The sequence below is a fragment of the Pteronotus mesoamericanus genome, unplaced genomic scaffold (assembly GCF_021234165.1).
Source record: "Pteronotus mesoamericanus isolate MK-2021 breed Mesoamerican mustached bat unplaced genomic scaffold, CSHL_Meso_final contig_657, whole genome shotgun sequence".
NCBI classification, from domain to species: Eukaryota; Metazoa; Chordata; class Mammalia; order Chiroptera; family Mormoopidae; genus Pteronotus; species Pteronotus mesoamericanus.
The window spans coordinates 21,302,432-21,371,966 of record NW_026555229.1 but is presented as its reverse complement, the minus strand read 5'-3'; the positions used below and the strand labels follow the sequence as shown (position 1 = coordinate 21,371,966).

General features: G+C 56.1%; 1 protein-coding gene across 1 annotated transcript; it reads left to right on the top strand.

The window, feature by feature from the left end:
* The first annotated feature begins 26,575 nt into the window (after positions 1 to 26,575).
* CHST15 (carbohydrate sulfotransferase 15) lies at positions 26,576 to 54,018 on the top strand. Its single transcript, XM_054581658.1, has 7 exons — positions 26,576 to 27,664; positions 28,244 to 28,583; positions 30,826 to 30,972; positions 33,941 to 34,097; positions 46,938 to 47,094; positions 50,456 to 50,603; positions 51,720 to 54,018. Exons 1-7 carry the CDS (start codon positions 26,891 to 26,893, stop codon positions 51,908 to 51,910), a joined length of 1,914 nt encoding a protein of 637 aa, XP_054437633.1. The 5' UTR covers positions 26,576 to 26,890; the 3' UTR covers positions 51,911 to 54,018.
* The last annotated feature ends 15,517 nt before the right edge of the window (positions 54,019 to 69,535 follow it).

The window sequence follows — 69,535 nt, the reverse complement described above, 5'->3', positions numbered from 1 at the left end:
AGCACGCCGCTGGGAACCTGAATGCAGTGACAATTCTAGGCAGCCTGGTTCGGGAAGAGGGGTCCTTTGGGGAGGGACTAGGGCATAGCAAACTCTGTGCTGGTGTGACCCCTTCCTTGAGCCCTGCGTTCCTGCACTGGCCTTGACCGAGTGACCGAGCCCCAGCCCTCCCTCAGGACCTGACATCCTCTTGAGCCCTCTCAGGTGGACGGTCTTCCCCATCCCCACCCTAACCCTGGATGTTTCTCTTCCAATCGCCTGCGAGAGCCTCGGCTCCTCCAGGGCCCTGCCCTTCACGGTCCCTTTTTCGCAATCATCTCCTGTCCTGCTAGAATGGACCCCCAGGTGGCCTCCCCACCCCAGGCCCTGCCATCACCCAGACACTGCGGTCTTCATGGGAACAGCTTATTCGGTCCCATGGCCCCTGGGGTCCTCCCCCTCCTCAGTCTTCCGGTGTACCCTGGGCTGCGCCGTACGGCATCTAGTCAAGCCATGTTAATGACTGCCTTTTCTTCTTGGGGATGATGCCCAAGGGTCAGTGGGTCGACCCAACACATAGTAGGGCCTCAACAGATGGTTTCTGTCAATTCTTTTTTTCTTTAAAGATTTTATTTACTTATTTTTAGGGAGAGGAGAAGGGAGGGAGAAAGAGAGGGAGAGAAACATCAATGTGCAGTTGCCTCTCATGCGCCCTCAACTGGGGACCTGGTCTGCAACCCAGGCATGAGCCCCGACTAGGAATCAAACTGGTGACCCTTTGCTTCTCAGGCCGGCACTTAATCCACTGAGCCACACTAGCCAGGGCTCTGTTGATTCTTTTCATAAACTTTAAACCTCTCTGTGGCCCTTTTTGGACATCCTCAAGGGTGTAACATGGCAAAGTTTTCCTAATAAATATTTATCAGTCATTGTAGCAATATACATCTCCATTTTATGTTGTTTATGATTCATTTTTAAACAAGGGACAAAAAATAAATTTCCCTGGGGTTTAGTAGATAGAGAAATAAAAGAGAAACTTTTTTCCCCCAGAATCGCTTGATTTAGAATAATTCTAGATGCTCATTCAGCATCTCTTCCCAAATTCCCACGGGGCCGCGATGTCTGGAAACCGAGGGTATTGACATGTTGGCAACTTGCCAAGCAGCCCCGTCCTGTTTTGGCCGTCCGAGATGTTACCTTGTCGTTCCATTTCAGCTTTGTATTTTGAAATCATCGCAGGCTCACAAGAAGCTGCAGGAATAGTTCGGAATCGCCGTGTATTCCTCAACCCGCTTCCCCCAACGGCAGCGTCTTCCACGGCCACAGAATCCCATCAAGATCAGAAGCAGACATGGGGGCCATTAACCGAGCTACAGGCTGTATTCTGCTGCCTTCTAATTTGATTCAACCTAGGGATCTACAGCACTCTGGAAGCATTTTAGAATCTCATAAACTTCAGTGTTGTCATTTATCTTTTAGACTGTCTTTGGATCCCTTCCCGTGGGCCATCAATTAAAATTCATTTCCATCGAGTCAATAAATCCTGGAAGACCCGTTATTTATGCATTCCATGTGTGCCTCACGCCTACATGGCGCTTTGTGGGGGCATCATCCCAGGTGTGTGTGCATGGGTAATCTTCTTCCCCGTTTGAGGGATTCTTGAGGGTAAGGAACCATCGAGAACAGTTTGGTATAATAGAATGTAGGACAGGGAATTGGGAAACGAGTTCTGATAATAGTGGAGTTCTGATAATAGTACGAGCACATTGGAGGACTCAGGCTAGTTTTTACCTCTGCTACTTCATTAACCCTAAAAATAGACATGACCACCATGCCCATGTTTCAGACTTGAAGACGGAGGCTAGAGAGGCTCACCCTGCCCAAGTGCCGGCAGCTCGTGAGTGGTAGAGCCGGGCCTCGGACCCGGCAGTCTGACCTTGGAGGCTGCTGGACTGCCCTCTGTGGGTCAGGCCTGGACATTTCCGGTCCCATTTCTCACGGACGGCTCCGCGTTCTGGGGCTGCTCGCTTGATTTCTCTACCTCTCTTTCCGCAACACAAGCGGCCTTGGCTGAGAAGATCTGGTCATTGCCACTCCCGTGTGCAGGTGGTGGTGGGTGTCAGTGGCAAAAACAGTTGTACCAGTGATGCACTCAAAGATTTGAGTGAAATCTCTGCTCTGCCCCTTTAGGTACCGTTACGGGTGGGAAGATGTCTCCGGCCTGATTTGGTTCGAGGGGACCCTCCGTTCCCATGGCTGTATGCTCTGGTGTGTTTTCATTAAACCCCCTACAAACTGATTTCTTGACAACGCACCTTCCCATGCCGCATGCTTGTGTACGAGCCCCTGTGTTCAGCTGTGGGTCAGCGCGATGCTTAAATAACCAGAAGGCGTTGTGCGAAGCTGCTCCCTCTCCGCCTCGTGAGCAGCATTAATTGTGAGCTGCCACCAGAACGGGATGGGAGGGCATTGTCAGCAAGTACTTAATTGATTTTGCAGTCTCCATAAACCAAGGTTAAAATTAAGCTTGTTTGTAAATGGTGTTTAAACCGCACAGTCCTGGGGACGAGTTGTAAAAACTAACAGCGCAGGGCGCTTGGGCAAGGGCTTCATTTTCTTTTCAGGGTGTGGGATGAACCCATCACTCATCTAAGGTAAAGATTTTCCCATTCGAGGGGGCTGGAAGGGTGGATGCTTCAGGTTGTAAATTTCGCAGATGGGGCCTGCCTTGAGCGCATGGGCGGTCCAGACTCCAGGATGAATGTGTAATCACATTAACACGGTAAATTAAAGGGCCCCATATGTTTTGACTCATCAGGCAGAGCTGCATTAGAGAAAGTGCTGGTATAGATCTGAGCGATGATGGCGGGATCCTGGAAGGCGCTCTTGCTGCCCTCCTGCCTGCTGCGGCACGAGAGATGCTGCGGCTCAACGGCGCCAGGGGCAGTCCCTGCCATCGTCTGAGTATTTGTCCTTCAGCCGCTACACAGGCCAGGAAGGAATAGGAGAAGCTCCCCAGACGGGATTTCTCGCGCCTTTTCTTCCTGATTATGTAACGCCTCAGGTGTTCCCAGAACTGGGTGTATAATTTGCAGAGCCTAGCACAACATGAAAATGTGAGCCCAGCCTTTAAAAATTTTGAAGGGTTTAAAACAAGGACAGCAAGAGCATTAACCCAGGTGCAGGCCCTTCCGGGCCGCAGGCCCTGGGACCCGGGGGGGCAGCCCCTGCCGGCGGCCCTGGGTATCTGCAGGAGGCTTCGCAGCAGCCAGGAGACCGTGAGAGGCCCGGAGGGCGGGGTGGCCGCGCAGCATCGCCTTGATGTGCCCCGAGGGTCCGCCAGGCTGCCTCACTCCTGTCCGCTCTTAGGAGAGACTCTTTGAGCTGAACTGGTTCATGGGGTGGTCATCCTGGGCTGTTGAGGGGGATCTCATGTGGCTCTCTCAGGTTCCGGGTGTCAGGAATCTGGAAAAATCCTCCTTTGGGCTCTTCAGAGTGGACAGGCACAAGGACCAATATTATCTAAGCTCAGTTCAGAGGAGAAGGGAAAAAAACCTAAATTGAAAACCCTTCTAGAGTGAGCGCGCGCGCGCGTGTGTGTGTGTGTGTGTGTGTATGTGAACCCAAAGTCATGTAAAATGGAAGAGGCTGACAAACAGTGATTTTGCAGCCCCTGGGCATGGTGAACGCTGCCTCTGCGCCCGTCTCTCAGTCCCTGGGGGAGGGTAGCCCACTCCCTCTCAGCCTTTGCCTTCAGTGTCCAGTACTTGGGCTCTGCCCTCCCAGCCGAGGGGAAGGCTCCTGGACAGAGGCCAGGGTTTCAGGGCCACTGTGGGTCACCCTCGTCATTTTCTAACCACTGAGAAAGCCAATGTGCAAAGTTGGGGAGCGGGGGTGCATAGCACATCTTGGCGAGGAAAAACCCCAGCACAGCCCTGGCTGGTGCGGCTCAGTGGACTGAGCGTCGGCCTACAAACCGAAAGATCGTCGGTTCGATTCCCAGTCGGCACATGCCTGGGTTGCAGGCCAGGTCCCCAGATGAGGGTGTGCAAGAGGCAACCAGTCGATGTTTCTCTCCCTCCCTTTCTCCCTTCCACCCCTCTCTCTAAAAAAATTAATAAGTAAGTAAAATCTTAAAAGAAAAAACACAAAACCCAGCTCCCAGAGCACCCTGTCCCTGGACAAGCGGTGGCAGGGCCCGGCTCTGTTTTGGGTTAAGCCTCCGTCTTCCCCTTGAACTGCAAGGTGAGACTGGTACCTGCCACGCAGGTGCCTTTCCTCTCGGAAGCCGGTGGAAGAGGGGCCCGTAGCATCCGGGGCTGTCCGCAGGGAGCGGGGAGGTTCAGCGGAGGAGAGCTGGGAATCTTGAATGAGGACGAAAGTGACTTTTTTACGAGGGGAGGGCGGCGGGCACTGCGCTCAGAACATGGAAGAAAAGCTACCCATGTCCGACCCGTGGCAGGGCCTTGTCTCGGGGGACGCGGGCGCCGCGACCGGGTTTCCCTCCTGTGCCTTCACGGCGCGCGGAGGCCCCTGGAGAGGCGAGACGCCAGGGAGCCAGGACGCCGCTTTCTCCTTCCGGCGCCACCAGCCGATGGGTCGGTGGCGCTTGGGGAAGGAAGGTGCCCACGCTTTGTGCCTCCTGGCGGGGGAGAGAGGGCCAGTCGGGAATCAGAGGTCCCGGAGGCCGCCGCGGCCCTTGGTGCGCGCGGGACAGGCCGGGCAGCCGGCGCCGCACCTGGGCGTCTGCAGGGCGCTGCCCCTTCAGCCCAGCCCACGGCCACTTCTTAGCAACAGCAAGTATCTGACCATCACATGTGGGCAAAAGCTGGTTTTGCTTTTTCGGTTACGATATCCCCAGGCATTTTTATTTCAAAAAGAAAAATAATAGAAATAAAACCCACAATATTTTATCACCCAGTGTGGGAGTCTGTGATAACTTAAATAATACATCCGGTTGAAAGCCATTGGGGGAAAAATTTCGATGCACAAACAAAAGGAGGAAAAAAAAAGAAACAGAAAGATGAGGGAGGTGCCCAGACTGCCTCTCCTCTCCACAAACATCCCACCGTGCGGAGGGGCAGCATCTCGTCCGCCCGGTCGCCCCGCCCCATGCCCCATGCCCAGCATGGCCACACCGAGTGGAATCCATTAATGAACCACTGAGTCAGTACCAGACTCCCCCTCAGCCTGTGAGGGGGCGTTCTCGGACGGTGGCCCCGCGTGGACGGAAACTATGAAGACAGGGAAAAACAGACTTGTCCAAGGCATTGTGGTCAGCACTGTACATAACTCAGTTAATCTCCCTGGAAGCCCCTCGGGCCTGGCCACTGGAGGTCATTAGCCATCGAGGACAAGTCAGGTCGTAAAGTGGGCCCTACGGGGTCCCCAGCTCTGTTGCCCAGTCTACGGTGCTCCTACGGTGCAGGCTCCGGTTTGGCGCCTCAGGGAGCGAGCAGGCGTGGATCTGATGGGAGAACACCTGCCTTCACGGTCAAGGTGAGTGGGCCGGACGCCATCGGCACGTTCCTGCTTGCGCCAAGCTGCCTGACCGCCCTTCGCTGCCCCCTGGGTTTCTTGCAGGGCAGGAACTGAATACCACCCATTCTAACTTCCTTTTTTGGGAGCTATTCCCCCTTGGAGTGAGTCGCACATGCATTAGAGAGCACCCACCTTACCCATACAGTGTGATGGGTCTGCCTAAGCAGAACCTACCTGTGCAACCAGCACCTGCGTCAAGTATAGGAACAGCACCCCTGAAGCCCCGGTGTCATTCTGCTCGCTGACTGCCCCCGCCCCCGGGCGGGGGACGCCACTGTCCCTACCTCCCCGGCCTCAGCTGGTTTTCCCTATTCTCTGCACTTTGTATACAGGGAACCAGGCTGCGTGTTCTCTGAGATTCTTCCCTGGTGTTTCTCGTAGCTGCAGTCTGTTTTCAGCGCTCAGCTGTAGTGTCGGTTCGGCCGGGGACAGACACCGTGCAGCTTCGCGTTCTCGGCTGCAGCATGAGCGCACAGAGCCCTCAGCTCACGTCTCTGACTAGCGCTTGGACGACTTCCGTGGGGCACCCACCGCGGTGCAGACGTGTGGGTGTTGGGAGCGAGAGTGCTCAGCTTCAGTGGCACTGACAGTTTTCCCAGCGGCTGTGCCAGATCCGGTTCCCACCCGCAGAGGATGAGCCTCTGAAAGGAGGCAGTGAGAGCCTGGAAAAACAGGCCCCCTCCCCTCTGTTTCCTGCCCCACAGGGGAGGACCCTGCGGAATGACTGCGGACGCTCCTGCAGAGAAGAATGGGAAGGGCCCTTCTCTCTACTTGTCAGTGCCCCAGAAGAACGTCCCTGTCCCTGCTGGGGTCCTGCACCCGGGTCACGTTTCACGGGAAGCCCGTCTCTGTACCCCAGCTTGGGGCTGGGGTTTCTCTCTCCAGGGGTGGGAGGAGGGGGGGGAATGGGGTGGCCACCATTGTGACTCTGTCTAAAAGATCTTTATTTGGCAATTATTCCAGTAATTTTCCTTCCCCATTTTGAACTGATGTTCACGTGTGACTGATGTGCGATGTGACTGGGAAAAAGCAGTGGGAAGTGGCATTTCCTGGGTCCCTGTGTGTTGATAAGACCTCGGAGTGCAGGTGTGCTGGTCTCCCTGTGACAGACAGGAAACTGAAGGGCAGGGGACTCTTTTGTCCCTGAGCACAGAGCCCCCCTGGGGCCAGCCCGGGCTGAGTTCCAAGGGGCGCGCTCCGTCCTGGCTCCATCAATTCCCAGCTCGCGACAATGGCCATGGCTAAGTGGTTGAGGGAGGCTTGAAAGGAAGAAAGACGTGGGGCTGTGAGCTTGAGGCTCACAGCCACCTGCAGTGACTGCTCGCCTGTCCCCCTGCCCGCAGGAGAGGCAGGGGGTCAGGGCAGGGCCTGGAAGCTGTGCCTTCATCTCATGCCCCGCAGAGCTGCGCATCAGTTTGGGGACACGGACTTCCAGTGCCTTTTCTTGGGAGGCTGCGCAAGCAGGGAAATGAAGGAAATAAGAAACAGTCCCTGGCAGCCCTGTGCAGTAGGATTCCCTGTGACAGTGGAGACACTTTGTATCTGCCCTGCCCATTGTGGTGACAGCGACGGCATGTGGCCAGCGAACGCGCAAAATGTGGCTAGTACCCCCGAGGGACCGAAACTTCAACTTGTGTTGAATCTTAATATAACTTAAAAACAGACTCTCAGTTAAGTAATTGGAAAACTTTTAAGGATGTTCGGAGCCCCCTGGGCATGCAACTCCTTTTTTGACGATAAGTTTTATGGAGAAAAGTTAACATTCAAACTGAGATGTGCTATCGGTGCGGAGTCCACGCTGGGTTTTGAGGACTCAGTGTAGCAAAATAGTGCAAACTACTTCACTAATAATGGTGATACTGGGTACGTATTGAAATGATAATATCTGGGATATACTGGGTTGAACAACATATGTGAAAATGCTTCACCCTTGAACTTGGGTATGTGGCCCACAGCCTCTTTCTGCTGGAACCGCAGAGCAGATGGGAGACTCCCTTCCTGGCCGCAGTTGGAGCCAGAGTGCGTGGAATCGGAGATGAGGGAGGCCCCCACTGTCTCCTGCCCCCCGCCCCTGCCATTGTCTCGCTCCCCTGGGAGCGGGGTTCCAGGCTGAGTGCGTACCTGGCCCTGTGCGTGGCCTCAGGAATACCTGTCCGTCGAGGGAGGCTGCAGGGAGCCGCTGTGGGGCCCAGCCCTCGTCCACCCTCTCCAGGTGGTGCCTTTGGAATGAGTACGCGCGCTGACCCTCCACACGAGGGAGAAAGCCCCAGTACACGCATGCGTGTGCCTCATGCTGGACTACACGGCGGGTACACATGAGTGGGGCAGAACCGGCCACCAGTCAGTGTGAGAACACGACCTGGAATTTTAAATTAAATCTGATTTCCTTTAAATCTCTACTCGGATGGGATAGAGCCCCTCCAAACACTAAGCCACAGCAATGTGACCCCGGACGTGCATCGGGATTGATTTCTGACCCCCGCTTTGGCCCACCATTTCCAGAGGGGCAGTGGGTGTCCCTGCAGGGAGTCTGTGCAGGCGTGGCAGGCGGTGACTCTCAGGCGAGCGCAGCAGGGTGGCAGCGGGTACTCGGGTCCAGCAGCTCACTTTCACCCGCAGTCTGCCCGTCTGGCATGTCATCCTCTCGGGTGCTGGGCGCTCCCCTCACTGGCCCGTGAGCCCCGCCAGCTGCTGGCCTTGCTTGGTTCATGGCCAGGGTCCTGCTCTACGCGTGGGCCCCGCACACAGTAGGGGTTTTATGCTTTGTTGAATGGGTGAATTGGGAGCGCACGTCCTCTCTTAATCTGAGGGTCAAGTTTGGCCCTTGGAGCTGGGGCGATGGGCCTCCCTGGACTATACCACGTGGGTGGGCTGTGGCCCCGGGCGGTCAGGAACCTGGGGTCGATGTGGTGCATGCGTCTAAAACTCCAAGTGCAGAGTTTCCTTTTTCTCCTCAAAACCACCTCTGCCGTGCATGTTGAAAAGGAAAATCTCCCCGCCATGCAGAGCTTTTCTCCTTCATAACTGCGGCCTCCCTCATTCTCGGGCATTGGCTCCCCACAGCGCCCGGCAGCATCGGCACCGTCCTATCGTCCAGGGAACAGCTGGGGCCACGCAGCCGAGTCTAGACGTGGGACTTAGCTTTGGGAGCGCCCATTTTGGGGTGACTTTTCCACGCTTATTATATTCCACATTCAATGCAACCTAATGCACAAAACCTGGTTGGTCAGGCCCAGGGGAACAGGACGTGTCAAAGTCAAGGTTGGGAGGGAGTCATCTGGGCCCCTCCTCAGGGGATGGGGGGTCTGGGCTGTGGGGAGGGGCTGGCTGGCCGAGCCGGGGCGGGGGTGGGACGCGGCTCAGGCGGGCTTGTGCTCGGGGGCCCCTCGGCGGGGCCTGTGGGGGCACAGGTGCTGGCCTCTCAGTCCTTTGCTCTGTGTCCTCATTTAAAGTCAGCGAGTCTAGTTTCTACAACCTGAAACCACAACTTCTGACCTTTCTGACTCCCAGTCACAGGCCCTGCCCCTGCTAATCTGTGCCTCTCCTCCCATCATCGAGGGGCGGGGGCTCCCGGAGCCGTGCCAGAGACCCTGGATTCCGCACCTCCTGCCCCAGGGCCAGGTGTGCTGCTGCCTCCACCCATTTCCATCCATTCTCCTCTGCCTGTGGGGTCTGAGAACGGCAGGGATCCCCTTGAACTTTGCCAGACTGGCTGCATTTACGGTTTGGGGGGGCCTTGGTTTGGCCTAGAGTTCGACTAGCAGCATCCAGTTGAACCCAATTCTCTGTATCTGGGAGTGCGAGGGGATTTGGGAACTCCAACGGGACGTTGGTTTGTGGGAGTCTGCACCTTCGCCTGGTCAAGCTCAGACTCCCCGCCTTCACGGAGGGGCCTCCGGGGCGCGCCAGGCGGAGTGGGTGTCTTTGCGGGGCACAGCCCATCCCACCTCTGAGGGGCACAGCCCATCCCACCTCTGAGGGGCACAGCCCCCATGCTGACCGACCGTGTCCCACGCACGTCTGACTGCTGCGTCGCTCAGGGGGGTGCGCTCAGACCTGTTCGGAGATGTCCCAGCTTAAACTGTCTCCTTGCTAAGGCTTCTTTTCGAGCTCATGCCATCAGACCTAACTGACATTCCCAAATCAGAATGATCCCGTTTTTATCGTTCGAATTTGTCTTTCATTTCAATTAATGGAATGTTTTGCACTTATTCACAAGGTGAGGTCTTATTTTAAAAATAACTTTCCCCCCGGCTCTCTCATTATTTATTGGTACCTAAAAGCCGGGCTATCGGGGCAGATGATATGAGAGCAGGATTGTTTATAAGCGCAGGATGATTCTTTTTAAACAGACGTAGACGACATTACCATGTATGTCTTGATCTTTTTCTGGGTCAGGCTATGAAGGCTCCCTTGCCGTAGCGGACAGGGAAGGAATTCATTTCGGAGGCATGTCGGCGAGCCAGGCTTCCAGGAGAAGCCAAAAGGAGACCCGGCAGTGTGTAACACAGACCAGGCCAGAGCCGTCCCCGACGGGTTTGCTGAGCACCAGCGCGGGAGCAGGTGGTAGTAGGACCCGCGGTGAGGAGGGTGACAAGCATTAGAGCAGAGCGCTGGGCTCGCATTCCGTGCTGTCCCTGCGATTCCGTTAGATGACACGGGGCCGTCTTCATCCCGTTTTCCGGATGGGAACCCAGGCGCCTGGGGGCAGGCTGTCTCGATGACCCGGGTGCTCACATCCACCCCCTGCTCCCGAGGGTTCAGCACGTGGAGACTGGTTTCTACCCCACCCGCCCAGCGGCCTCTGGCCCCCGAGGAGGCGAGACCTGGAGGCAGCTGTTGCCATATGCTCCTGTTTTGCTTCAGTGAGCTCACTAATCGGGGCACAGATTCTGTGAGTCTTGACATTAAGTATCTGGATAAATATCTCAATACATCATTTCCATCTTACATGTTTAGACACAACCTTTAATGAAATTTGAAAACCTGATTCTACTTGGGGAAATGAGATTCACTGATATTTCTAACTTTGCTGAAAGGCCTTGACGGCTTCGGCTTCTGCTGCGGGCTTCACTGCGGACACACACCATCCTTGTCGGCCTGGGTTGTCGGACTTGAATGTCAGCTGTGACGTGCGGCAGGTGGACCGGCCGCCTCACCTGGGAAACGGGCTTTAAAGCGATGGTCTCTCAGGCGCCTGCCTGGCCTTCGTTCTGAGGTTCAGCTCTGGTGGTGTCTGTGCCTAACGGGACTGCTGGTCTTAGGCGGGCGGGACAGAAGCCTGCCCTCTTTTGGGTACCTCCTCAAGGCTGAGCACTGATGACTGAGCAGATGGATCTGAACAAGGAAGGATGATGCCAGCAGTTTCACTGAATGCAAGTTACTGGCCAGAAAATAGCCATAGAGGATGATAACGAAGAGTTTCATGCTACTTTTGAAAGATGTTCCTCATTCTTTCTTTGAGATTCCCAACGAGAATTTTAAAGAGCCTCAGTGCAGGCTGCCTGCAGGAGTCCTGGCCCTTTCCCGTGTCCTCCAGCCTCTGTGCAGAGTGTGGTGTTGGGGGTGCTGTCATTGTGTCCCTCGGGATTGGGGCCTGTGCCCGACGATGCTCTGAGAAGCCCAGCCAGTCTTGCTGGGTTGTGCAGATGGCCGCTCTGCTGCCGCCGCAAAGCTCCTGGGGTGGGTCGGGTCCTGGAGGGGGTGGGGGTGAGGGGGCAAGGGGAGGCGGCCGAGCCGAGGGTGTGTGCTCACTCAAGTCCTGCTGCCATGTCATCCACGGGCCCTGCGTGGCCTCAGGAAGCTGTGGGCGGAGAGGAAGGGCACGTCCCAGAAGGGGAACTGCCTGCCTGTGCCGACACCCCCTCCCCCATGGCGGGAGAGGTGATGAGAGTCAGGTAGGCCTGCCCTCTGCGCCCAAGTGGAAAGGTCTCCATCTCCTTTTTATTTTATTAAAAAAAATTACTTATTTTTAGAGAGAGGGGATAAAAGGGAAAGAGGAGAGAAACATCGGTGGGTTGTTGCCTCTCACATGCCCCCCACTGGGCACCTGGCCCAAAACCCAGGTATGTGCCCTGACTGGGAATTGAACCGGTGACCCTTTGGTTTGCAGCCTGCTGCTCAATCCACTGAGCCACGCCAGCCAGGGCTCCATCTCCCTTTTAAATTGTCAAGTGAATGCTGTTGGCCATTCCTAGGGAAAAGCACCTTTGGGAGTCAAGGTTTTACAACCACAAAAAGGGTGTGAAACCCTCAGAAAAACTGAGTCGACCAGCCATGTTGGAACCTTTGTCTCTGGAAAGTGAAAATAACCCCAGTTTGCTTTGTGACAGGGTAGATTTGTTTCTTTCTGCCAATGTCGTGCGAGGAGGAGGAGGTGAGGCTCTGGAAGGACACCAAGGCAGGGACAGAACAGGTCCTGGCCATGGAGGGTGGGGAGACCCCTGGGTTTTCATCCCAGACGCGGGGCCTGCAAGCGGAAGAGGCTCTAGTAGCACCGTTCCTTGTTTCTCCCTTCCCGCCCCCACCCCGCCCCCGCAAGCTGGAATAGAGCTGGCTGATGTTCAGGGCTCTCCCAGTCTTGCCCTCTGTAGTGCCATGGACAATTTTTTAATCCAAAATTCTAGTTCTCCTCACTCATAAAAACCAGTGAAACCCTCAAATTAATTACATGGAGGAGCTCATTTAATTATGTAGGTAATTGGTAGTTGTCTCTTCTGGACTATAGAAGAGGGGGGGACAGCCGAGGGGACAAAAGAAAAAAGAGGAGAAAGAAAGAAGGAAAGATCATTTGGAATTTTAGTTGACTCTGAATACTTGATGTTTTTGGAACACTTCCAAATTTCCTTTACAGGAAAGAAAGGAATATGATCCAAAAGGAGATGGACTTTTTTTCCTTTTCTTTTGTTTTGAACTCGGTCTTGAAAAATTGTGTTGATGGAGCCCTGGCCGGGGGGCTCGGTTGATTGGAGTGCTGTCCCGTGCACCAAAAGTTTGCAGGTTCAATTCCTGGCCAGGGTGTGTATGGGAGGCAACTAACTGATGTTTCTCTTTCATACTGAGGTTTCTCTCCCTCTCTCTTTAATACCGATAAACACGTCCTCGGGTGAGGATTCAGGGATGGTGTGTTGTTGGAGTGCCTTCAGAAACATGCCTGAAAGATCTCTAAGAACCGAAAATGGGTAAGAACAAAACAAAACGGGAAATACAAAGCTTCTGACCATAGAAAAGAATCCTGTGATTAACGAAGACACATCATAGTGGTGTTTCCCTGAGCAGGAAAGTTAACTCAGGCAGGGGGTGCACCTGGGGGTGGCGGGAAGGAGACACAGTCAGGGCCCTTGGGGGCCCTGGCCTCGCTCCCACAGAATGGGGGGTGGGGGAGGGTCAGGCGTCTCCCTGGGGGTGTCAGGAGCCTCAGGCCCATGCAGCCCGGGGCCAGCCCACCCAACAGTCCCCCAGTGGAGCCAGGGCCAGGGAGAGGCTCTCGGGACCAGGAAATGGATTTTTGAAGACATAGGAACCAATTGTAGACAGGCATCATCTTAAAACCTGTAGAATTTAAAATTCTATTTTAAATAGGAATAAGGCCCACATTTACTGGGAACCCCGCTTACAACAGCTGTATTTGCACGCGGGTTGCCAGTCCCCTGCCGCCATTTGTCATTCTCTTCCTTGGGAAGTATTTGTCACCGGAAACAAAGGAGACACTCGCCCTCGGAGCTGGTGGCGGGTGGTCCTGGCAGGGCCCAGCCCGACCTGCAGGCCCCGGCCAGGACGAGGGGTGGGAGGGGTTAGACAGAGGAGGGGCCTCGCGGGGGCCGGGGCTTTGGTGGGGGCGCCTGGGCTGACATCTGAGGGGGGCTGGAGTTCATGGGTAAGGCGGGCCAGGGGTGCTGGGGAGAGGCGGCTGGACACGCAGAGGCCAGGCAGTGGGACGAAGACCAGAGGGACAGTCGTGGGCACCGGTTCCGTTTCCCCCTTAGTCCCCCTGTAGCGCTTCACGGAGGTGGCGGATGTCCCATTTACAGCTCAGCGGCCGACAGGGGTGCTGAGGCTCAGTGGCCTGCCAAAGTCATAGGGTTGGTGTGGTTTTATTAGAATTTTGTGGTGTCCCCTGGGCTGAAAGTGCCACCATGGCAGGCGTGCTCCTGCTCTGCTCACTGCGCAGCCCCGTGGACTCCAAGTTCATTGCTGTTTCATGGCTCCCTGACCTCCACTGGGCCTGGGTGGGGGAAAGGGAAGGGGAAGTCACCACATAGGCCCTGGCTGTTGGGAGCAGTTCTCGCTGACCCTGAGCTGCCTCTAGCTCTGAACAACTGCGTGCTTCGGCCAAATACTTATTTTGATGAAACAGACCAGAGCCGTTCTTGATAGGAAGTCGGCTGTAAGGACTTTTTAAAAAAGTCATTTTTAAAAAAAAAGTTGGAGGCTTTTTTTAACCCAGGAGGAAGCCTGCTCTTGGTAAACAAGCCCCAACCTTCCCGACGAACACTTCCAGGCCGTTATAAAAAACATCCCACTTTGTCTGTGGTTAGTGCCAGGAGGAATTTGATTTGTTTATCTGCAGCTCAGCCGTCTGACTCTTTATCCTGCGCCACCTGCCTCCTGTCCCCGCTCCACTTCACCTCGCGGCAGCAGGGGGCTTCTGCCCTGGGCCAGCCGCCCCTGCCCACTGCCCGGATGGGCGTGGACGGCAGGTTGAAGTGGCGTTGTGGCTGCGCTCCACCGACACGCAGGTGTTCTTGGAGCACGGACGCTGGTTGACAGTGTTTATTGAGTGTCCGCTGCTCCCAGGTCCAGTACTGAAATGTGAAGAGAATTTTTGGGGGGGAAGAAATCATACACCTCCAAATGCTTTCAGAAATGTCTTTTATTCCTGGAGCAGAGAAAAGAGTTCCTTTTTGATAGACCAGCCCTATCTAAGGTCCACACAGTGGGCGGGACATCCACATGTAATCTGGATTTCAGATTTGAGTGGGGTCATCAGAAACTGGGTCCCTTTTCTAAAAGTCTAAAGGAGGGTTTGAAACAACCCTTTTCAAAGATCGGTTTCTCCTCTGGGTCTCCCCTCCCAGCCGAAGAGCAGCTCTCGGCTCCTGTGACCTGGTGGCTTCATCGCCATGTCCCTGTGGGGAAGGGCGCCTCTCCTGAACCATTTCAGTCTTGTCCAGACATCGCTGGTATGAAGCCTTTGCAACTGGTCTTCCTGCCTGGCACCCAGAGTTGGCCGGTCTCTCTACTCAGGACCGGAGTCCCGCCCGCTGAGCTGAGGTCCTGTCAGCAGAGACAGGAGGGAGGGAAGTGAGGACGGCGGTGGTAGTTCGGATGCTGTGTATGGAGCCCTGGGGCTGGCGGGCACTCTACGAGCATGTTGCGTGGATTATCCCACTTAATCCTCGCAGCTCTCCACGCCGGAGGCTCTGCCGTTGTATCCATCCTGCAGATGAGCAAAGAGAGTCTCACAGCAGGGGCCCACAGCAGCCCGGTGGGCGTGCGTGTGTGTTTGCACGCTGCCGGGGTTTGGTGTTTCATCGCTGCCCACAGCCACCTGTTCCTCCTCACTGGGACAATGTAATCACTCTCACGCATGCATAACTGCCAGACGTGTGACCTGGGTTCATCGCTGGCAGGCGCTCGCTGGCATTGGTGACCAGTCACGAGACATTGTCCTCCAGGGTCCCGCTGTCCCTTTGGCTCACTGCCCCTTGCTGCCCTTTTGGGCTGTGCATGTGTATCAAGGCGTGTGCTCATGCCGGGGAGCTCCGTGGCCGGCCCATGGTAGTGGCAGAGAGAGTAGGCGCACTGCTGAGCTCACCTTTCTCAGGTAAATGGGGACTGGGGTTTTCTGGCAATTGAGTGTCTGATGGGAGGCTGTTACTAATTAAAAGACACTCTGGCTGGTGTGGCTGAATGAATTGAGTACCGGCCTGTGAAGCAAAGGGTCGCCGGTTCAGTTTCCAGCCAGGGCACGTGCCTGGGTTGCAGGCCAGGTCCCCAGTAAGGGGTGCGCGAGAGGCAACCGCACATTGATGCTTCTCTCCCTCTCTTTCTCCCTCCCTTCCCCTTTGTAAAAATAAATAAATATAATCTTAAAAAACAACAACAAAAGAAAAGATAACAGGAAACGAGGGGATGCAGTGAGGCTCTGACCTAACTCCCATCGGGCACTTCACACAAAGGCCTTCGGTTGGTCTTCCTTGCCTGTGGAGCCAGTCTGTGGCCTGTTGCCATTCCCGCACCACCTGGTCTGGGGAGGGAGGCCAGAGCACATGGGTTTCCACAGAGGAGGGGCTCAGAGATGGGAGCTCACGCCCAGTCCATTTTCTGTTGCCACAGTTTTTTATTCAACATTTATTTTTCTTGTTTCATCTTTATTGTCTCTGTGGTTACAAAAGTAACACTCGCTGTGTGTAAGGGAAATCGGAAGCCAGATGGCAGTGTAGGAGGGGGGAGCAAATCCTACCCCTCTCCCCACCCCCCTCCAGTGACTGGAAACTGCCAGGCAGCGTGTCCTGCCCTCCCTGCTCGGTGGGGCGGGCTGGGCTGCAGCCTGTGTTTAAATCCAGCTCTGCCACTTACTTGCTGTGTGGGGCAGGACAAGCCACTTCACTGCTCAGAGCCCTGGCTTGCTGACCTGCAGAGCCTTACATCAACCTGCATCACTGCTTTGAAGACACGGCCAGTTGGGAGGTAACATAGAACCTACCCCGGAGCTGGCGTTCTGTCCCGTTCACTCCCCTCCCGCCTGCCCTACATTGGGCTTGCCCTACATCCAGGACGCCCTGAACACTGCCAGATACAAACTCCCACTTGGCACCCCTGCGGCCCCAAGCAGCCTGCAGCTGGGAAAGCGAGGTGAGCTCTCTGCAGACTTTGTATCGCTTTGTGATATATCTGAGTGAAACTTAATTTAAAAACCATGTTTCAAATGTTTAAGTATTTTAAACATGGAAGATTCAAATGGTCTTGTAGCTTCTTGCAGCTCCTGACATGCCTCTGTACAGCCCTGGGGAGGGGGTGTGGCCGGGGGTGGGGCCAGCACACCTCTCAATGCCCCTGGGAGGACCTGCATAGCTCCCCACAGCCCTGCGTGTGCATGCCCAAGCCCTGGGTGTATGCGCGCCCAAGCTGGGGTTGGCGGGGGAGGGGTCAGTCCTGGCCTCTTCCCCACCTTGTAAGGGCCAGGCCTGTCCTGAGGGCAGACAGGGCGGGCTCACTGAAACTGGAGAAATCCCACTTTACCTTATCCTCTTGGAGGACACTGAAATTCACTCCCTTGCCACCCGAAAGAAATTCCGAAGAAGTGACGTTTAGGCGATTCTTCTTGTTCAAGGGTTAACCAGATTCTTATTTTGCCTATCGTTGGACATAAAACAATGTTTAAATGTATTCAGATCAGCCAGGCCATCTGGTGGGGAGGACGCAGCTGCTGCCGTCAATTGCGCCGCCCCTAATTTATTCATTGTGGGTGCCCCCGTGCATCTGCAGGGCCATTATTCGCACTTGGTTTTGAACATGTGAACCGCACATCCTCTCTCCTCCGCCCGCCTGCCCGGCCTGAAGGACATCTGGGTAGGGCATTGTCTGCTGTTCTCTGAGTCATGTCAAAGCAGGCGGGCAGGATCTGGGGACCCAAGGGGGGACAGGACACCCTGCTCCTTAGGGCCCTAATATGTCGTCTCTGTGCATTATACTGGCAGCCACATCTTGTCATTCGTTTTCCTGTTGGAGTTCTGGAGAAGCTGTTGGAAGGCAGCTGGCATCTACTTGCCATCTTTGTGGTCCCCTGCTGTGCGAGACCCCAATGCCCCCAGTCTGAGAGTGGGTCACTTTTTCCTGGTAGTCAAGGTTCGTTGGTGCAGCGGGTGGAACCCTCAGGAGCGCGCAGAAAGAATAACAGAGTCGATCGCACACCTGGGTTCCTGCGATCATTGGACTGTGAGTGAGGAGGCTGAGCGCCTGCGTGGTGAGGGGCTGCCTGCATCCTGAGGCTGGTTAAGGGGCGTGGCAGGTGCCCCACCCAGGCCCTCGGGCCCCCAGGCCAGCTCTCTCCCCTGCACTGTAGGTCAGCGATGTTCAACCAGGGTGCTCAAGAGTTTTTAAAGCATGCGATACCTGACTTTTTAGTCAGGGGCACTGACCTCTTTTCCCTTAGATTGTCAAATAAAAAAAAAAAGACAACAGCCAACACAACAGCCATCCACTGTGAATGAATCAAAATTAAACCTAATTCTTTTGTCAGATGGGCAAGAAACACAACATTTTCTGGTGTGATGCAGAATTTCAGCCATTAGCTTATGTGTGCCATGGGATGAAAGGGGTTGGAATCCGCTGCCCTAAGTCCTGGGTGTGGGGGGGCGGGCGAGTGGCATTGCGTTTCCCAGGTCAGTTTCCCCGTCTGTAACACAGGAACACTCACCGTGCTTTCTTCTTAGACCCTCACGGTGCATCGACAGGACAAGCCACGTGAACCCCAGCCTGGTGTCCCTTTTGTCATGGTGTCACTCAGTGGCACAAACCCTCTTCTGGGGACCTGCTGGCAGTTGGCTCCTTCCCTCGTTGGCTTCGAAACTCTGCAGCGGCCGCCACGCCGGGCGGGGCGCAGGGGTGTACAAGCCCAAGTGGGAGTCCTGGGGCCTCCGTGGGTTTGTATCGAGGGTTGAGTATCCCTGGCCTCGCCCTGGCCGGGTCGCAACCTCCTGCCACGCCTCCAGGAAGAGCTGGCGGCGGCTGGGGCCTGGCTGGTAGCTGACCTGGCGGCTGTTAAGCTTTCTCCCTGGGGCTCCGTCTCACCTGGAGGTGCAGGAGGAAGTTTGCGGCCGGCAGCCGGGCCGCCCGGCAGCCTGGCCGGCCCCGCCCCTGGCCGGTGGTGGGGCTCTGTGCAGGGTAGTAATCCTGCTGTGCCTCAGTTTCCCACATAGAGCTCAGCGATCTCAGTGCTGACCTCACAGGGCTACCATCCAACTGAGAAGGCGCCCCTCACGTTGCTCTGTCTGTGGCAGGTGCCGGACAACCCCTTGTTCCTTCTGCTCCCCCTGCCTAAACACCCTCAGCGGGGTCCATGTCTGTGACGTGTACTCCCCAGTCTGCTCAAAGGACGATATTTAATTTTTAATCTCAAATGTCTTAAAACAGACTGAGTGTTGCATCCTTGAAATGCTTTACAGTGTCCGGCTGTTGCGGCGTCCTTGCCAGGAGCCCTGGCGGTGGGCGTGTTTCCCTGCGAACCGGGGGTCTCGTCTGGATGGGGTAGCTTCCCCCTCCCTGGAAAGCGGCCGTCAGTGCGCGGCCGAGCCTGAGCGGAGAATCCGGCCTCCGTTGAGTTACTTGTTTGAATGACTCCTGGAAACAATAAAAGGAGTGTTCAGAGGCGGTTCGCCCCCAGGGGTTTCAGGTCAGGAGAACTGTTGGTCGTGTCAGGACCTGTGGAGTCTTTTGTGCACGTTGAATTCACTGGGTGACAACGGTGGCGTGAACAGAGTCACAGGCGCCTGTCCACCCTGTCCCTGATCGCTGGTGCATTTCAGAGAGACAGGGCGGCAGCGGTGCAGGGAGCTGCCGTGGACAACCCACCCCTGAGACCACTGAGAAGACCCCCCGCCCGGCCGCCCGCTCCCAGCGTGGGAGCGGTGGAGGCCGGAGGCGCAGCTGTGACGAGGGGCCCGCTTAGCTCCATGAAGCAGCGCTGGTTCTTCCCGGGTTCTGCGCCTTCTCAGGGGCTGCTGGGCTGGGGGGCTGTTCTGGAAATGGGATATACAGGGGTGGCCAAAAGTAGGTTTACTGTTGTGAGTATGTGAAACACAGAGTTTATTCCTGCATGATTTTTATTAAGTATCATAGTATCTATCTGTATGACACTGATAGACCGACTTTTGCCTACCCCCCATGACCCTGAGTGCGAGCCCTCTTCCCCTTTCTCCCTGCCCCATGCTCAGCACCGGGCCAGCCTCTGCGAACCTGGGCCCTGCCTTGGCTCTGTCCCTGTCGCATGCCGGACTGCACAGCTGGAGGGTGCGCGCCCACGGGGAGACGGTCTAAGACTCAGTGCCCCGGCCAACGAGGCAACTGAAGGGGGCACCTCCCTCTCCTTGCCCATTTGCCTCCACTGGTCTTCCTGGGGCTCCCTGCCCTGTATCCCGGGGTGAGGCTGCAACTCTGTTCTTTGGGGAGAGAGGTGAAGGGATGGGAAGGTGCTAGAATGAACTGCCGGAGGGGCCACGTGCAAGCTGGTGACAGGGTGCAGGTTAGGGTGGGCTCCCTTGTTGAGGAGGTGGGAGGAGGGGGAGCCTGAAGTCAGCAGCCAGGCCTTTATCCTGGGCCCGGCACCCTGGGGGCGGTACGGAACCACACTGGGCCCAGTTTCCTCAGCTGTAAAGTGCATGCAGAGCTCAGCGAGCAGGCGCCTGCAGGTCTGATTCAGTGGGCTGCCCGGGTGTTGGCTGGGCTGTGTCCACCACCTTGCTTTTGAGGGGTTCCAGATCTTTCGGTGAGAAGGACTCGGCCGTAGGAGTCCCCAGGGACCCCCTCTGGGTTTCTCCTGTGGTGCCTCTGCTCCCAGAGGAGGCGCCTTCAGGCCGCTGGGAACAGACTCCTTTCTGGAAACCTGACCGACCCCATGAAGCGCTGAAACAGGTTCTGGACGGACATTCATTCTGAAGGGGCCAAGCTCTTCCTGCCTTGCACCCATATCTGTCCCAGGTGCTCCAGGGTGCCCTGCTGCGGTCTAGGAGGTGTCCGATGACCCTGGTCCACTCTGCTTTTTACTCTCTGTTCTTCCAGCGAAGCCTGACTCCAACTGCCCGCCCGTGTGCCTGCCTGTAGCCGCCACCTGCCTCTTCTCCTTCATCGCTTCAGATTAGTGGCACAGAGGAAAAGTGGACCCCTGTGCCCAGGCTTACGTACATGCAGGCAGCACATAATATGCTAATACAAAGAATGCCTATCATTAGCTGGGCCTTGCTCTGAGCCAGCTGCTGGGCTAAGCCTTTTGGATACATTGTCTCATTTTCTCTTCACATCCACTGGAGGACAGAGATGGTTTCATTCCCATTTTACAGATGAGGAAATAAAGTCACAGAATGAGTGAGTCCGTGGCCTGAGATAAAGCTGGTTCCCTAGGAAGCTGCCTGTTGTGGAGACTTGATCTCAGGGAAAATGCTAATTTTTTATGGAATAAGATAAGGAAGGGTTTAGAGTATGCTTTCCACGCTGTAAAGCATGTAAGGTAGTTGCTAACAAATATAACGTGGATGATGAACTTAAGCATGTAGAGTCAAGTATGCTTTGAAAATAGCTTTTAAAATAACTGAGTTTGTATGACGCACATTTCGGGCCATCCCGGAAGTTGCTGCTGGTTGCATGGTTTGAGGAATCTGTTTTAGACAAAGCGTGGACACAGTGTATCCATCATCAGGAAAGGTGAAGCGTGGCAAGGAAGCTGTAAGGATGAGGCCGCCGGAAATGCCTGCTCCAGGAGAGGAAGCGAGGAAGAAATCATAGAAGCTCTCGACAGGAAGGAGCAAGGGCTCATTAGGAAGTGGGGAGAATGGGGTCAGTAGTCCAGGCAACTAAAACAGAACAGCTGTGGTTGTCATCACGTGCATTTTGCCAGGAAATCACCTGTGTGTGACATTTGGACAGTTATGTCTTGATCTGGGAACAGCTGCCTTCTGGGTTTTGAGCATTATTTTGGCGTATCTGTTTCTAACGTTAGCCAAGAGGTTCTCGAAGGCAAAGCGTTGATTCAGCTGATTCACTGGGTCTTTGGATGCATTGCTCATAACTCACTTTACTCATATAAACACACCTTTCGGAACCCTCACATGTAGAATTATAGCAGTTTAACTTAGTGACATCCATTGTTTGCTCCCTGTGGAGGAGCACGTCATCAGCTTTTGTCACGTAAGAGAACGCCCTGGACTCAGTGGCGTGAAACAACCACTTCTTATTTCTCATGTGTCCACAGGATGGGCTGCTCTGGCCCTGCTCCGCCGGGGGCCCTGCTCCGCATGTCTCTCCTTCCCCTGCTGGCCGCGCCGCCACGTTCTTCCCTTCTTGATGGCAAAGGTGCAGAGGGCGGGCCACACACGCCTTCAGGCCCTGCTTGGTGCCGGCCTGTTGTCGCTCCTGCCGCATTCTGTGGGCCAAAGCGAGTCTCCAAGCTCCAACCAACGGGCGGAGGAGTGGGTTCCACCCCTTTAGCTGGAGGAGCTGCCAAGTCACCCCTGCAGTTAGGGTTGGGACACAGGGAGGGATCACACATTGAAACCAAGGACAGGATCGACAGGAGATAGTATCAAACCTCTACTTACCAAATACTTAACTGAGGTCTACGACCACGTATATATAATAACAACTAACTCGTAGTTAGCACTTACCCTCTTCCAAGCACTTCACATGACTTGGTTCAATTGATGCTCACGGCAGTGCTGTGACATAGGTCCTATGATTATGCCCAGTTGACATCCAAGGAAACGGGAGGGGAGAGGTTGGACAACCTGCTCAAGGTCAAAGCCAGGTCTCTGGCTCCAGCACCCAAGCCCCGGGGCTGCATGGGATCGGTTACCGCGGAGGACTGCTTTGGAGAATAGAGAGGCCCAGATCACGTATGTGAGCTGTCTAAGGTCTCGAAGCGGACACGGCCTTCGCGTCCTCGTCCGTGTGACGGCTAACTGTCTTCTTCCCACCACGCCGTAGGCCAGTGAGTGCTCATGAGGGGCTGGAGCTTCATTCTGTTCATTGGCTACCTTGTGATCAGAAGCAGTGAACTCCAGGTATAAGATGGAAACGGATGATCAATTTTTTTTGTACAGAACGCCTCAGTCCTGTTAGTTTTCTCAGTCTCTGGGACGATCTCACAGTATCTTTGAGCTAAATGTGGAAAATGTTCCTTCCCCCACTTGTTGATTAATAGTCCTTGGAAAGAATGTATTTCCATATACATAGCCCAAAGAGAAATGTCGGCAGTTAGACAGACTAATCAGAAGAAGGCTTTGTGTTTTAGTAAAGGTTAATTAAGAACCATCAATTTTTTTTCCTTTAAAACATTAAAGTAAAATAATGTTATTAGCGCTATTTTCCTCGCTACTCCCAGAGGGCAGATGTAAATGTTCTACCTAAATGAAGCTATTTATTTAAATCCATCCAGGTTTCTTTTGAAGTTTCATACATCTTTCTCCTGCTGTATCAGCTTATAGCTACAATAATTTAATAAGTTTTTCCTAGGGTGAAATTGGATGCCCTTTATCGATCTTACACCAAGAGGGCATTCAATTACTTAATCTACAGCGGTATTTCTGGGTCTCTCAATTACGATTTTGTTATAAATGGCTTGCTAATGATGCTTGGGGTACATAGGTTAATGGGGGGCATCTTAGCCAGGGCCAGGGAATTGAACGCTTTCTATTTTGGGACCAGTTATCCGATCTCTCCCAGCGGTGCCGGGTTCCCACACTTAGAGTCTGCATCTGCAGGGCACAGCCGTGAGCCCAGCCCGGGAGGCGAGCTCCCTGAAACGTATACCTGAGTTCTTGGGTTTAACCCCTGAGTGGGAGCGCCAGGAGTCCTGTCTAATCCGAGGCTGCTGGCACCAGCACGTGGACATTCCAGACAGGTGAAGTGCAAGGGGCGAGTGTGGCTCGTGTTCCAAGACAGAACAACCCAAGGGTTGGGTCCTGAGGGACTGCCCTGGGCTGGGCTGTGGCTGAGGGGAAGCTCTGGGTCAGTGTAGCAACCCACCCTCCCTTCAGCGCTGTCCCGTTAGTCTGATTTTTCTTCACTGGGCATATTGGTTCATAGTTGCACACATTGTAAAAGCCCTTTGGAGGAATACACAGCGCACATCCCTTTTTGCCCTTGGACAAATCCCAGCCCTGACTCTGGCCACCCAGACCCTGCGGAGTCTGGTCCCTGCCTCCCCTCCCACCTGGGCCTCCTGCCCCACCTGCCCCACAGCCCCGGGTTCTGCCCTCGCTGTGGTCCTCAAGGGCTTCCATCTCCAGATTCTGTCCTTCACGGGCTCTTGACTTCTGTAGTTGGCTTCTTTGTCGTCATTCAGATGTCCCTTCCTAACCTAGGTCTTCCTGGCTGTCCCCACACTTCTGTCTAACTGGGCAGCACATTCAGAGGTCCCCCCGATGTGATCCTCAGGATTGATAATTTGCTAGGACTATGCACAGGACTCAGGAGAGCACCTTACTTCCTGCGACCAGTCCGTTATAAAGGACACGTGTCGGGAGCCGCCCGATGGAAGAGGGGCACAGGGTCAGGTGGGCAGGGAGGGCCGCCGCTCCCGCGCCCTCCCTGGGGGCGCCCTCCCTGCACCTCCATGTTCGCCGACTCGCCAGCTCTCTGAGTGCTTTTTTATGGAGGTTGCATTATGTAGGCACGATGGATTAAATCATTGGCTATTGATGATTAACTCAGCCGGCAGTTTCTCTTCTCCCTTTGGAGCTTAGAGAGGCGGGGCTGAAAGTTCTAAGTGTCTGATCAAGGCCTGGTCTTCCAGCCACCAGCCCCATCCTGGAGCTCTCTGGGGGCCCACGCAGGGCCACCTCATTAGCATAAACTGAGGTGTATGGAAAGGCACTTATTATAGATAACAATCTCTCAGGGCATTGCAAGGGTTTTTAAAAGTTGTGTGCAAGAAACAAAGACCAAATGTTAATTTTTATTATATCACCCGCCTCCAGCGTGTACTGGCTTGAGGTCCCCAGGCCTGGGTTGGCATCTTCAGCAGCGCCCAGTACACAGCAGGTCTTCCGAAGGGATCTGGTGAAGAACGAACAAATAAATTGCAAATCACAGGACACTGAATGGTGTTTTTTTAAGGCCCCTAAGTCACCTGGGGTTGTCTCCTCAGTTCTCTGCTCCCCTTTTTGTGTTTAAGCAGTGGGCCATGGAGCGGGGGGAGCAGCCTGCCCAGGGGACAAACGCTCTGACCGCGTCCCAGAGACGCGCTGTGGACACTGTCAGCTTCTCCATCTACCCAGCGGTTTATTTATTTACTTTGCTTGTAATGAGAAACCTTTGTTCTTGTTTAGGAATGTTTTGCCCATTCTGTTGGGTTCAGATATTGTACATTCTTGTCTTGGAGCTTCAAAGACCATGTTTTCTTTAAAAAAAAAAAAATTAATTAGGCCTTCTACAGCCAGAGAGGCAGAGAGTGGGAACTCGCTTCCCACCAGGATCCGGGCCGGAGCCTTGTCTTCTGCGTGTGAAACGATGTTTTCTTGGCTTAGTGATGGGGTTGCCAAGTCGGGGAGCTTGACCTTTTGTCTCTTTGGTTTGGAAGAATTGTTTGTACCCAGAGAGGAGAGGTCAAGGGTGCTTGACAAGTTGGAAACAGAGCTTGGATCTCTCAGGGGTGAGGGGGCAGCGGGGCCCGAGCCGCCGCCCGGCTCCGGGGCGGCCTGCTCCGCAGCCCCCGTGCCTCTGTGCTCCTCAGAGCTGCCCCGACCCTGTCTCAGCCTTCGCTGACCAGCATTTCTCACGCTGCTTCTGTGAGACCGCAGCGAGGAATCCCGCGGCTGGCTCTGTCTTGGAAATTCTGTGTATTACAGTCCTCCCCTGTGCATTCACAGGGCGTAGGAGCATTTTAAAGGCCCTGAAAAGTCCTCTTGTGAAGAAGTCTGTAATTTTGTCCATTTCTCCCTTTCTCCCAGTAATTTAAGCACAGGACACTTATCACAACATGTAGAACATTGTGTGGAAGACATTGGAGGAAACACTGCCTGGCTATTTGTTGGTCAACATGTTTTGACGAAACGGAGGCCTTTTGGTCCAAGGAGAGGGCATTTTGTTTTGGTGAGTTCTGATTGTTCGGCCCTTCAGCCAGAACGAGGAGGCTTTAATGCAGGGTTAGTTAATTCTACCATCTCTGGGGACCGCAAGGACTGTTTGAGGCTGTGTGTAAGGCGTTGGGGGCGCGTCCTTCGCTCTTGGGTAAGGAGGACGCCAAGGAAAAGTAATGCGATAGGGTCTCCCGTTTCTGACTCCGTTTCAAGTGTTCTTGGTATTCGCTGACCATGGAAAGTCATAATAGGAATAGTTGTTGATGATGCTCGTATTGTTAATGTTATCTACCCTTTAGAGGATGCTAACTATGTGTAGACATTATGCAAACTCTTTACATGCACTACTTTAGTACTTTTACAAAGTTGTAAGGGAGGCTCTCTTATCCTTGTTTTACCGGTGAGGAAACCAGAGCTCAGAGAGGTCATGTGGCTTGCTCAAGGTCACGCAGCTAGTCAGTGGTGGTCCACCCCTGCCGGAAACTAAGTGGGTTTCCAGTTTTGCGTGCATTCTCTCTCTCTCTCTCTCTTACAATATCTACAAAGAAGTATCATCGGAGCAATAATACATTTTATAACCACAAGATTCTATTAATGAATTTATAAGAATCATGTTTTTCCCAGGATGATGAAAGTAAAAAATTATTTCAGGGTCTGAAGAGTTATGTCACACCGGGGAATACTGCACATTGGATTTAATTGCTTAATAACTTAAAGTCAAGTGGTTTTTCATATGATACTCACTCTAGTGGAGAGGAGAATCATTTCAGTCCTTCTAAGTTTTCATTAACTTTTGCTTCCTAAGCTGATAATAAAGGTTCGCTCTAGGGAAGAGAGTATTAGTGCTGTGGGGAGAGAAAACATTTTTTCTCTGCCTGCTCCCAGCCTAACCATCCTCCTTTGCAGATTTTTAGTCGACTTAAAAGCGCTGATATTTCAAATTCATCTCTCAAGTCCACAGTCCCTGGCTGTTGCAGGAGCCTAAGAATGATTGCAAAGCCCCGTGACTGGGGATCCAGGAATTTAGCTGTGCCAGGCGGAGGCATTAGAGGGTTTGTGAACTGGGCAAAGTGTGAGGTGTCTGACGTGGTCCTGGTGCTGCTGGTGTGGGGGCCACATTTTCTGGCAGAGATTGAACCCCAAAGCCAGGCACCCAGGCACCCCCTTTCCTCTGTATGATTCTCTCTGACTTGTTTGTGCCCCAGCAGGCGCGGCTGAAATGGAGAAGTCCTCCAACAACCTCTGGGTTGTTGCTATTATCGGACGATGTAATAAAACCTCTTTTCTTTGTTGTTTAGGTAATCTGACATTTTAAAGATTTTTCTGCCCCCGAGGAGGAAGCCTTTCAAAGGAACACAGGATGTGAAAGAGGAATCTTCCTGGGCGTCTCCATGGATGGCATGCCAGCCCGTCCCCTGCCGAGAAGACCATGACATCTGCCCATTTCTCAGGGGTTTCCTTGTTCCCCAGCGAGACTTCCTCCCCTTTATTCTGTACCAGGGGAAAAACCTGAAGGACAGGCAGCATTGCTCCCAAGCCTGTGGCTTTTCCCACGGTGGCAGTTGTGCTGACAGAGCATGACAATTGGAGATCATCACTTCCTTCTGCTGTCTTTCAGAGTCACACCAAAGAACGCCCTTCCTCGTTCTCCCCTGCGCTGGCGCCTGCTCGTTTTCCTATCTGTCGCCGGTGCCTCCCCGCCATCGTCTTTAATCGCAAGACGTCCTTCTAGTTTTCCAGCGCGGCCTGTGTGCCCCGGACGCCTTGCCCATGGCTCGCCGGGCCAGCTGTCCAAGGACATTACCATGAGGCACTGCATTAATTGCTGCATACAGTTGTTGCCTGACGGCGCGCACAAACAGCGGGCCGGCTGCCGAGGAGGCCCCCATCCCAGCCCCCAGGAGGGCCCTGCGTGCGAAGGAGAAGACAAGATAGTGTTCCGCGTGGACGGGAGGCAGATGAACTTGCTCGCTGTTCTCGAAGTGAGGGCTGAAGGGAGCGAGAGCTGGGGCGGCCTTTTGCGCTTCAGAAAGGGGAAGCGATGCAGCCTGGTTTTTGGATTGATAATAATGACCTTGGTAATGGCCTCCTACATCCTCTCTGGGGCCCACCAGGAGCTCCTGATCTCCTCGCCGTTCCATTACGGGCCCTTCCCCAGCAATCCCGGCTGGACGGACGGTGAAAACTCGGGTGACGCAAGGGAGCCTCATCACCAGCCCTCTGTAAATAACATTTCCTACATGAAGGACTACCCGAGTGTTAAGTTAATCATCAGCAGCATCACAGCCCGGATCGAGTTCACGACCAGGCAGCTCCCAGACAGAGAAGATCTCAAAAGGCAGGAATCGCATGTGAGTAGCCTTATGCCGATCTCTGTTGACTGTTGACTTTTTTAAAAATGGATCCTTTTCTGTTGCCATCTTTAGGAAAAACTTCTCTAGTATAACAAGGATAATTGGATGTCCTTGCGGACCAGGGTGCACCGGGAGAGCACTGTTTATAATGTTTACGCCAAGAAGGGAATGTGTAGCACTAAACAGTGCAGCTAGAACTGGCGAAGGATGACCCCTTCTCCTAATTCCGTTCCAGGACTTCCTGTTTGAGACGTGGCCATGGGATGAAAGCCACTTTTGTAGATCACCACCGTCCTGTGTCTACTCTGCCCTAATTAGTATTTGTGTCTCTGATGGCCATGAAATACACAACTAGTAAAAAGATTCCTACTGTTTAATTAGACTGCCATGCAAGCTTGCTTGTTATTGGCCATTTACCCAGTTTTACTTGATGTTAATATTTAGTCTCTGTCAGATGATACCTCCTACTTGAATGTGGACACTGAGCGTCAGGGCAGGACTGTGTTGTGGTCAGAAAGCGGTTAGGCTCACTTCTTTTCCTCTGGGCGTCTCCCCTTTTTCTCTCTCCCCTTGCAGATGTTCTCAGTCATCCCTAGCAAATTCCTTCCGAACAGCAAGAGCCCGTGCTGGTACGAGGAGTTCACTGGCCGGAACACCACTGACCCCTACCTGACCAACTCCTACGCGCTCTACTCCAAGCGCTTCCGCTCCACCTTCGATGCGCTGCGCAAGGCCTTCTGGCACCACCTGTCCCACGCCGCCGGCCGGCACTACCGCTTGCGCTGCCTGCCACGCTTCTACATCATCGGGCAGCCCAAGTGCGGCACCACCGACCTGTACGACCGCCTCCGGCTGCACCCGGAGGTGAAGTTCTCCGCCATCAAGGAGCCGCACTGGTGGACGAGGAAGCGCTTTGGTGTGTGAGAACGTGGTCCCCGCTGCCAGGGGTGGGGGGCTCTGCTGATGGCCCGGGGTGGGGGAGAAGTGGAGCGAGAGAGTCTGCTCTGGGCCCGGTGCTGTGCTGGGCCACAGGGCCGGGGTGATGAGTAAACCCAGAGACGCAGAGATCAGATCACTCATTAGTCTGAGGTCCCAGACAAACACCCAGCGGGCTGGAACCCAGCTGCCCCCGCCTCCAGGGAGCACTGATTGAGTGCCAGCTGTATGCAGGGCAAGGGGAAGGGTGCAGAATCGGCAGCTCGTCTTGTCCTGAAGAGCCTGAGTGCCAGGTGCCTGTGGACGTTTGTCTGGGGCTATCCACTCCCAGCCCCGTGCCTGTCCCACGCACCCGCCTGCACCTGGAGGAGGCAGGAGAAAGAAAGGCTGGCACGTGGGCCAGGTTTTGCTTCCTGCTGGCTCAGCCAAGGGCCATGACTGCACCATGGACCTGCTTGTGCTCTGGCGTTTCTTCACACCTGCCGCTTCTGCCTCACGGGGTTGGAAGGAAAGCGACGGGGGCGTAATTCCTGGCGACTCTGCGCCTGGCACCCCTCTCTCCCGCAGGGCTGACCACAGCCACGTGGACATGCCTGTGCCCCCTGCAGGCTGGTTCCTGCCCCGCCCCTCCGAGCCACCTCACAGCCCTCAGGTTACTGTTTCCTCTCCCTAACGTTTTCCCTCTGCCAGGAGGCAGTCGGTCGCTGGAGCGCAGGGAGGGCAAATGCCAAAGCCTGCGCAGGCCAGAGGGCGTTTTCCGGGTGCAGGGCCAGCTGCTGAGGAGGGAACCTTAGAAGGTGCCCTCCGTGGAACCCAAGTGCAGACCACCGCTTCATGTGTTTTCCTGACAAACGTTTGCCTTAATCCTTTTGATGTTCCTTGGAGTGGACGAAAGTATAAGTGTGGTTTTGGCATCTGGCCGCGGCAGCTGTGGGAGCCGGGCATCGCGTCCGAGCTCGCCACGGCAGTTCCCCCGTTCCCCCGAGCCCTCGTTCCCCGGCAGGGAAGAGGGAAGCCCCGGCACGCTTCTGGGGTCCCTGTCCGGTGCCACCGTGAACCTCTTGCTTTGTCTGTGGGCGCTCTCTCTTTTCACTTCCCTTTAACCTTGGCAGCTGTGGTCTAGGATGGTGTGTGGTTAGTACACTTGCGAGTGAAATATGCCCGCTTTTAAGGCGGGCAGCCAGTGGAGGCTGTGCGTGGATGATCCAGAATAACTCCTAAGTTCAACCCAAGTTCCGTCCAGGGACATCGGTACTTCTTACTGTTTGAACAGACAGGCTACTCCGTGTCGTGGACCAGGATAGCAATTTTCAACCTGTGTCATCTCATCGCACCCATAAACTAACTGATAAAATTCTGTGGCACACCAAAATATATATATATTTTGTTTATCTGACAAAAAAATAGGTATAACTTGGATTCATTCACACTGGACGGCTACTGTTATGTTGGCTGTTGTCTTTTTTTTTTTTTTTTTTAAGATTTTATTTATTTATAGAGAGAGGGAAAGGGAGGGAGAGAGGGAGAGAAACATCAATGTGTGGTGGCCTCTTGTGCGCCCCCTACTGGGGACCTGGCCTGCAACCCAGACATGTGCCCTGACTGGGAATCGAACCAGTGACCCTTCGGTTTGCAGTCCAGTGCTCAATCCAGTGAGGCACACCAGCCAGGGCAGCTATTGTCATTTTTTAATTTGACAATCTAAGAGAAGAGAGGTCAGTACCCCTGACTAAACAGTCAGCTATTGCATGTTTTAAAAATTCTTGTGGCAGCCCGGTGGCTGCAGCACCCCGGTTGTGAATCACTGGGCCCAGAGAAAGAGCCTCAGATACAAGTGTCCTTTTCCAGCTGGTGCGCTGTGTGCGTCCTGGAGACCACTGCCATCCAGGTGCTGCATGGCCTTACCCTGTGCTCACGTTGACCAGCCCCAAATTCTCTGGCCCTCCGAGCAGACACGTTTATCATTCTTGAACAGCTGTGACATCCTTTTAGTGGCCACTGTTCAACTTAATGGTGGTGCCTCTCACCCCTTGAAACTAATGGGTTAAAAGCGGGCAGCCAGTTGCCGATGCCTGTCTACCTGCTGCCCCTCCTGCAGCTTACTGGGCGGAGCCGTGGCTGGCGCAGCGAGCCCTCGGGTCCCTTCCGGCCCCTCCCTGGGAGGCACCGGCCTAGCAGGGGCAGCTTTGTCCTCAGTAACCCCCTCTTCTTCGTTCTTGTAGGAATTGTGCGCCTGAGAGATGGGCTGAGGGACCGCTACCCCGTGGAGGACTACCTGGACCTCTTCGACCTGGCCGCACACCAGATCCACCAAGGACTGCAGGCCGGCTCCGCCGAGGAGCACAGCAAGACCAGCAGAATCATGATCGGTACGGCTCCGCGGAGCTCCCGCGGGGCCCCGTTCCCCGCCTGGCCCAGGCCCAGCTTTGCGCCGCCTGCGGGACGTGTGCATGACACCTGCTGAGCATGCTCTCCCCACCTGGCCGGCACCCTTACCCTTATGTAACATGTTCACATCACTTGCACGGTTTCTGTGAGGCAGAAATGTTAGCTGACTTACTCGTTCCACGGAGACGCAAGCGCACCTGGAAGGGCTTTTTTTCTTTTTTTAAGTGGCCACTTGTTTGTTTTTATTTTAGGTAGGCACATATGCTTCTTTAGATGATAAACCAATCTAAGTTTGGATGGGGAATCATAAGCCAATGGACGGACTGGCGTGGTTTTGTAATCCCTGGCTGCCGGCGCCGGTGGAGTCCGAGGCGGCCTCTCCTGAGACGCTCAGCCCCAACGCGTCCTTGCTGACTAATTGCTGTTGAGAAAGCCCAGCCCTGGTCCGCCGAATGCCTTTAGACGTCCAAAATGTGGTGGTTTGATGAGTAATTATTTCTTTAATTTACAAGAATGTCTTGTTAAAAACGTATCTGTTTGCCCTTTGTATTGGGTTCCACTCAGGAGAAGACACTTGTCCCCGTCTGTCTCCTGAATGAGGGAAATCTAATCACATGGTTTGCTTAAATTGGCAGGTAACCAAGCTTTAAAATTTTCCTGAATCTGTTACATTTTGATTCTCCAAATTCAGTGACTCCATTAGCAACCAGGAGGAGCTGGCATCAATCCTTTGAAAGAGCACTCTTTTCTCATGACTCTTGTCCAAGGTGCCTAAGCTCTGGGTTTTTTTTTTTTTTTTTTTAGTTTTAGCTCAAAACTACATCCTGGGAGCCATATGAGATCATTCTTCTCTCCACCCTCCCCCCACACATGTAAATTGGCTACTAGTCTTGATTTTACAGCCTGGGGTTCCCTACACTCCAAGCCATAGCCTTATTGATATTTGACTGTGACGTCCACCCCAAATGCCTCTGGGAAAATCTCATTTTCTTATGAAAGAGCTAAAAATATGCATCCTAGGACCAGGGAATGGAGACTGAGATAATAAACGAAAAAGGAAACCCTTAGGTTGGTTTCCAGATTTTAAGGACGTCTAGATTTTAAAAGGAAGAACAAAGAGCAAGTGCGCTGCTCTGGTATTTACCCAAAGCGGAATGTGGTGAGCCTTATGGGCGTGGAGAGGCAGAGGGAGAGCCGGCGTCCAGCCCTGCCTGTGCCACATGCCCAATCCCTTGGCGCGGTCCCGACCTCAGTCTGCATGTCTATAAAATGGGCCTGTTGGACCAGATCAGTTCTGGGCTCCTCCCCCATCTTGAATGCGATTCAGCCCCAGCTTCCTCCGGACAGATCCTTGGCACGACCGTAGGGCCTTCCTTTATCTTGGCCCACAAGGCCAGGCAGACAGGCCTTTCCTCAGTGCCCTGGGCTAGTGGCTGGACTCTCGAAGGGCTCCAGTGGCTGGGTTCTCTGAGCTCGGGCTCCGGACACATTGAGAGGTGGCTGCCTCTGCTCTCGTGGCCACTGTGCTGCCCCGTCAAAGCGCACAAGGGACTCCCTGACTGTTTATGGAATGGCTGGTCTTTGTCCAGACTGTATGGTTTGGGAGAGGATGGGGTTATCTGTCTTGTTTCCCTGATCGATCCCTAATGCCAAGTGCAGTGCCAGACATATATTAGACATCAAATGAATGCTTTGGATGGAGGGATGGACAGGTGGATAGACAAATGCTTTTCTGGTTGTAGAACCAGTTTATTGATGAGATGTGACAGAATTTGTGCCAGTTCAGTTTTAGATACTTGCCTTGTCCTAATGGTTCCTTATTCACTGTGAGTAGAATTTTCACATTGAAAATTCTACTTTTCTGTATTCTTTGGCATTATCTTTTGGAAAAAAAATAGAAAGACCAGAAGAGAAATTCTTCCCTGGATGTGACTGCACATCCAAAAGAACCGGTGGGCTCTGCTCTGCGCTGCGTATCTATCGTGCTGCGCTCGCCGCGGTCAGCGAGACCGAGCCCCCTGGCTCGGGCTTGCCCTGCACAAGTAGCTTTGAGCTGTATCATGGCGGCCCACGTAAAACGGAAACGCAGTCGATGATTGATCGATTGATTCGCCTTTCTTTCTAAGACTGAAGATCATCCTAAAAAAAGACAAAGTCAGGGAATTGGTTCAGGGTTCTGAGAGGGAATGCTGGGAGGGAATGTCTGTGGCTTCACCCTGTCATCGAATATTTAACGTTGTCGGCCGTCTCTCAGAGCGAGTAGATGGCCTGAGCACCATCCTCTGCCCCCTAAGGCAGGACCAGGTGGATGCGGCTGTCGGGGGGCGCGGGGGTGGGGGGTGGCGGGCATGCCGGACACAGAGCCTGAGACTGAGGTCCTGGGAGGAACACTCTGCACCCCACCCCCACCCCAAGACTCCCACTCGTTTGTTTCTGGGAGCTCACCTGTGTGATTTCAAGGCCAGACTGACCCAGATTGCATCCAGTTTCCTAATGAGCATCAGCTTCCCCAACTGCCTCTTCATCTCTGATGCTTTTTGACGAAAACCATCCAGCATATTCTCAGCAGGCCCTTAAAATGCTACAGAGCTATGCACTGTGAGCAAAGTTAAATATCATGAAATTGGGAGGTGCTAGTGGGGTTTTTTTTGGCACGTCCTGGGGAGAGGAGCTGGGGGAGGCATGCTCAGTGTTGTCCGGATTACCTGGATTTCCAGACTGAGGTCCTTGCCGGGGGTTGGAGGGCAGGCGGGGGGAAGCTACCGCTGTGGCAGAGGGTGGGTCTCAGCCTCTGCTTCCCGGGGACCAGTCTGCCAGCCTAGCGGACCAGCTCGCACTCTTGCGACTGCGTAAGGGGAAGGCCTCCGAGCCAGGGCAGCCCCTAACACAGGCTGCCCTGTGCGAGCCCAGCGCTCAGCACTGCTCACTGGCAGTGTCTTCTGTTTCCAGGAGAGGCCAGCGCCTCCACCATGTGGGATAACAACGCATGGACCTTCTTCTATGACAACAGCACGGATGGCGAGCCCCCCTTCCTGACGCAGGACTTCATCCACGCCTTTCAGCCGGACGCAAAGCTGATCGTCATGCTCAGGGACCCTGTGGAGAGGTGAGCGGTTTAGAATTTTTTTTGTTTATTTTTTGGGAGGGGTGAGGGGGAGGAAGAAGAGGCAGTTTTCAAAGAACAGTCTCCCTTCACATCACAAACAAGAGTGTGCCTCTTTTTTTTTTTTTTTTTTAAAGTAAACAAGCTTAACTTGCAATGTTAGTGCTATTTCTTATGTAAATATTATTCTCTGGGGCAATCTTCTCTGGGTCTAAACAAATTGTGGATTGCTTTCCTGGCTGGGACCCTGGTCTGGGTCTTTAGCCTCTGGCTGGAGCTGTAGACAGGGGGCTGCCCCTTGAGCTGTCAAGAAGTGAGGACCACCCTTGGAATCTGCAGGGTTTAACTCCTTGTCTCCCGGCCTGATCGAAGCCTCTGTCCTGTGAGCTCTGAGTGGGCAGGCGACAGCTTTCCTTGAGAGACCAAAAGGAAGAAAAATGATGGCTAGAGCAGCTGTGTCGTAGAGAGCGGGGCGGCCCAGTGTGGACGAGGCCCAGTGGGCGTGATGTCAAACAGACAGTGTGGGAGTGGCCGGGCTAGCGCCGGGCAATGCTTAAATCAGGGTGATGGCTGTGGGGACAACAGACTCTCAGGGCTGCCCAGACCTTCAAGTTATGTCGTCCGATGTTGCCTGACCGACACCAGCGCACACGAGGCAAGAGGGCTCCGGGTCCCCGCCCAGGATGGCCGGCCCAGCTCAGGACAGTTCTGTGGGGGCACTCGGCCTGTTTTGTGACTGAGTGTCTTTGGGAGGGTCCATGCCTGGGACCTGTTTCTTCCCCACAGAGCCCCCAGACCACATCTAATCATTCTGAAATGGGTCCCCTGCCAGGTATTGACGGCTATGGCCACGCCGTCTGTGTCTTTATTTTCCTGATTATCTGTTGTCCTAGGTTGACTTGTGCCTTCCCAAAAGACATATTGGACTTCTAGGCACCCGTCCCCGGGTGTGTGAGTGTGGCCTTGTTTGGGAGTAGGGTCTTTGCAGATGGACTTGGTTGAGATGAGGTCCCATCGGGTTAGCGTGGGCCCCAGATCCAGGGACTGGTGCCCTTAAGAAGAAGAGGGGACACAGAAACACACAGGAAAGAAGGCCGTGTGATGATGACACCAGACTGCGGTGATGCAGCCACAAGCCAAGGACCGCCGGGGACTGCCAGCAGCTGCCAGGGGCTGGGGGAAGGGCGTGGCACAGACTCAGGCTGAGGCTGGGAGCCCGCCCACAGAGGTCTAGTTTCAGGCCCTTGGCTTTCAGGACCCTGGGAGATTCAGTCCCTCTTGTAAGCCGCCAGTGGGCAGTGACTCGCCCTCGGACACCAACACAGCCCTGACCCCTTCCCAGGGCAGCACACATTCCTGGTCCCACGTCCTTGCCAGTGGCAACAATAAGGTGTTCACGATGGAAAGTTTAGAAAATGCATTGGAAACTGTCTTTAAAAACACCTCTACTCTCCCACCTAGATGACTGTTAACTCGTATGTGCTAGATTTTCCTCCAGACTGCTCACCTGGGCAGAGCGAGTGTCTCGTGTGTGAGTATAGTCTTACCTCACATTCCTTACATTTTGCATTGTTGCCCTCCGAGGGACATGCCTTAAGCCCCGCCCTGGACACCCTGCCCCGATTCTGCCCCTCTTGCCGACCCCTCAGAACGGCTCTGCTGCCAGTGGGGTCCAGTCAGAGGAGAGCTGGACGGAGCCCCTCCCTCCCGGCCGCGCAGCCTCACACCACACGGCATGCCCACCTGCCATGGCCACTTTCCCGCTGCCCCTGGAGTCTGTCTGTCTGTCTGTCCGTCAGCCTCAGGGACCCGTCCCCTCTGGCTCCGGGGCAGCCCTGACCCCCGAGCAGTTCCCGTGTCTACTGGCCAGTGCCCGCGCTTTGGAGGCAGGAGCTTGGCCCTGTGCTCGTGGAGGGCGCTGCCCCCCTTGGTTGACAACAGAGGATGCAAACCAGGGGAGCCCTCGGGTACACACGATGCAGAACAGTCGGCCTGGGAAGGAGCGGCCTGGTGACTCACTGGCCCCTGCTGCCCATGACGGTGTCTTCCCAGCGTCGCTGCCCCTCCCCCAGGCCACCCCCAGCTGCAGTTCACAAGGTCGAACGTTCTCCTGGGGGTGTGTTTCCTGTCCACGGAACGTCTTCCTGCCACATCTGCCCATTCCTCATTCTGAGGAAGGTCACCCAGGGCCTCAGTCTCAGAAGGTCAGGTGAAAACTGTGGCCTTTTGTCCTTCCCTGGGCACAGGGACGGGGCACCGGCCTGTGACTGCACTTGCTTCAGTGGGCGCAGCCCCGTTCTGGGCCCGGGGAAGTGGGAGCCCATGGCTGGGCGGGGTCACAGATGTGGCTGGGGTGCTGGTGGCCTGTGGATTCCGCAGACTCAGAGGGAGAATGAGTTCCGGGTGGGAGGGAGGTCCCAAAAGGCTGTGCTGGAGGAGCTGAGGCCAGGCTGGGTGTTGAAGGATGAGTAAGAGTTTGCCAATTAAACAAAGGGGGGACGCGGCCCGGGGGAAGAAGCATCCTGTGCAGGGAGAACGGAGAGGACAAAGGGGAAGCCTGCCTGCCCTGTTCTGGAGAGTGGAGCCAGCTTGCCCAGGTGCCCCTGTCTCCCTGCAGTTCTGATTTGCCTCTGCGGACCTGCCGGATGGGCGGCCTTTGCACAGGGCGGGGCGGCCCGCTGCCCAGGGTCAGGCGGCGGAGCCAGAGCAGCGCCTGCCCAGCCCGCTCTCCCGCCCCAGCCCAAGGCCACCCCCTTGAGGGGGCTCCAGGGCCACCAGATGGCCATTCCGAGTACACGTCTCGTTCTCCTCTCCTTTATCTTTTTAAAGGACAAATACTCTATACTGGGGACTGGACGTTAAGGTTTCTTGCTTTCTGGTCTTAGGCTTAATAGAAATGCTTCATCAGTTAAAATGTTTATTGAGCCCCGATCACACAGCGGGCGCTGTGCTTGGTGCTAGGCACACACTCATCGGTGAAGAATGAAGGCGTCCCGGCGCCTGCCCTCCGGGAGCTGGCGCATGATAAGAGCGGAAGGCATTGACGCTGTCAGAGGACATGTCCCAGTGCAGAGGAGACGGGAGGACGCGTGGGGGCAGCCAGCGTCGGGGAGCTGGCCCTGTGGGCTGCCTGCTGCGGTAGTCATCTGCCGCTGCGTAACAAACCACCCAGAAACATAGCAGCTTCGGACAAGAGTGTCTGAGGGTCACAGCCTGGCCCAGCTCTCCCGGGCCCTCCATTTCAACGTCTCGTCTCTCCTGCGGCTGCCAGCAAGGCGTCACCAGGGCGCAGGCTCACCCGAGAGCTGCAAGGGGGAAGGATCAGCTTCCTGCTCACGTGGCAGTTGGCAGAACTCAGCTCCTCAAGGGTGGTATAACGGGGGCCTCCGTTCTTTGCTGGCTCTGCACTAGAGGCTGTCCTCACTGCCTGGTCCGTGGGCCTCGCCAGCATGTCTGCGTGCTTCCCCAAAGCCAGCCGGGGAGGAAGGCCGAAGTCTCCATCCTTCGTAACCTGATCACGAGAGGGACAGCCCATCACTGTGGCCATGTTCTGCCGGCTAGAAGCAAGCGACGAGGTTCAGGCCACGCTCAAGAGAAGGAGAGTTCAAGGTGTGAATCCCAGGGAGTGGGCATCCTGGGGACCTTCCTAGAAGTTACCTGCCACACTGGCCCTGTCCATTCCGTGTCCTGGTCCTCCGGGAACTGGGGCCTTGCAGCCAGAAAACGCCCACGGCCAGGGGGCGCCGGGCATTGTGCGGCGGGCCTCCGAGCGCACGGCAGAGTGCGTGGTCACGAACACATGTTTGCTGTGGGTAACTGCCAGCAGCGGCTGTTCCGTTGCTTTTTAAACATTTGTAAGGCTATGTCACAATAGGAATGTCTTCTTTTTAGAAACCCGCAACTCGCAGCCGACGCATTTCCCACCCCAGCCAGAAAAGATGATAAATGTCGGGTGTTTAGGTCACTGTTGAAGAAACAAACACTGGAGCCCCAGTTCCCATCGTCTAATTGGGTCTGAGGCCATTAGCCACGTCAGTCACGCCGTGACCTTGCACTTCTGCGCGAGGGAGATTCCCTGAGTTGCTTATCTGCCAGCGAGACTGGGCCAAACAGTTTATTTCCTTTTACAAATTGGCTCAGAGATCAGGAGGGGTTGCTTCTAGTTCTCGACTTAGATTCACATTTACCCTTTGTTTCGCTCATTGATCAAAGGTAGAGAGTTTGAAAATGTTGGCATTGTTCGCGCAATTAAATCGGTCACTCTGGAGCTTCCAGAGAGAGAGAGAGGTAAAGGGCGAGTCCACTTCTTTTTCTGGAGGAGGCGAGAGGGTCTGTGGTGAGGATGGGGTGGTGCTGAGGGCCCGGGCCACCAAGCATTCCTGTAAGTTTCTCCTGTGAGAAATAACAATAGTTTAAAATGCAAGTGATGCATTCCCGGGCTAAATTGCCCAGTTAATTAAAAAGAAGCCACTAATTACAAGTAGAATTTTGCATTTAATTCTTAAGTGGGAAAGGCTGCTTTTCAACGCTTTGCCCCTCAGCCTCCGGCCTCTTTGCTTGTGACGCCGCTGATAGCGTCTGCCTCCCAGGCCAGTGGCTGGAACAGCCCCCGGGCACTGTGAGGTGCGGCTGGGAGGGGCCAGCCCCTCTGACGTGGTTCATTGAAGGGACACTTGGTTGTCATGCACCACCTGTTCATGGTTTTGCAGTCCCCATGTTTTGGTTTGAATTCTGTGTGTCGTCATAATGCAATGGGCACACGGGAGCCGCCCCGGGAGCGTTTGCTTGTGACGTTTTAGGGTTAGGGCTGTGGCTCTGGTTGGGGTTGGGGTTGGGGTTGGGGTGATGAGCCAAAAGGGGAGGAGAGCTCAGCTCAGGAGCGAGAACTTGATTTTGACCCAAACGCCTTGCCCCTTGGAACCCGGGGCGCTGTCTTCCTCCTGCTTCTATAAACTGATTTTTTAACAAGCCCTGGAGGGGGGAAGTAAACAGCTTATGGTGATAAACTAGGAATGAAAGGAGCGAGGCCCTTAACGACAGGCGTCTGCAGCAGTTGGCTGTGCCACAGAGAGTGATGGGAGGAGTCCTGGGCGTGTCGTTTTCGCTCCATCTGCCGAGTGGGCGGTGGCCGTGGGGGTGCGAGCCGGTTGTGATCTAGGATCATGGCAATAGAAACTCTGCCGTGGCAGCACAGATGTTCTGCCTTTGAACCCCAGATCTGCCACTCACTGGCTGTGTGACCTCAGGCAAGTTACTGAACCTCTCTGTGGCACATTTCCTCGTTGGTGAAATGGGGGAAATAGTCCTATCACTGGGGTTGTGAGAATTAAATGACAAGACAAATGAAAAAAAATGATATAATTATGAGTATCAGTATTAGGTTTCTGTAGTTGCAAATAATCATAACAATAAGCAAACTGAGCACTCCTCGATGCGCCAGATGCAATATATACACTGGAGAGTAAAATCCTCCTGTCTGCCCTCTGGGAGGCTGCCTGGTCGGGGTGGGGACAGCCCTCAGCGAAGTGGCCTTAGCTGGGCATTGACTGAGCAGCTGCTACAGCCTAGCTCTGTGCCCTGCTCTTTGCAGGCATTGTCTCCTTTGAGCTTTGAGCAGGGGAGAGGGCTGAGGTCACGTGCTCTCAGGGGAGGCACGTGGGCTCAGTGGAGTTAAGGCACCTAAACACAGTCACCTGGTGAGTAAGCGGCCAGGCTGGGCCTTGATCCCACACCAGTCTGACTGAGGAGCAGAAGTTTTCACCCCGTCCTAGGTCGGGTCCCTGGAGGCAGACTCTGAGACAGTGATCTGTCTGCAGGAGGGCCATCAGGAGTCCATGTGGGACAACCCTGTGAGCTCTGGAGCTGGGGTGGCCCTTCGGAGTTGTCCCTGGTGAGGTACCCCCCACCCACCAGCACACAGCTGGGCTCTGCCCTGAGAGACTTGACCAGGGGTGAGGCTGGTCTTTTCAGGGGAGCAGTTTCTGGGAGGGACTGGGCTGTGAGCCATCAAAAGCGCGACTCCCCACTTTTGCAAAGGTCTCTAAGCAGTCACGACCCACTTTGTGTGGGTGCCTAAACCCAGACCCTGCTCATTGTCCTATCTCCCTGTCAGAGAGAGCAAGATGGAGACACCCGACATGCACTGCGTCCGGCAGCTGAGTGGGATGGATGCTTTGGGATTCCCGCCCACCTCTGACCTGACAATCGCTCTGGCTCCTCAGCCAGTGCTGAGACCCTCCGCAAGCAGCCCCGCGTCTCCAGGTTGAGGCAGGCGGGGGCGCTGGCACGCCCGCGTCAGGCAGTGTTTTCCCTGATTTGCGGGAGGATGGGGAAGCAGGCTGTCCCCAGTGCGGGTGGATCCATTCCTAAGACGAATGAGCTCAGAGGGGAATTAAGGAGCTCCCCTGTGGGCAGGAGCTGGAGCCGGAGGAAGGCCGTAGGAGTGTCAGGTTGTGACAACAGCTACAAATCCGCTTCCCCGTCCCCCATCCCGTTCAGCACTCACAGTTGCTTTTCTCCCCAAGCCTTTGGAGGATTAAGAATTATACACGGCCGTCTTGAGGAAGAGATGGAGGACATGTCACTGTTCACATGCGCGTCATTGAGAAGCCGGCTGGCAGTTCTGGAGAAGCGGGGGCTGGCGTGGCCTGGGGCGAACCATCCTGGGAGCGGTGAGCTGTTCCCGGCCGTCCAGCACTTCAGCGCCAGCCCCCCCCCCCCGCCCCGCCCCCTGCATCTTTCCTCCAAGCACGGGTTCCTTAGATGTCCCATTTGAGGAGCAGTAACCGGAAGAGATGGCGTAGCTGAAGGCCGCCAAGAGCCTGCACGTGTCTGACTTGAACTTAGCCCTGCAGCCTGTGTGTCATGTGCTTGTAGGCTTGGAGGTCTGCCTGGCTTCTGACATCAGCCCCTCTGGGAACTGACAGGTTGACACCTAGAGCTCCTTCTTGGGGCAATGAAAACGCTGGGGAGCTAGACAGTGGCGGCGGCCATGCTACTGAGTCGTTCCCACTAAAAGGGCGAATTTTATGGTATATGGATTATATCTTACCTCAAAAATGTTATGAAGAAACATATTACAAAAGGAGGAGAAACCAGCCCAAGGAGAGGGCTCACCAAACACATGACGTCTGAGCCAGGACTACAGAGTCCCTGGCGAAGAATGTTAGGAGCCACTCAGGGAATCTTGAAATTACAGTGCACACCTGGACCCCGCTGGCTGAAGCCCTGTGCGCTGTTCCACAAACACGTTTGCTTCTCCCGATCATGGCAGTGGAATCCCTCGTGTTTATTATCCTGCATGCTTGTTTGCGGCTCTGTTATTACACTTTGTAATTGCTGTTGTCTCCTGTAAGTTATTAAGTAGTTCTGTAACGGAACTGACTTTTGCTTCTAAGCCACTCTGCACCTAAAATAGCAAAAACATCAAAACAAAAACCAAAAAGTAGTGGCCCAGATAGCTAACACCCCATCTAGTCAGCCACTGATTTGGCTGTATCCCTGGACTATGAGGCTGGGGGCCATGTCCTGTTGGACCGGTGGTCTTCGGGCCTGGGTGTCTTTAGGTCCCAACCCTGAGACTCCTGGGCCATGTGACCTTGGGAATATTCTTAACCTCTCTAAATGTCAGTCTTCTCACACACCAGGGTGACGCTGGTCGGCATACGGCTCGGGGATAGTTGTGAATGAGGACAGAGGGCCTGGAGAGGGACGGCCCTCAGCAACCACGCAGCCACATCAGGGGCAGACGCCGTGAGGATTCGGGGACCTGAGCCTGTACGGCACTCATGTGAGCCTGGCCTGGCGGAGGGGCCCACGGAGCCATACCAGCAGCCCCTATTTTCATGGTGGTGTGTACGCCTGCCTCCGCTCACTCAGCCTCAGAGCCGCGCTTGTCGGTGCTGTTGAACGGCTCCAGTGGTGGCCTTGGGGTGACTATCCAGATTTTACATGGAGGGGCCTTTAACCCCTACTGATGGCTACTCTTTTGTGCCTGTGGGGAGAGACGTGGTCCCTTCCAGAAGCACCAGGCTAGGGTGCGCCCCCAACACACATGCCCAGCCCCCTCTCCTCCAGGAGTGGTGGGCTCCTGGGGCCCTGCAGCACCCAGCGAAGGAGCTCAGGAGCGCGGCCGGGTGCACCGGCTCAGCACCCCCCACCCCCCGCCCCAGGAACCTTCTAAAATAACCGCAGCACAGAAGGCCCAGAATGTATCTGGACTTATATTTGGAATTGCTGTTGGAAACAGTCTTAGCCAAATGTAACGCCCATCTGTTCGGGATGGTTTCAGGCTAAGAAAAGGAGGTGGTTCTGCAGGAAGCTCAGGGCTGGATGGGAGTCAGGGTCCGGGGGCCTCACTCTGCCCCGGGCTCCTCCCCTCCTGCCCTGGGGCTCCGGCTGCTGGGGCCACCCGCTTCGTGCTGGACTGCCCCAGCTGGGGCATCTTCCTTTGAATCTAACCAGTCTTTCTCCCTGAACCTTTCATTGACTGGGCTGTCTTTCGGGGGTATGGCACAGGTCTCCCAGCTCTGGACAGGCGTCCTTCCCACCGAGTCTTGTTTACCAGCTGGAGCGGCCTTTTTCTTGCACTGTTTGGCTCCCAGCACCAAAAGCGAGTGTTCTTTGGGGCCCTGACCTGCCAGGGAGGGGCAGAGAGACAGCCTCCCACGTTCTCTGTGCCTTACCTCCGCTAATGCATCCTGAGGCTGCATCAGGGTGCTGTAGCCCTGTGATGATTTATTGTGAGTTCGTATCAGCCAAACCCTTCATGTGTTTTCCCTGTGGGCCTCTTTCTCCTGCTTCATCATTGTGTAGTTGATTTTAAAGACCAAACATTGACGTCTAGATTTATCTCTTTACATTTGAACTTTAGCAAATGTGGCTTGCCCCAGGTGTTCGAGGTTCATTTGAATACTTATCTTTGAGATGTTTGCTGCCCTCAATATTTTCAGAATAGTTTTAACCCATCAAGTGGCTTTCACTCATCCAAGGTCATTACCGACTCTTCCCCCCGGAGGGCAGTTATGGGGAAATCCTGGCATTGTTAATAGCAAGCAGTCTTAGGAAACATTAACCCAATTCACCAGGGGGCCCAGACATGCTCCCCTGAAAGCAAGAGCCTGTATTTTGCTTTTGCCTTCCTCGTGTGTCCCTGTGGGAAAGCTGGTCACATGGCCATTGTCCCCCTACACACTGGGGGCTCTTGCCGGGAGGCTCAGGCTGGGGGAGAGGTACTGGCTAGAACAACTCTGTAGTCTTCCAGGGATTTGGGTTTGGAATCTCTGTGGGTTTCCCAGGTTCTGCTGTACAAAACCCCATAAACTTGGTGGCTTAAGACCACAGAAAGTTATTTTTCCATAGTTCTGGAGGACCGAAGTCCCAAATCAAGGTGTCAGCAAGGTCGGCTCCACTGGAGGCTCCAAGGGAGAGTTCCATGCATCTCCCTGGCTTCTGGTGGCTTCCAGCTGTCCTTGGCGGTCCATATCTCTGATCCTTGCCACTGTTGTCACGTGGTCTTCTCCCCAGTGTCTGTGTCCCCTCCCCTTCTTAGGAGGACACCAGTCATTGGGTTTAGGGCCTCCTAAATCGGGTATGATCTCACCTGAAGGCCTGCAACATAATGCTATCTCCAAAGACCCTATTCCCAAGGAAAATCCCCTTCACAGGACATGGGAGAGGACTTGGACGTATCTTTTGCGGAACTTTCAGAATCCACGTGTGAGGTGACATTGCTGTGGTGAATAAAGCTGCTGTTCAGACGTTTGCCGATAAAGTGGGGAGTGAAGGACTTGTCCTCACAGACACGCATCCCAGCATGAGGTGGCTTTAGGGAATCCCAAAGCCCACCGCCCATTCTGTGGGCAGATGCAGGGTCCCTGGGGGAACCGAGGTGCCGGGAACGTCTTCCCTCATTCTGTCCTGGTCCTGAAAGGCTGTGAACCTGACTCACAGGGGGTGGGGTCCTGAGTTCATTCCACAGGACCCTAAACAGATGCAAATGAGCAGCCTCGGCTGAGCAGGGGCTGGGCGTTCCTGTTGGAACCCTGGACACGTCCCAGTTTTTCCCCCAAATTACTTCTTGATCTCTGAAGAGTTGTATGGCATCAGCAGATTCTTTACCAAGTTACTTTATATTTAAAATAGAGGCAGCTTTAGGGGTTCTTGTTTTATTTATGAGCCAAATGTCTACAAGAAATGCTATTACCACAGAATAAACTCTCAGTATGGAAAGCTTAAGTTTTGGGGCTTGTAGGTGGTAATGTATGTGGTAGCATTCCTGTTCCACCCAAGAGTTTGGAGAGTTCTGTGGGAGTCCTTGGTAGGAACTCCGAACTTGGATTTCCTATTGAAAACAGATCTGAGTCCTGACTGGCATGGCTCAGATGGTTGAATGTCATCCTGCAAAGCAAAGAGTCACCGGTTTGATTCCCAGTCAGGGCACATGCCTGCGTTGCATTAGGTCCCCCGTTGGGGGGGGGGGGCGCGTGAGAGAGGCAACCGACCAATGTCTCTCTCACACAATGATGCTTCTCTCCCTCTCTGTCTCCCTCCCTTCCCCTCTCGCTCAAGATAAAAAAATAAAAACAGACTTTGATGGCAGTTTTACAGGCATCTGGTATGTTTTCATGGACATCGTTTCTTGGGCTGAGCCGTGTTGATAGGCCTGGTACGAGATGCGCGAGCCAGGAAGGGGACGCAGCAGAGCCCCACCCGTGGCCCGTGCGGCTGAACTGCGCTGTGAGGCCCGTGCACATCCGCCTTTGGCATCTGTCCAGCAGCCTTTTAGGTCCCACTAACTATAACTGACCTGCAGTGACAGGTGTCATGTGTCAGAATTGATGGATGTCTTAGTTTCAAAGAGGGAAGACAGCACAGCCCACGTTGGGGGCACCAGGAGTAGGTGAATGGGATGCCAACACGGTACTGTGCTCGGTGAGCGTGGCTTGGGGGGCAAATCCACGCCCCGGTCACGGAGCCTCACTAGTGACCCATCTGGAAGCAAGTCCTTTTAGGGTGTTTATCCGACCAGGCTGAGACGGACAAAGCAGTCCCCTCCCGGAGCATTCGGATCCGAGCTGGTCCGTGGGCCGATCGCAAACGCCTCACGGCTTCTCGGAGGCGGCCCCTGTGGACATTGGCTGTGGCTCCTTCCTGAAGGGCCCTGTTGTGGGCACAGGCCCTGGGCCAGTGGTGAAGGAGATCTGGTCCCCAAGAAGCGGTTGGTGTTCTCATTATTAGTGGATCTTTGTATTCCACTGTGACTGTCACGGGAAGTGAGGGGGCCTGAGAGGACCATCTGCAGCTGACCACGCAGGGGCACTGTCGGCCTCTGCGGAGTGGGGGTGGCCCGGTGCTGGGGACGACGGAAGTGCTGGCTGCAGTGGGCAGCGTACGTGCCACGTCCCCAGACCTGTGGGTATGGACAGCGATAAGAGGGGCTGAATCGCCTCCCGTGGAAAGAGGAGCCAAGCTGGAGAGGCTGGGGAAACGGAGCATGGAGCTGAGAGGAGAGCGAACCCCAGCACCGTGGAACCAGGGGCCGGTCCCATCCGCCCGGTTGCCCTCAGCAGCTGGGTGCTGTGCATGCAGAGGGGTCAGGCACAGCAGGGGGCGCCTCCTTTGGAGGCGCGTGTGCATGACAAGGCGCAAGGCAGAAACCAAGTGGAGGTTTTTGAAAACCAAAACCGGGATAAAGACTTAACCCTCTCTGCTACCAGAAACTGGGAGGAAAAGGCCAAGGAAACTCGCAACTGCTAAGTTCTGTGAGAGGAGAAAATTACTGGGTGACAGGCTGCAGGGTACTGTCTTCTCTGCTTTTATGGGTATTTAAAATTCTCCATAATTATATGATCAGAAAAGGTCCTTGATAATAGCTATGTTATCTGATCCTATCTGATACATCTGGGTCTTTAAAAATATAAGATATGCAGATACATGCTTGAGTATGCACAGAAACTTTCTGGGAGGGTAAAGAAACCGATAACAACGGTCCCTCTGGGGACCTAACAGGGTTCTTCCTGCAGGCGTCACCTGGGGAGGAGGAGGACCCCGGCCAGACAGGGAGGGTGGGGCGGGGGTGGGGGTGGGGGAGGTTTGGGCTAACTCTGGGTCCACAAGTTGAGGCCCAGCTGAGAAGGAGGGTCAGGGAAGCCGGGTAAAGCTTGGTCAGAGAGAGCCTGTCAGCTCCTGGGTGACAACGCCGTTTCACACACGTGGTGGGGTCTGTAGGAAGAGATCTGTGTGTGACGAACATGCAGGCCCACAGGTGTGCGCATGCCTGGGCGGTGCTTGTACATCATGTTAAAGAGTCAGTCCCTACCAATCCAGAGAGGCATATTTCACAACGTTCTTTTTAATGTTCGCACGTCTATGGCAAGGGCCCGGGATTTCAGCAGAATCATAATTTTGCGAGAGCGACAGATGTTCTTGTTCTCTTTGCCTCCAATGGAGGAGAATCTGGGAAAAGCATAAAATTCATGGCTTCTTTCTGCCGTTGTATAATTTCGGTAACCCGGGGTTGTTTCGGAGCTCACCGTTACTGTGACAGCAACCGTGCCCTGAGGCGGCAGGAAAGAACAAAGAAAAAAACCAGTGATGGTTTGTCTGGGGCCTGAGTAGACCTGTGGGAGTCCAGGGGAGCCGGGGTGGCCGGGGATGGGGGGCGGGCAGGGAGGGGCATGAAGGGAAGTAGGAAAATGGCTCTCTGCAAGGCAACGAGGAGAAATGGTAGCGTTTCGATGAACAAAACCAGATCGAGTGACTGCACCTTGGTTCTCATGTCACCCTAACAGTGTGATTTCCCATTTGCGGGCGGTTAAAACTATCTGTTTCTTTTATTCGCAGGTTGTACTCAGACTATCTCTACTTTGCAAGTTCAAATAAATCTGCAGATGACTTCCACGAAAAAGTGAGAGAGGCTCTGCAGCTGTTTGAAAATTGCATGCTAGACTATTCGCTGCGCGCCTGCGTCTACAACAACACCCTCAACAATGCCATGCCTGTGCGTATCCTGGAAGCCTAGCCCCGCAGAACGGGCGACTTTGTGGTGATTATGCAAATGGTTGTGGATGGGGATTTTAGCATATAAACACAGAGGAGCATTTTAATGTGCAAATGACTCCCGGGGGGGGCCCCCCTCCCCACCCAGACTCTGAGCGGGTGGCTAATCAAAAACAAATATGCATGGGCGTAAAAGTATAAAAACCCGATGGTCCCTCTCAGCTGGCACCCCGCCTTCTTGCCTGCTGATCGCCCAGTGACAAGGCTCTCTCCTCCGGGTGAGAGAGAAGGAGGGTGCTTTTAGGAAGATTACCATTTAGCGAGCTTTAGGAACACATCGTGCAGTTAGGATTGGCAGACGTGCGGACACCCAGCTCTCAAGCTGTCTTCACATTCTCTCCAATGGTGGGTTGTTTTGTTGGCTTTAAAAATTCCCCACCCATGCACTTCCAATACTTCTTTGACAGGGCCTCAAAGGAAAAATATTTTCTTTTCTCTTGTTTGCCTTTAGGAACATAGCTATACATTTCTGGCATTTTTAAAAATGCAAATGAAGCTGTTAATGGTGAACTCAGCATGGCTTAGCAAAGGGGTGGTTTTCCACTGCGCGGCCCCCTGGCTCGTTCTGGGTGCCTTTCAGCAGGATCGGTGCAGTGGGCGAGCCGTCTACAGTGAGGCTGATGTCCCCTGCCTTGGGGTGTGGTTCACAAGCTTTGCTCTGCTGACCAGGTGACCTGGGAAGGCATGGGCAGGTCTGCCTGAGGTGGGGGCATGGAACCCCAACAGGTAGGTGGGGTTCAAGGTCAACAGGTTTTCCTCCTGCCTCCTCGTTATCAAGGCCGCCCTGCTGGAAGGCAGGTGCAGCAGGTAGGATTCCCGGCTGTTCTGCTGGAGTTGGTGGTTCGGCCAGGATGCTGCAATGAGGGCACAAGTGACCACAGAATTGGGCGGGTGGTGCAGGATGGAAAGAGGGGCCCTTGGAGCCAGACAGTGGCGGGGGGGGTGTATGTGTGTGTGCGCGCGCATGCGCACAGTCCCCAGCCTGGCCGTTCACTAGCCGTGTGACTGGACAGTTGCCTTAGCTTCCCTGAGACTCACTGCTGCACCGTAAAATGGGTGTGGTAATGCTGCTTTGCCAGGCTGTCGTGGTGCTCAAAGAGCGAGAGCTCTTCGATGTGTGGGGAGGAAACGGATCTTCGGCTGGGGCCCTGGAACTCACACTGACAAGACAGGCTAGCGAGAGAAACATCCTGTCACCCGCGGCCAGGTCAGGGATGGCCGGCCGCTACCATACACAGTCCCGTCCTGTCACAGACACCTAGCTCCTGTCCTCCTAGAAAGTTCACTGGTAGCAAAGGCAGGCTCTCTGGAAAAATAACGTTTATCAGTCCAGAGAGAACTGAAAAGCTCTGCAAACCGATGACTTAACAAGAGGACGTCTGTTTCTGGGAGGTGATGCACTGTATTTCTGAGGCACTTTATTTCTGAGGCCGCGGTCAGTTCTCTGTAGCTGCGGCCCTGCCTGATGTCTGTGTGCGGGGCGGTGTGGAAGGCAGCACAGCCTGGGGGCTGGAGCTAATGAATTTGGGGACAGCTTACCCTCTAACTGTTTTTCTTCCTCCACGTCCTCCCACACGATTAGAAAAATGATGAAATGAGAAAGGAACGCGGAGATGAAGCTGGCAGCTCTGCCTGTATTGTGTCAAGCGTATCACTGCCAGGCTGTTGCCACCGTGTTCAGAGATTCTACCAGCAAGACAGATGAGCCAGGGCACACGGCCTGGAACAGGATGGGACCAGCAAAGGGCCGTGCTCCCTGCCCTTGAGGAGCTCCTGGTTGAGCTGGGAAGGAAGGGAAATATGATGCCAGAGTGTGTCAGCCTAAGACCTGAGCGGGGAGGCGGGGCTTGGGGAGCGGGGAGCTCAGGCCACTCCCTGGATTTCTGCTCAAGGGGACCAGGGAGGCTTGGCTCTGGGACCAGGCATTCCGAGATGAGAATGGAGTCAGGTGACGATGCCAGGCATGTGCCGAGGGGGCCTGAACCGAGGGAGCCGCACTGAACTAGCCAAGGCGGGCAGACTAGAGGGAGGCAGAGGGGAGGCAGGAACGAAGCAGGGATGCTCAGTACCTGGGGAGAGGGGTGGGCAGGGTCCCAGCGCTGGAGGAAGGGCCTCTCGTGGACAGCTGCTCTTTCTTGGAGCTTTGCCAAGACCTTACAGCCAGCTTCAAAGTTAGAGGGAACAGTCTCCAAGATTGCTCTCACTTCTGACAGCATTTCCAAGGGGAGGGGGTCCCCCAGACCACCCCCAGATTCAGCAATTCACGGGAAGGAATCATGGCACCCACCGGGGCTGTAGTCATGGTTACGACTCACATCAAGGAAAGGACACTGATGACAGGCAGCCAAGGGGACAAGCACCCGGTGCAGGGGGCTGGGGGGATGTCCCAACTTGGAGCTTCCGGTCATCCCCTGAGACACGGGCAGCGTGAGTGCCTCCCAGCCACTGGGTGTGACCATAACACAGAGTGCTGCCCACGAGGGGAGCCCACCGGAGCCTTCGCCGTCCAGAGTACTCACTGGGGCCCGCACATGCTGTCCACGTGGATGGCCGTTACTCTCCGGTCCCGCCCGGAGGTCAGGCCAATACCGCGTGGGGCAGGGGCCCTGCTAAAGCTCACAGAGTTAGACTGTCCAGTGGCCAGATACCCCAGGTGAGCAAAGACTCTCACATCAAGCAGGGCACCCGGCTGGCCTAGAGGGCACCTCCAGGAGCTGAGGACAGAGGCCAGACCTCTCTTTGGGTGAGGTTAATTCTTCATTACGCAGGCTTGTCGTTGGACACGAAGGAAGGCCCAGGGGGAGGGCAGGGACTGTTCCCCTCCCCCACCTTGCGTAGGTGCTTATATCCAAATGTGCACACACGCTCACGGGCACTGATGTCCGCGTGGCCCCAGGTGTTCGCGGCTCACTCGCCTGACCTGTCTTCGAGGTGTTTGTAGATGGTTTGCACGGCTGTCGTGTGCTGGGCCGAGGAGCAGAGACAGCCAGGATATTGTGCAAAGAACATTCGCACTGTTGGTGGCTCTTCCATCGGCCTCTTCCGCGATCTCAGTCCTCACTGTGAAGTGTGTTGTGGAGCCGCCTACAGGGTTGTCATGGGGATGAAATGCCACCCTAAGTGGGAATCCTTGCAAGAAGAAGGCGTTGGAAGTCTGGCGTCTGAAGGCAGCTGTCTGCTAGGGCCAATCACTCTTTGGGGTTGGTTTATAATGACGCACTGGGACGCTTCGGGAAAGCGCCGTGCGGTGCGGGGGTGGGGGGACAACCCTGAAGTAACGCCTGCTCCGTCTCTGGTCCTAGGTGAGGCTGCAGGTCGGGCTCTACGCCGTGTACCTCCTGGACTGGCTCACCGTTTTCGACAAAGAGCAGTTCCTCGTCCTTCGCCTGGAAGACCACGCGTCCAACGTCAAGTACACCATGCACAGGGTCTTCCAGTTCCTCAACCTCGGTACGCGTGGCGCCAGGCCAGGGCTCCGTGGATGCTGGGCGCTCTCTGAGCCACACAAGATGCCGGGAGCCAGGCGGGGGCGGGCTGAGCTGGGAGGTCGTTCAGCATGTGTTAGTGAGGTGCCCACGGCATGCGGGGCCTTGTGTGTGGTGCGGGGAGGGGTCCCTGGGGAGGCACAGACGGCCCCTCATCTGGGAGCCTCTGGTACCCTGGAGGGAGAGGAGAAGCCACGGCTCAAATACCTGGCAGAATGAGGCGGGAAGGTCAGCATCGTCACAAAGGGTGTGTTCAGGTGACTCGAGGTTGCAGTTGCTGAAGGGAGCGTGGAAGGAAGGAGTCTGTGAACTGAGACTTGGGGATGGACGGGACGGCTGGGACAGTCCTGCAGAGGCCGTAGGGCTTGCAGGGGGCACCACGAGAAGGCCAGTTCTCTCCTTCTGTTCTGCACACCAGAGGCCGTGGCCAGGCCCCGAGCGCCTGGGCAGGGAGGCCTGGCAGCCGACCCATGGCGGTGAAGCTGGCGTGGGGCTGATGGTCCAGAGGCCGGGGTGGAGGTGCAGCCTTGGGCGGCAGCCCCTGCTGGCTTGCTCTGGGGCCTTTCCCCGCTGATGCCCTCGCTGCAGGCGGGGGTCCAGCTGGGAGGGTCTCTGGGCACAGACAGCTCCCCTCCTCCCCCACCCCTGCGATCGCCTCACAGCAAGACGCAGGGTGAGCTATGGCCCTGCCACAGGGCCCTGGGCATCCGCAGCCCGAAGCAGACACAATGGTGGGCTGGTGAGTCGGGAAATCTAAGAGCACGACTGCGCCTGGCAGGCTGCACAGGGTCCAGGGACAGGCTGATGGACAGGGGAGCCTGAGGGGCAACTGGAAGGAAAGCAGGCGGCGAGGCTCTGGGGAGGCAGCAGCCTGAGGGCCGGGGCGGGCGGCGGGGCCTGCAGCTGCTTAACGCTGCATCCACCGGCCACCCCCGGCAGCTCCACGACGGCCCGGCCCCAGAGTTCTGACCTCCGGCACGCTCTCAGGGGAGGGGAGCCCGTTTCAGCCCGCAGCATGGCTGGGGTTCCTGCAGCGCACCTGTGCCTCCCGCTTCACGGGGCTCTTTTCTTTGCCTTCCAGGGCCCTTAAGTGAGAAGCAAGAGGCCTTGATGACAAAGAGCCCCGCGTCCAACGCCCGGCGTCCCGAGGACCGGAGCCTGGGGCCCATGTGGCCGGTCACACAGAGGATCCTGCGGGACTTCTACGAGCCTTTCAACGCCAGGCTGGCGCAGGTCCTGGCCGACGAGGCGTTCACCTGGAAGAAGACGTGAGGCCGGGCTCCCGCCTCCGGCCCGGGGCCTGCAGGTTCACTGTTACCGTGACTTAGCAACCCCTCTCGGTGGGGACCCGTTGTACGTGGAGCGTGGAGACAACCTTGAGATTCCAGGCTTCTTTCCCTCCCAGGCACATGTTTATTGTGACCTTCCAGAATTTCTTTTGTGACGTCAAATAGCCCGGCAGTTGACCCTTCACATCATCCCTCCACCTGAGGTCGGGGGAAGCCCCATTTCTAGACAGATTGCCACCTGTTCTCAGGTTGTGGCCGGCGCTCCCAGAAGGAGGCTGGCGGGCACTGCTCTGGGAGCCGGGAGGGGACCTTCCCGCCTGGGACTTGATGGTTCTGGGGTCCAGCCGAGCACATTTGGGGTCCTGCCGTGGGGCCACTGGAACTCCACCGTCACATCCAGTTCTGGAACACCCTCTGCGGATCCCTACTCATCTGGGAGAGATGGAGGTGTTTCCATTTCCCCCCTTTTATTCCAAAGCCAGCCCTTCATTCTCATCAGAGATACAGCCTGTGGCCTCTCGGCCCACCTGCCTCTGTTCCCGTGGACTTAGGTTTGACAGAGAGAGTTAAACAGTGCACTTCACAGGCCGGAGCTCTCCCTTCTGCCTCTTCAGACGTTTGCTCCAGAGCTGCTTCAGTGTATAATCGGAATATCAATGCAATTTGTAAGGGAAGGGGCGGCTGTGGCTGTTCACGGCAGACTGAGCAACCGCAAGGCACCCGACACTTCCTGGGAATCTAGGTAGCCGGACCCCGCCCTGCACACGAGGCTGCAGAACTGGGGGGACTTCAAGTGTTAGTCTGGCCGCCCCAGGCTCCCTTGCTCTGCCTTCCCCTGGGACAGCTTATGACGCCCCTGCTCTGCCACGCGTGGCGGTGGCCCCTGACTCCTTCCACAGGTGACAAAACACTCCTGTCCTGATTCAGAAACACGGCACGCGAGCTCCACTGGGACCAAGCCTGGCAGGGGGGATTCTGAATGGACCTTTCTGGGCCACCCGGTGGCTGGCTTTCCCCACGGATGGTCTGAAGGTCTTGTCATTTCCTGGAGGTGACAGGCAAAGATGGACGAGAGCCCTGCGCCCTCTGGGCACGCTGCCCCAGGCGGGACGCAGTGACGCGGTGCGCAGGCCTGCGGTCTGGGGAAGCTTCCTGCGAACCAGCCAGAGCTCTCACTCACGGTCCAGGACACCAAGTCAGAAAGCGTCAACAGCCTCACGAATGCGAGGACTCGCCAGCCTCCAGCCGCAGCACCCTTGTCATTCTGCCGTGGGAGGTGGGATGCCCGGCCACCTGAGGGTGTGTGGAGGGCTCTCAGTACTGGCACCGCCTGGCTCTCCCTGCTGCTGAAGGAGCTGTGTGTCCTTAACACCCGTGGTCGGGGACCGCCCGCGCCCCCGCCAGCCGGCACTGGGCACTGGGCGCACAGGCCTGCCCTGGGGGCATCAGGTCAGCGTGTGTGTATTTGCGGCACAGGGTGCGCGTGCACGCGTGTGCAGGGTGCACGTTGGTGGGTCCCCCTCAGTTCTGTGGCTGACGAGGCTGCTCGCTGCGGACACAGCCCTTTCGCGGATTAATGTCTCTGCCAGTTAACTTGTCATGTTCAGTACGTATTTTGCTAATTCCACTCCCACCCTAATTACGGGGGGCTTTTCTTACACACTCCTACGCATGTGAATAACATGTAGCCTCATTCTGCTTCTTACAGAAGTATTACGGACGGTATTATTTCCAATATTATTTGGTTTATTATACAGATCTTTTTATACACACAGCCCTGCCCATGTCGTGCCCGTCGGTGCCACCAAGACAAGCTTCTCCGAAGGCTGTGCGCCTTCTCTCCCTCTCGCTCCAGACCCCCTCTTGTTGCCGGCTGAGCGGGGGTCCTGGAGCCTGTCACCCAAAACCAAAGCAAAGTGGAGCCTTTCTCACCACCTGGTCTTGAAGCGACTTTGTGTCCTGCACAGCTTGTACGGGACTGTGCTGGGTGGTTCTCGCCTCGTCCTGTAAGCTATGCCCAGTGAACCGCAGTTACGCTGTACTTTTATTACTATTTACCAGAATTAAACGCGCACCCCGTGACGGGTGCCCGGGCACGCAGGCTCTTCCTTGCCATCACGAGCCCCCATGGTGGGTCCTCCACGGTGTCGCCTGTGCGTGCGTGTGTCGTGGAAGGGAGTTCAGTGCCTTTCCTGCATGTGATGTGCACTTCCGCTGTGAAAGGGACCCCCTCCCTATGGCGATGGGCGAGAGAAGCAAGGCCGCAGGGGGAAGGGCTGGGAAGTGACCAGGGATGCCCTGTGTGGGCCTGGGGGGTGGGGAAGAATGGGGGGGGGGCGAGGCCCGGCCCTGGCTGCCGACAGGGCTGGTGTTGCCTTCAGACATTGGGTGACTGTAGGCGCTGCCCCTCCCCCTGGGCTGCTCTCAGGGTGGCCGCTTCCCTGGTCCCCCCGCCCTCCTGGCCCCTGGGGGCTGAGCCAGAGACCCCTGGTCTCACTGCGTGCCTGTTGCCACTAGACACGCAGGGTCCCCTGGCTGTCCTTGGGAGGGGCAAGCCTGAGAAAGGAGGAGGGTTGTCTCAGGTTTGGGGTTTTGGGAGGCCCGGTCATCCTGGGGACAGCGTGGACTCTGGTTGGTGCCAGTTCTGGAAGGACCCACCGTGGGAGCCGCTCTCACCGGCACTAGTCCCACGGTGGGGCCCCCCACCTGGGAACAAGGAGGAGGACCTCGTTGCTGACGACAAAGCCAGGAGCAGCTTTGCTTAGCGGAGAAAAGACTGTGTCGGGAGGAGCAAGGGGGTGGGGGCGACGCGGGCAGATAGACGGGCGAGCCTTGAGGGTTGATTCCCTGTCCCTCTCTGCTGTGTGGCCACCCCACGCCCAACTCGGGGACCTGCTTGAACGGTGCTGAAGATCACCTGTGTCTGAGTATCGACCCCCTCGCAATGACCTCCCCCCAGATGGCCCTGTGGGGACTGGAGCAAAGGCCGGCTCCTGGTGGGGGCTGTCGGGCCCCAGCCTGCAGGGAGAGAGGTGCCGCCGTGTGCAGGCAGGTGTTGTTCCATTGCTCCAGTGGTCTCATGCCCTGGGAGCCTGGTGGGACCCGCGGGAAGGTGACAGTTTCCCAGAACCTCGCCGTGGGTGGGGGGGGTGGGGAGCGGGCCTCTCCGAGGAGCAGCAGGGAGAGGCAAGCCCGGGGAGCAGGCAGCCCCAGCCTCTGGGATGGCAGCCAGCCTGCGGAGCCGCATTAGTGTCCCGTGGCTGCTGTAACAAGTCCCCGCAAACCGAGCGGCTTAAAACAAGAGAATCGCTTCACAGTCCTGGGGGTCAGAAACCCAGCGCCTGCCTCGCGCAGCTAGGCCAGGTGCGGGCAGGCTGCTTCCCTCAGGAGGCTTGGGGAGGATCCAGGTCCTCGCTCTTTCCGGCCTCTGGAGGTCGCCACAGTCCTTGGCTTGCGGCCCCTCCACCTTCGAAGGGCAGTGTCTCCACATCTCTCTGTGACTCACACCCTCCTGCCTCTCGGGAAGGCCCCTGTGCTTGCTCTGGGTCCACCGGACGACACGGGGTCATCTCAGCATCTCCAGATCACAGCGGTGAAGCCCCTTTTGCTGTGTAAGGTGACGTCTTGGCAGGGTTTGGGTTTAGGGTGTGTGCATCTTGCAGGGCCGTTATTCAGCCAGCCATTGGAGGGTGGTCCAGAGAGCTGGTCAGATGGTCCGGGACGGGGGCCAGAGGGGGCGCCCACTGGCCTATCCCCTGTGGCTGCGGCCAAAGGGCCCAAGCAGGTCGGGTGGGCGGGCAGCCGCTTTGCAGAGGAGTAAGCTTCCGGACACAGCTGTCCTGAGGTGGTGCGCCCTCCCGTCCAGGCAGGGTCCTGCCACTGGGGTGCTTGGGACGGGGTGCGGGGAGACAGGCTGAGAGACCCACCTTTCTTTCAAATTCAAATGGCAAGTCATTCCTTTGCTTGTTTCTCCCCAGTGAGTCAGCGTGCCCCCGCCCCCCCATAGGACTATTTCTCCATCTCTGGGTAGAAATGACTCTTGAGTGCTCACAAGTTTTTTATTTATTTATTTTTTAAGTTACTTTCTTAGTTCTCCAGGAAACCCACATCAACCACGTGGGCTCTTTTGAACTTCTGAAGTCCAGCTGCCTTTGCGTCAGTCACTATTCTAAGGGAGCAGCTTGTGAAAGCTACACAAATAGAATGTTTTCGGTCAGCGAGAGCCTCGGGGGAGCCAGTGACCTTCGGCCCCAGCCTCACGACCTGGGGGTGGCTTTGGAAGGCTGACCTCCAACCTCCCTTTCTTGGGTCATGCCTGATGGTCCCAAGCTGGACTCAGCTCCGTGCCCTGGGCTCTGTCTCTGCTCCTGAAGCCCCTCCCTGTCCCCAGTTGTTCCCCCTGGTGGCACCCGGGCTCCCCTCCGTGGCTTCATTTGCTGATCTGCCCGGTCAGCCCCCGGGCAGCCACATCAGAAGTGGGCAGCCTGCCCCTGGGCTCAGCCTTGCCCGAGGGGACACACTCCAGGTAGAAAAATGCACATAGAGTCACAATGTAATATTTTGGCAAATATTTTCTGAACACCTATTTTGCTCAAGGCACTGGGTCAGGCAGTGGGGTGGGGTGGGGTTGGGGTGGTTCATTTGCTCATTCTCTGGTTCCGGGGCTGGCTGTCTCACCAGGTATTTAAGCAGTGCTGACTGGGGAGGAAATGGGGGAGGGGTGCGGGGTGGCGGGAGGGGAGTAGGGGGAGGTCAAAGGTAAAGATCAGGCTGGGAGCTGGTGTCCCTGGTGGGACAGGATGGGCCCCCAGCGTTCCCAAAGCATCTGTAATTATAAATTGGGCAAGTTGAAAAACTGGGGAAATCCTACCTAACCACATGTACATTTCTTAAACATTTTATCGTAAAATAGTTAAGGTTCCTTAATTTGTCTTTTGCTGAAAGGGCTGTGGCCTCTTCCCTGAATGCGAGTCTGCAGGTAGGGGATTCTGGGGCACCTCCGAGGCGGCCGCGGCGGTTTTGGTTTCGGGGCCCTGGTTCTTGGAGGGCATGAGAGTGGAAGCCACCTGCGAAGCCATCTGGGGCGGCCTCCGTGGCTGCGCGGTCTGCTCCCGCGTTTCCCCTTCCTCTGCACTCGGACCTTCCAGACCTGGTTTTCGGAGAGCAGCTCGTCGGTTTACGGCAGTGTTCTCAGACGGTGGTCCAGGGATGCTGGGACCCTTGAGATCTTTGAGGAGATGTCACAGCTATTTTTAGGACACAATGTCATTCACCCTTCACGTGCTCCTTCCCTTGCCAGTCTCCGGGGGACAGTTTCCAGTGAACACAGCCCCCTCTGACCGCGGATGGAGCATGTGCTTGTGCATTCGTAGGCTTTCAAGTCTCAGCTTTCCTTTAGAATATAGTGTTGGTGGATGTAAACGACAAACAAAAGCTCTTTGGGCTCTTCAATAATTTTTATGAGTATAAAGCCATCTTGATACTTAAAGTTTGAGGCCTGCTGGTTTACATATTTAATTAAATCGTGCATTATAGCATCAAGCACCCCTAGCATAAGAAAGACCTGGGAACAATCATAACTGATTCATTGTAAACATAAAATTGATTGGAGGGCATTTGTCTGAACAGCCAAGAGCAGGTCCTAGATGTCAGCCCTGGACATCTGTCCCCTGGGAGGCCGGATAAGAGCCGTCCGTGGTAACAGTGGAGCCAGTTACTCACGGAACACATGCCTGAGAGCCAGGTCCTGTGCTCAGTGTCCCTTCCCCTTGGATCTCCACCACCATCTTAGGAAGGAGGGTCTATCTTGATACAGGTGGGGAAACGGAGGCTTGGAGGGCCCAAATAAGGAGCCCCAGGCCCCAGCTACTAGAGGCCCGATCTCAGGTCTTGGTCTCCAGGATGGGATTCTTCTTACTTTGCCCTCCTCACCACCGAGTTCCTGAAGTCTGAGCTTCCCAGGAGGCTGGTGGAGAGGGCAGAGCCTCGGGAGGAGCCGAGTGGACGCAGAACCTTCCGGGCACACTGGGCTGGGAGGCCGAGGCAGGCACTGGGGACTGAGGTCGGGGCCAGGTGGCATCTTCAAGGCCATTTCCTTGTAGAAGAAGCAAGACATCTGGACAGCGCCTGACCGTCCCTGCCTCCCTTGGGGGGCCCAGCCTCGCTCACGGCTTCCTCGCTGCACCCTGCATCCTGCACCCACTTGAGTGGCAGAAGCTGAGCTGTGTGCTGCTGGCCCTCAGTAGGAGCCCATGACTTTGCGGAGGTTGAGCGGGTAAGACTGGGTGCTCCATGGGGCCTCCCGCCTCACGGTCTGAGGCGTTCTCGGGAACCCTGGCTGCCCCAGTTCTGGGCTTCATAAGGGGTTCCCTGCGGCCAGCAGCTCCTGCTGCCACTGTGGGTTCGAGTCATGGTCGAGGAATGAGGAGTGGCCGCGGCGCTCCTCAGGGCAGGCCTCCAGCTCTCAGAGGGGCAGCTGGACATCCCAAACCAGGCCCCACAGTTGCCATGGAGACCGCTGTTTACTCCCACCTCCACATGAGCTCATCTGGAGAACTGCCACTTTCTGCACTTTTCACCGTAATGGAATTCAGGAAAATTCCAGATCCAAGCAGGCCCCCACTTTCAACGGCAGCCTGCATGGATCTCAGGATGGGGGCAAACTTCTCCGTCTGGGCCCTAATTTCCTGCTTCTCCTAAGAGAAGCCTCACCTGTGCTCCATAGTTTCTGCCTCCCTGCCTTTGCCCAAGCCGCTGCTCCTCCAGGAGTGCCCACCCTCCCCACTGTTCCACTGCATCAGCTGCTTACTCCACCCCAAGGCCAAGTTCAAATGTTGCCACCTCCTCCTCCTCCATGATGGCCTTCCAGATTCCCCCTCCCTCTCGCCTCTCCCCCTTCTTAGTTCCTCTCCACTTAGCGTGACATTGATCTCTTTCTATCAGGCTCTGTACTCATTTGCGTTTCCATCCCTTGTCGGGACAGCAAATTCTGGGGATCTGTCCCCGGATACCCATGTCAACAAATGGTCGTCAGAACCAACTCAACACCAACAGGAATCCCCCATTTGCAGTGCAGTGAAGAGGGAAACTTGATTCAGTGCAAACAGCTCAGTTGTGACGTAGCACAACAGCATGGCTGTGGAAGGCTGTCTGGGGGCCCTGGGGCCAAGCCCCTCTCCTGCTAGACAGCTCCACTCTGCCCCAGTCTGTGGCGGTCTGCTCTGCTCCCTTCTGACAACACACCTTTGGTGTTTCATCTTCAGTGGTTCAGCTCCAACCAGGGAAATGCAGCCTCCTGTCTTTGGTGGAAAGGAAAAGTACACTCTTAGAGCCACCGGGAGCTGACTTATATACACAGAAGTCCCCGTCCCTGCTACCTGATTGGACTCTCCTCATGCAAATGAGGACTCCAAGTCCTTGCAGTTTGATTAGCCCAAAAGGCACTGGCCTGATTGGTTGCAATGGAGCCTGTCTGATTGGTTGGTATAGATGCTGATGGGGGATATAGCTCTGATTGGACGTGGAACACCTCCATCATATTGGTTGGGTCCCAGGAGCCCCTTTATAAGGGTTGCTCAGTGGGCAGGAACCTGGTGCAGGAGGCAGGCAGCTCAGTGCTGGCTTCTCCCTGAAGTGCAGTAGGTGTGAGAGGCCCCTGAGGAGAAATGGCTGCGAGGCTCTGATTTTCTTTTTATATTTGTTTTTTATTTTTTTTATTATTATTTTTGAACCAGTTAGTCACAGGGGCCCTTCTAAGTAGTTATCTTCTGCCTCAGGGTTCACACCCAGCAGGGGAGTCGTGCTCCATAGAGAGAGGCAGTGGTGCCTGGAGAGAACAGAACTGGAAGCTAGGCTGCTGGGTGACACTGGGCAAAATGATTTAGCTTTTCTGAGCCTCCGTTTCCCCAGCCACTGACCAGGGTGGGGGCCTGGAGGATTTTAAGGACCATTTCAGGTCTGCCCATCTCATTATTGCCTTTTGAAGGCCTGTCACTTTTCCTAAGCTGCTTACTTCCTAAGGCACTTCATAGAGCACATGTGTGGAGAACGGGGTGGAAACGGGAGCAGCAACCCCTTCCCCCCCCCTTCTGGAATTCCGGGATGTGCCCCCCTCACAGAAGCCCAGGCACAGAAACACAGCCCTGCACTGCCCCTGTGTGGCCTCCCTGGGCACTGCAGGCAGGAAGCCTTTGCCCCTGTTCCCAGGGCTGCCATAGAGGATGCCCATCACCTACCTGGACTGCCCAATTGACTTCCTTTCTTCTCGCCCACCTCTTATCGGGGCAAGGGAGCCCCCTGGGACCGAGGGTGACCCCAAGTAAAAGGGCACCCAAGGGTGGAAGAACTGAGGCCTCAGCTCAGACCATCAGGAGCGTTCTGAACGTGCTGTGATGGAGGAAGTTGGTGGCTATGGCAGCTCCCAGCGGTGCACCCCTCCTGCTTCTTGGTCTGCAGGGTCATCCCACCTCTGTTGCAGCGGAGCCAGCCTGCAGGCCAGGCCCGATCACGGCCACTGTGTCCGCAGGGAAAGGGAGGTGGGAGGGGACCAGGCGTGGAGCTGTGAGCTGGCCTGCCTCCTGGCCCAGCGCTCCCCCCACTGCACTTGGCGCCCCAGAACACCGCTCCTGACGGGCTGAGCTGAGAGCCTTAGGCCCCTTTGGGACCGGTGTGGTCCAGGCACCTCCTCCTGAGCCCCTCGCCACTTTGGTCCCTCCACCGTGGATGCCTCCCCTTCCCATCCCTCACCAACCAACCCACCCCTCCAAACACGCTGTCCGGAGCTGACCTGTGCTTTGGGCTCGGGCAGCCCCCCTAAGGCTTGTGCACACCAGGGGGGTCTGGAGGGAGCTATCCCTCCCTCCCGCCTGCGAATGGTCCTCCCGGCTGTAGCCCCCACCTCTGTGGACTTAGCCTGTGCAGACAGGCTCCGCCACCCCTGCCCTCAGGCCAACCCCTTCCTACGTGGAAGGGGCTGAAGGAAGGGGCTGTGGGGCCCCCATTTCACCCCCTCTCCCAGGGCCCCCTGTGCTAACCGAGCACCTGCCCTGCCTTCCCTTAGAAACACCGAGGTCTGGGACCTCCCTGGGGCAGCAGGCACTCATCCGGCCCTGGTCTAACGGGCTCACCTGGCCTCTCCCTGTCCCCTGCGCCTCTGGCCCGGGGTGTGGGTAGGGGAAAGGTGAGGCACGTAGGGTCAGCTTCATGAAGGCACATGCGTTCGACTTCAGGGAAGACACAGAAATCAGCCCGTTCGCCAGGAGGACAGACAGGTGGGAGCCCACCTGTGTCATCCCAGCAAAAAGGACCTGTGAAAAAGGACATGACGGGCTTCCTGTGACCCCACCAAACCTTTCACTGGCTTGCAAGTGAGGAGAACCTCATTGCTCCGGGGCAGGTCACAAACAAATCGAGGTACAACAGCAGCAAGTTCCTGCTTTGGAACTTGAAGGGCTGTAGTCTGCAAATAAACCAAAGGTTCAGAAAAACATGCAAAGGCGTTTCCTTCGTCAGCAGTAACTTCGCTTCCAGATAAGGCAAAGCCACATGACAAGGAGCAGGCCTCCTGGGAAGAGTGGGGTGAGGGCCATTCGACTGCAGAGCTTGACTGGGGAACGGGGCGGGGGGGCGGGGGGGCCTCCGGAACTAAGCACATTAGCTTCACCAGGCGTGTCAGCCAAGGAGCTGAAGAGAAAAGGCAGCAATGTCGTTGAAAGACGGCAAGGTTTGGCGCGCTCAAAGCAAGAGCGGCTGAGCGCTTGCCAAAAGCCCAGGAAGAAAGCTCTCTGCCCTTCCTTATGTGCGGTGACCTTACAGTGGAAGGCAGTGAGCCTCGCCGGGAGTCTGCGGGCCCCGTCCCCCCGCCGTGGCTCCCGGGACAGAACTGGCGGGGGGACAGTGATGCCGAAGTCCACTTCCCATCCTCCACCCCACCCTGCTCCTAGCCTGGACGCTAGAGGACATTTATTAATGGTTTAGAAGCAGCGTCCACACGATCTGGGGAGGCGGAGGTGAAGCAGCTGTCCTCCAACCTAGGCATCCCTCTGCGGAGAACAGGCCGCAGGCTCCCAGGAGCGGACTGTCCTCAGGAGCCCCGGAGAGAGGGAGCCCAGCCGCCTCCAGGGGGCGCTCCTCCCTCGCTGCGCGGACACGGGAGCATGGACCCCTGCGCACTGCGCCTTCCTGCCCGGGCCGCGGGGGTGCTGTGAAATTCAGAACAAAAGGAAAATTTTCTATCACCTCCAATGTATTAGTATACATTTCAACTGCTCCTGTTGTGTTTACGAGCACTTGTCAGCGCTTTCCTGACAACGTGACCATGTGGGTCACATTGTGGATGTGTGGATGGGCATTCGCTCAGGAAAGCGGGCAGGGCACACTCTCCACCAGCCAAGCTTGCGTCTTGCGCCTTTCTGCTTGTATCCCTTTTAAGCGGTCCCACTGCTGAAAAAGAAGTGTCAGTCACACCTCATCGTAGATCAAAGTCGTACTACTTAATATACTTCAGTACATTAAAAAAAATACACGCAGGTCCAGCTGGATGTCCAGGTATCCCAAGCTTCCCTGCCCAATACGCTCAGGCCATAAACGGACCGAGAGAGGAGAAAAAAGGAGTTACACCCAGTGTGTTTGTGTGTGTGTGTGTGTGTGTGTGTGAGAGAGAGAGAGAGAGAGAGAGAGACGGTGTCTTGTCCCCTGAGGTCCCCGGTGGGATCCTGCAGGGTACAGGAAGAGTGTTCCTTTTTATTAGGGTCCGAGAACAGCAGTGGCCTGTGGGTCCCTGCCCCTTGCGGTGGGCCCCAGTCGCTTCTGCGATGTGGTGGCAGATGAGCAGCAGGTGGCGGCTGGCATGTCCAGGTGCTGAGCGCTCACGGGAGCCCAGGGCTGTTCCCGTGCTGGGGACGTAGCCTGGAGCGAGACGGGCATCCGTACTCAAGGGGCTGATGCTGGACAACAACAGGTAAACGACCGAGGTCATTCAGGGGCTGCTAAGTGCTACGGGAAGCGTGAGGCCAGGTAGCGTGCCTGGACAGGAGGCCAGGGAGTGACGAGGAGGCCTGGTGACCAGGCTGAGGGTGAGAGGGCAGGGAGAGGAGAGGACAGGCCCGGGCCCACTGTGTGACCGTCAGTCAAGGATGTCCAGTGAGCCCCTCAGGACCCTGACCTTCACCACCCCCTGAAAAACTGTCCCCCCCAGGCCCTGCCTTCCCGCCTCAGACACCTCCATCCTCAAGTGGCCCAGGCCCACAGGGGGCGCCATGCTTGCTCTGCTCTCCGGCCCCACCCCCCACTGGCCTGGGATCCTGTGGGCACGCCCCTCAGCCCAGTCCAGGCTCCGCCCCCCTCTCACCTGCTCCTCACTGCCTCCCAGTGACACCTCCATCGGCCCCCTGCTGGGCAGGCTGTGCCCTCAGCACCCACCCCTGCTTTATAAGCTGCAGCCAGAACATCACTCAAGCCCCACCGAGGCGCCCCGCTACTCAGACGGATGCTGCGTCCCTCCAGGGCCCCCAAGGGCCTGCCTGCCTGGCCGCTCTCATCCTCGCCAACCTGGCGTCTTGTCGTCTCCCCTTGGCCCCTGGTCCCAGTCCCTTGGCAACCAGGCCGCTCCTCACACCCCAGGACTGCTCCCACCTGGCTGACCCCCTGCCTGGAACACTCACGTCACCTGCTGTGAGGTCACCCCCACGGCTCTGCTCTGGCTTCTTTTCCTCACAGCACTTCCCATCTTCCATGCGATTGTCATTTGCTTAGCAGGCAGCGGCCTCCTGCCTCCCTGCCGCCCGCTGCATGGCGCCATGGCTGCGAGTTTTGCCTCTTTGCCCCCTGGTCTCTCCTCTTGCAAGTTCCCAGATCAGTGCCTGGCACGTGGCCTGTGCGCAGGACGTGTCGCTGAGCACTGGATGAACCCGAGGCCCGGCCGGCCCCCGGGGGATGCTGAACGTTTTCCTGGTCACCAGAATAGGTGGTGGGAGAGTTTAGTTGAGCAAAGGTATGATGACAGCTGATTTCTGCTTCAGGAAGAGCCCCTTGCCTGCCACTGGGGGGTGGACCTGGTGGGGGCAGGAGACCCTGAGTGAGCAGCCATGCTGGCCTCTTGTCTCCTGATAGGTCCTGGAGCAGCACTGTCCCCAGGACTTTCTGCCGTGATGCAAATGTGTGCCTGTGCTGTTCAACAGCCACCCCCCATGGGTGGCACCTGAGCACTTGAAATCAGTGTGGCTGAGCAGCTGGATTTTACATTTCACTGTGTTTGAATCAGATGAAATAGAAGTAGCGACCGGTGGCGCGAGGCCTGGTGTGAGCACCGCTGCGCTAGAGCCGAGGGCCAGGGCGAGCGATGCAGATGGTGCGGGAGGCCATGCCTGGTGTGCTGGGAGGTGGACCCAGTGACCGTCCCAGTGGATTGGCTCCAGGTGTGAGGGGAGAGGACGCGAGGTGGCGGCCAAGGTTTCGCCTGGGTCTGAGAGTTGGGGTGGCTTAGAGGGCGGTGCTGGTGGAAGGCCGGCTTTTTCAGCTGCTGCCCTCAGCACAGGGAGGGGCCCGGCCTGCAGAGAGAAACGGGGCCCCCTGCAGAGGGGCGTGTCTTCATCGTCAGTCCGGAGCGGATGAGACCGGGGGCAGGGAAAGTGTCGCTGGGGCTGAGACCGAGCCGTCCCGGACCTGTACCCCGGGTGGCTGGACTCCGTTTTCTGTTATTAGCTGAGTGGGGCTCCAGTCCCAAGTTAAGTCCCAGCGCAGAGGCCACCCAACAGGTGGCCCAGGAAATTCATTCTTGCTGTGGATGCCAGCCCGCGGGGGGCAGGGGCCCAGGGGCCTGGCAGGGGGAGAGCAAAGTTAGACTTTCTTCCGGAAATACTCATGTAACAGCAGCTGACCGGAAGCCAGTCTGCCTGGAGGGTGGGATTTTATGGATCAAGTTGCGGCTGTGAAACGATGCCAGTCAACTGGGCTTCTGATCTTCTAGAACTGTCCTGCGGGATCACGGTGTGGTTTTGGCCACTGAGAAAGAGCTTTAAAAAATATATATATATCTGGACTATCTGAACAATGAATTTAACAGAGAAGGGGAAAAAAAATCTCATTGTTAAACAGGCGGCACACCGTTTCCTTAGCAGACCTCCCCCCCGCCCCCGTCAGGGTTTCAGTTAAGGCCCGAGGCAAGTGCATTAGGGATTTAGATCTCCTGAGTGTCAAATTCCAAATGGTCTCTGGAACCTGATCCAGGCTGGCATCACAGGTCCCCTATTAAGGACCTGCCAGCAGGTGGCCAGGGAGGTCTGACTTTCAAGTAGAGCGATACTCTCGTGATACATGTGAACCTGAAAGGACCCCGAGACGCTGGGGCGGGGGCACCTGGAGCTCAGCATTTTACCCCCTGCCCTCGCACACCCTCCTCCCTGCCCCCAGCCCTGACAAAAACATGCCACTCACATGCTCTGTACAATTCAGGCAGTGACTTCATCGACAGGCAGAACAGGAGCTAAGAGCTCTCAGTCCAAATAAGCAGTTGGAATGGGTGAAGTGTGTCAGCAGTACTCTATTGCTGATTTTGTGAACTGTCTGTCACTGCTGGTGCACGAGCGCATGCACCTCAAAGGGGCCTCTGAGAGACAAATGGAGGATGCGGACTCTGGTTTTGGGTCCCTGACGAGCCCAGCAGAGGGCGGGCTGGCCCCGGGAATGCGCCATAGTCAGCTCCGAGGGAAAGGGGTGGCTTCCCAGGAGGAGGCCGGGGATGCCTGAATCTGACCCCTCCCCCGGCCTCTTCCCCAGCCCCGCCTCTCCGCAGGCCCCCTGCTATAGGACCCTGCTTGCCCCCACAAAAAGGAAATCTCCGGGAGTTCTCAGGCAGGTCTCCCTTTCTTTCTACAGCACCCTGCCCCTGCCCACCAGCTGGTCCTGGCTGACCTGTCTGACCTTGGGAGCGGGGCCACGGGGCTGAGGTCTTATGAGAAGGCTGCTCCCGCTTCCCCCGCTCCCCTTGTAGGGCCGGCTGGCGTGGCCACAGTAGGCCCGCTGCTCTCAGCCGGACCTCTGCCGTCATTCAACCCCCACCCAGCTTGGCCTGCGGAGTCCACCCTGGGTTCCAGCCCTGTCCTGCCCTACAGCCCAGCACGGAGATTACGAGCCTGCCTCTAGACCAGCCTGCACTCAACTCTGGGCTCTACTATTAGTAGCAAGGGAACCCTGTGTCCCCACACCTTGGTTTGCCCCTCTCCAAAATGGGACCAAACGGATTAATATTTGAGAAGTGCTTAGAAGCGTGCCTGTATGTATGAGATGGACTCATACATACACATATAGATAACAGATAGATACAGATGTGTAAATTTTTCTTAAGCTCTGTTTGTATTAAGCTCAAGTGGGGAACACTCTGTTTCCCACCTGAAACTCTCAGTGACCTTGACCTACAGAGGTGGCCGTGCACGGCCAGAGCTGCCAACCCCGCACCAGGCAGACACCCACTCTGCCTGAGCCTTGTCCGCCCGCAGGCGGGGTGGGCTACGCCCAGCCTCCTGGCTCCGGTGGCGCCTCCATCAGCACATTAGGCTGTTTTCTTTGAAGGAGACTAAACTGCTAACCTTCCGTCCCAATGCGCTATGGAAGGAAAAGGGATTGAGTTTTCCTCTTGTTTATTTTAAATGCTTCAGGGTTGAGTTTCAGTCCCAGACTGGAAAAGTAAGGAAGCCCTGAAATTACATATGTGCCTAGATCATTCTAGAAGCCCCCAGAGAGAGGCGAGGCTGCCGAGAGCTACCAGGAGCCGTGAAGCCACCTCCCCATCTCGCTGCCGGGGCACAGGCAGTGGCCGCTCAGCCAAGGCCGTGCCCGTGGGCCAGCCAGAGACAGCCAGGGCGTGGGTGGGGCCGAGGGCGCAGCAAGCCTCAGGGGCACGCACATGCCCTGTCTGGGCCACAGCGCAGGGCAATGGACCCCGCACAAGGCCTCCGTCGGGTGCGATCCCTCAGCCAGTGTCTGCTCTGAGGCTCTTGCAGCCCCCCGCCCCCCATCCTGAGCAGGCCTTTATTCCCAGCAAAGGCGCGGGGAGCGGCCCGTCTGGCTCTCTGCTTGAGCGGCACGGGCTGCGTCTGACCAGGCTGTGACAGGCTCTTCCCTGTGGACTGGTCCCAGGGTGTGTGCGCTGTATGAATTCCAAGGCAAACCTTTTTGTGTTCAACGCCTTCATTTGGGCTGGTTTCCTCTGGCTCAGGGAACCCGTTGAAACGTTAATTACAAAAAGGTGGCACGGCACATGGAGCGGGAGGTGATCCCGTCTGGCTTCTCCATGGAAGGAGGAAACAGGCTTGGGCGGCGGCGGGGGGTGGGGGGGTGTTGCACATCAGGCCCTGGCAGAGCCGGGGCTTGAACTTGGCTCTCCTGAGCCCCACCCCTGGTCCACAGGGCTGTTTTCTTGCTGACGCAGTCTGCATGCCCAGTGTGAGTTCCCTCGAGGTGGCAAAGCCCTGGGGTGACCCAGGAGCTCTGAATGGTGTGGAGGCCTGGAGTGGTGAGCAGCCACTTTGTGACCCTGGCATGAGACCAGGGGAGGGCACAGGTGTTTCCCTTTCTCGCTTGTCATTCATCGAGTGGGGATCCCAGAGCCAGTGAGCCTGCTGGGGTGGCAGGTGACACGGGTGACTGCCATCTCAGAGGCTGCCTTCAGACTAGAAGGGGAAAGGGGCGCTGGTGACCCGTGCACCTGAGCAGCAGGCAGCCACAACGGAGCAGGCGGGCTGTGTTCACTAACGCCCTGGGGGTCCTCAGGCCGGTTGCCCAATGTCCCCATCTACAAACAGAATGGGGGACAACCGTCAAACTTGTCTCATGGGGTTGTTATGATGAGAAACTGAAATCTCTGAGAGCTTTTGTTAGCAGGAAAGTGCCAAGGGCACTTGATGTAGTGTCTTATTTTATCACCACATAGGCTCCTAGGTCCTGCCCAGCCGGTTGGTGAGAGTGGGAATAAAAGGACCAGGTCACTAAAGGTGAAGGAATTAAACAAGGAGGCCTAGCCTGGGAGTCTCTGATGCCTGTGGAACCAAAACTTAAGCTGAGGTCAAGGCACTTGAATCAGAGAAAGTGAAACTTCAGAACAAATGATCACAGACAGCTACCTAGCCTAGATGTTTCCAAATGAGGCAACGGCCTGAGCTGCAGCCAGTCACATCGTTCCCTGGCTTTGCTGCCGCTGTGTCTTCCCTATAAACACCACTCCCCCGCTCCCGCCCCAGAGCGCCCCTGGCCACCTCTGGTTTGGCGCCGCCTGATTTGAAACCACGCGTGCACGAATATACTCCTAAGGCGTTTGACGTGCCTCGGCTTATCGTTGACCACTAAGCACTTTGCCCACGGAGCCGTCGTCAGCCTGGGCCAGTGCTGGTAGGGACGGCGCGTCTGTGGGTGGAGGTGGGGTGGGGGCCCAGGCAGGTGGCTCAGAGGGACTGGGAAGGTTTTCATCCCTGGATGCATGTTTCCATGGAAACCTGCTCTTGCCCTGGAGTAGCTGTAGCTGGAAGCCTGAGGGAGCCCTCACTCCCAGGCCCCTCCCGGCTGCTTGGCTCCGTGGCTACGGGCCAGCATAAGGAAGGATGGCGGGATGGGCAGGCCGCCCCTTCCTCCTGAAGGCTGAGCGTCGGGCCGCGTTCCATTCTGGAGGCTCTGCGGGGCTGGCCTGGGAGCGGAATCCAAGTTTCTGGGCCTGGAGAAGTCCAGGTTCATGGTAAGCGAGGAGCCGGCCTCTTCGGCTGCGGAGGGAGGAGACCCACCACTCCGCTGAGGCCTCGTGTAGAGAGGTCGCGAGGATTCGGGTCCCAGGCTGAGCGGAAGCTTGTAAATACCCAGGGCCTTTCGAAGAAGGTCAGTGTTAATGTCGGAGGTGCGCGAGTGGAGGACCCAGCGCAGACAGGAAGCCACGCCCCTCCGCTGCATTTCCGGTTTGAGTCCCTGACAGTGGGCGGCCCCTCCAGAGCCGTGGCCCAGGGGGTCCTTGCGCATGTGAGTTTCAGGAGATAGTGTCTCCCGGAGACCCGGCTGGACCGCTTGGGATTGTCCCACGTGGAGAAAGCCGCAGCGCGGGAGGGTGAGAGAGGCGCTGTAGGGGTGTGGAGGGGCGCGTCTCAGTCCCTCTGGGAAACTGAGGATGAAGAGCTCCCATGCGAGCCCCGCAGTCGCCAGCCACGTGGTCTTGGGAAGACTTTCCCTCCAGGGCTGCAGTTTCTTATCCACTATGGTTAATCAAAGTCACAGCGAAGTCGCCCTCCCCCTCCCCACCCCCCGTGCTTTGGGCGAGAGGGGCTGGATTGGGGTTGGATGACGGCAGAGGAAGCCCGGCGTCCTGGGAGCACCCAGCAGAGGTGCTGCAGGCTGCAGGTCTCCTGCCTCTGTCCCCCGGAGGCACCTAGTGTGTTACCCGTCTGCTTGCGGCTCCTGCAGCTCTGTATCATTTGGAAATCCTTGGACCCAGGGCCCAGAGAGCTCTCCCGGCTCTACCATTTGATGATCCTGCAACAAGCCTTGGTTCTGGGACAACTGGCCACCTAGGTTTGCCGGGACTCAGGGTTTCCCAGATGAGATTTCAAGACAGAGCCAGGCGTGTCCCAGGCAGGCA

Excerpts from the sequence above, each read along its gene's own strand:
- CHST15 (XM_054581658.1), top strand. The coding sequence starts at position 26,891 with ATGACAATTGGAGATCATCACTTCCTTCTGCTGTCTTTCAGAGTCACA. Across the intron at positions 30,973-33,940 it reads GACCAGCAGAATCATGATCG|GAGAGGCCAGCGCCTCCACC; the intron begins GTACGGCTCCGC and ends TTCTGTTTCCAG. Across the intron at positions 50,604-51,719 it reads CTTCCAGTTCCTCAACCTCG|GGCCCTTAAGTGAGAAGCAA; the intron begins GTACGCGTGGCG and ends TTTGCCTTCCAG.